This window comes from Zingiber officinale, chromosome 1B (genome assembly GCF_018446385.1).
Source record: "Zingiber officinale cultivar Zhangliang chromosome 1B, Zo_v1.1, whole genome shotgun sequence".
Lineage (NCBI taxonomy): Eukaryota > Viridiplantae > Streptophyta > Magnoliopsida > Zingiberales > Zingiberaceae > Zingiber > Zingiber officinale.
The window spans coordinates 162,380,776-162,452,864 of record NC_055986.1 but is presented as its reverse complement, the minus strand read 5'-3'; the positions used below and the strand labels follow the sequence as shown (position 1 = coordinate 162,452,864).

At 38.6% G+C, this 72,089-nt stretch overlaps 3 protein-coding genes across 3 annotated transcripts; all 3 read right to left on the bottom strand.

Annotated features, from left to right (window-relative positions):
- Positions 1–41,910: 41,910 nt before the first annotated feature.
- LOC122044104 (disease resistance protein RPS2-like) lies at positions 41,911–43,842 on the bottom strand. The gene has a single exon (XM_042604646.1). The coding sequence runs from the start codon at positions 43,840–43,842 to the stop codon at positions 41,911–41,913; it is 1,932 nt and encodes a 643-aa protein (XP_042460580.1).
- Positions 43,843–51,172: 7,330 nt separating this feature from the next.
- On the bottom strand, positions 51,173–55,303 carry LOC121987551 (disease resistance protein RPS2-like). The gene is made up of 2 exons (XM_042541307.1): positions 55,166–55,303; positions 51,173–54,049 (listed from the first exon to the last, which is right to left on the bottom strand). Exon 2 carries the CDS (start codon positions 54,040–54,042, stop codon positions 51,421–51,423), a length of 2,622 nt encoding a protein of 873 aa, XP_042397241.1. The 5' UTR covers positions 54,043–54,049; positions 55,166–55,303; the 3' UTR covers positions 51,173–51,420.
- Positions 55,304–63,586: 8,283 nt separating this feature from the next.
- On the bottom strand, positions 63,587–66,430 carry LOC121987539 (disease resistance protein RPS2-like). Its single transcript, XM_042541301.1, has 2 exons — positions 64,676–66,430; positions 63,587–64,501 (listed from the first exon to the last, which is right to left on the bottom strand). The coding sequence occupies exons 1-2, from the start codon at positions 66,377–66,379 to the stop codon at positions 64,322–64,324; spliced, it is 1,884 nt and encodes a 627-aa protein (XP_042397235.1). The 5' UTR covers positions 66,380–66,430; the 3' UTR covers positions 63,587–64,321.
- Between the last annotated feature and the right edge of the window lie 5,659 nt (positions 66,431–72,089).

Genomic DNA, 72,089 nt, shown 5'->3' with positions numbered 1-72,089 from the left:
GTCACCAGAGGAGTTGCCCGGGGTCAAACCAGAGGTAGCTGAGCACAAGCTGCATGTTATACCCGAAGCCAAGCCGGTTAAGCAGAAGAAGAGAAACTTTTCTGCCGACCAGAATAAGATTATCCGAGCTGAAGTGGATCAGCTCAGGAAGGCAGGACATGTTCGAGAGGTGCAATTCCCGTCCTGGCTTTCTAACGTTGTATTGGTGAAGAAGCCTAACAACAAGTGGAGGGTGTGCATAGACTTTCGCGACCTCAACAGGGCCACCCCCAAAGACTGTTATCCTCTCCCGCAGATCGATCAGGTGGTGGATTCAACTGCTGGCTGTGAGAGGATATGCATGATGGACGCTTATCAGGGGTATCATCAGATACCCTTGGCTAGGGAGGACCAGGAGAAAGTCAGCTTCATAACGGCCGACGGTACTTTTTACTATACGGTAATGCCATTTGGACTCAGGAACGCTAGGGCTACCTACCAAAGGATGATGGACAAAGTCTTTCGGAGTCAGATCGGGCGGAACGTAGAGGTCTATGTTGATGACATCCTGATCAAGTCCCCCCTGGCGTCCAGCCTAATAAAAGATGTAGAAGAAACCTGTGGGACTCTGAGGCAATATGGGGTGAAGCTGAATCCCCTGAAATGTTTGTTCGGTGCCAAAGGAGGGAAGTTTCTGGGCTACCTGGTGACTGAACGAGGGATAGAAGTCAATCCTGAGAAGGTTCAAGCACTTCGGAACATGCAGATCCCTCAAAATCTAAAGGAAACACAGAAGTTGGTCGGTAGGATAACAGCACTGTCCCGATTTATCTCCAGATCTGCAGATCGAGCGGCGCCCTTCTTCAAAGTGCTCAGGAAAGCGGCCAAGTTTCAGTGGACGGAAGAATGCACACAGGCCTTTGAGGAGCTAAAGCAATACCTGGAGTCCTTACCATTACTGTTCAAGCCTGTTGTGGGAGAGCCCCTTTGGGTCTACTTGTCAGCCACCCCCGAGGCCGTGGGGGCCGTGCTGGTTAAAGAGCAGGACAATGTACAACGACCAGTGTATTTTTTCAGTCATCTATTGAAGGGGCTGAGTCTCGGTACACGGCCCTGGAAAAGTTGGTTTACGGACTTGTTCTCATGGCCCGGCGCCTCCGACCGTATTTTTTGGCGCATCCGATCACCGTCCTGACAAACAGTACAATGGGTCGAGCTCTTACCAAAGTGGAGGTAGTGGGTCGGCTTATCAAATGGGCAACCAAGCTAGGGGAATATGATATACAGTATCAGCCTCGAACCGCGATCAAAGCACAGGCTCTGGCGGATTTCTTGACAGAAGTTTATCAGGCAGACTCGGAGGAGGTCTGGAAGATTTATGTAGACGGATCAGCTACCCATCGGGGAAGTGGTATGGGCGCACTTCTAATATCTCCGCAGGGAGATATTATGCAGCTGGCTGTACGGCTAAATTTCAGAGCTACCAACAATGAGGCAGAGTATGAAGCCCTATTGGCAGGTTTGCAAGCAGCTCGGCATGTGGGGGCAAGCAAAGTCGTAATATACTCGGATTCGCAGCTAGTAACTCAGCAGGTGACCGGACATTTTGAAGCAAACAACGAAAAGATGCAAGTTTACAAGGAAGCCTATGAGAAGATGAGGAAAGATTTTAAAGAGGTCACAACCACCAAGATTCTCAGGGCTGAAAATGAAAGGGCAGATGGACTAGCTAAAATGGCCAGCTCCCTGACTACTTGGGTACTTGACAGACCTATAGCGCAGACCTTCCTTATAGCTCAGATCGATCTGCAAAATAATCTGGGAGAAGTAATTGATTGGAGGGCGCCCATAGTAAGTTTCCTCCAGCAGGGAATTATACCTACCAACCTAGAAGAGACACGTATGCTCAGGAGACAGGCCCATTCTTATGTTATGATTGGAGATCAACTGTACAAAAGGTCCTTCTCCAGACCTCTGCTCAAGTGCCTGAATATGGAAGAAGCAGATTAGGCCTTACGGGAGATACACTTGGGGTGCTGCGGTAATCACGCAGGTGGGAGAACGCTGGCTCGGAAAGTACTATTGGTCGGGTATTTCTGGCCTACTTTGCAGAGGGACGCACAGAAGCTGGTGAGTACTTGTCTGTCATGCCAAAGATACCAGAACCTGACACACCGACCTACAGAGCTGCTGAGAACTTCTACAGTATCTTTCTCGTTTGACCAGTGGGGTATGGACATCGTAGGACCGTTCCCGATGGCTACGGGGCAAAGACGTTTCTTGCTGGTGGCAGTAGATTACTTCTCCAAGTGGGTGGAAGCGGAAGCTCTGGCCAGAATCACCGAAGATGCGGTGATCCAGTTCTTATGGAAAAATATCTTTTGCAGATTCGGCTTGCCTCACAAATTGGTGTCGGACAATGGCAGACAATTTCAAGGACGCAAAATACAAAAGTGGTGCAAAGGGTTCGGCATAACTCAGGCCTTCACTTCGGTGGCTCATCCGCAAAGCAATGGTCAGACAGAGGTAGTCAATCGGGAAATAGTGCGGGGGCTCAAAGTCAAGCTGGATCACACGGGAGGCAGTTGGGTGGACGAGCTGCCAAGCATTTTGTGGGCATATCGTACGACACCCCGAGAAAGTACAGGTCTGACACCTTTCCATTTAGTATATGACAATGAAGCAGTGGTGCCTCTTGAGGTCGGGATACCGTCCGTGAGAAGAATGATGTATGATGAAGGGAACGCAGAGCGACGGTTGGCTGAGCTAGATTTCATCAGCGAAATCCGTGAACAAACAGCGGCCAGGTTGGAGGCCTATAGACAGAGAATAAGGCAAAAGTATAATAGAAGGGTGAACCCCCGATTCTTCGGAGAAGGAGATCTCGTCTGGAAGCAGATAAAGCCCTTAGGGGAAGTGACGAAGTTGGCTCCTCAATGGGACGGACCATACAAAGTTATCAAGAAATTGGCATCGGGGGCCTATTATTTGCAGGACGCTCAAGGAAGGAAGCTGGATCGACCTTGGAGTGTTAACTACCTACAGCCCTATCGAGTTTGAGGGGGTTGACTCTGTTGACGTAGGCCGGGTCAGACGAGGGGCGTGGAGACAGTAGGACAGTCAAGTAAAAACTCGAAAAGACATGTGTACATGTAACAATTTCTCAGTTTAAGTGGCTAGTACAGATCATTTGAAATGAGCAAAAATCTCATCCGGAAAGCCTTGAATGATTTGGTCGTGATTCAAAAAGTCTGCGGAGGGGACGGATCTCAAGAAGTCCTGTGCATGCAGTTGCCTAATAACTCCAGCCGCCGTGTATGGTACGGTCGCAGCAAAGTGTGCCCCAGCCTGGGATAGAAATTCGGGAGAGGTCAGATACGACATTCGGCTTCGCCGGCAACGATCCTCCTCTCCTTCTTGATAGACGGCTAAGGCGGTGGATACTCTCGTCAGTGCCACTCGAGACTGGGATAGTTCTGCTTTCAGCACCCTCAATTCAGCTGCTTGAGTCTCCAGCTGTGCCGGCTGAACCTCCAGTTTATTGTTCTTCTCCTGCAGAAGAGTATTCTTGGACTGTATTTCCTGAGCCTGATGGGCTAGCTGTTGCTGATACCCTGCCTTAGATGCAGCTCTCTCCTCCCTCATAGCTCGGAGCTCATCTTTCACCTGTATCAGGGACCGTTTCTGAGGTCGCTCTGATTGGTTAGGGCTTGAATCTCCGCTCGCAAGGCATAACTGGCTTGGGCAGGGTCGTTCAGTTGCAACTCTAATTCGGAGACTCTCTCCCGGAGTTCTTTGCTTTCATGATGGAGGGTGTGGAAAGATTGGTTTAGCACTAAAGATTCTGCATGAGTCGGAAGATACAACCTTCAGTTAAGACAAGGCAATAGCAAGGGTAAGGTGAGGGGTACGTACTTTGGCCCAGGACTTCGAGAACCTGTCCATCTGGACTAGCGGCGGCGCGTTACCCATTTGATCCATGCTCTCTGCCCACAAGCTGCCGAGGCAGTCTTTCATCATCAGAAGGCTTGTAGGGGCATCAGACCGTCGAGCTAGAGCGGCTTCAGAGGGGATGGTGGTCCGGTAACGATGGCGAGTGGAGGAGGAAGGTGGAGAAGGGCCGGCGTCAGCACCAGGAGGAGCGGGAGGTGGCTCGGGAACGGGCTCAGATGGCGCGGGGTTCAGATGATCGCCTGGGCTGTCTTCCTCTGCAGGAGCAGGGGTGGAGCGGAATGCAGCTGGTCTTCCCTTGTACGGGTTGGGAGAGGCTGCCAGATAAAGGAAACAAAAATGAAGAGGGAAGTGATGTCATAGCTAGTCACGACGGCAGCAAGGGGCAATATGGTAGTATAAGGAACAGAATCAAGCATTAATAAAGTCAGACCTGGTCTTCGACGCCTCCTTCAGAGCGAGGCCGACCCTGTGAAGAGGCGGCCGCAGCCCTGTCTGTGACACCCCCGGCCGGAGGAACTCAGACCTGCGCGATGAAGAGCTGCATGACCACGTCTGGAGGCCCGGGGGGCTCCCCGGAAGACGCGTCTGGCCAGACGGCCGACTGGATCACGACCCCGACCTCGGCTCGGGGGGGGGGGGCAGACGAAGGAGAGGCGGCGCGTGAGGCAGGGCGGGGAGCAGGCTGAGCCGCTGCCCCGAATGAAGCGGATCCATGATGGGGGAGTAGCCTCCTGTCCAAGATTGCCCGACCGCGTCGCAGTATTTCCAGGTCATCGAGAGGCAGAGGCATCACCTCTGACGCACGATGCAAAACCTCAGCTGAAGGCGCCAATACGAAAAGTCATTCTCACAGGGAAAGTGATGAGAAAGGAGGCACTCAACACGAACTTACCTAATGAGCGCGGTGTGTCAGAGGTAGAATGGCTCAACCTAAAGAAAGAAAGTAGGTCTTCAGATAACAGCCTTGTCAAATTCAAGCGCCACTTCTCCATTCGAGTAGCAGCCGTAGCATAGTGAAGATCCATGTGGAATTCCTCCAGCGCCAGAGTCAGAGGCAGCTCAGGTTGCCAATACATGGGCCAGTCTGTTTCCTCTGGAAACCGGAGAAAAAAGAACTTTTTCTTCCAGTTGGCACTGGGAGGAGGAAGAGGAGAAAAGAAAGCAGTTTGACTGCGGGCTTGGAAATCAAAAAGACCATCGGCGCGTCGAGCGAGAGCGAAGAAGCAATGAAAAAGGGGAGCTGACCAGGAAACCTCACAAACTTCGCAGAGTATCACGAAGCCACATAGAATCTTTATGGAATTAGGAGTTAGCTGACCTAGGGGAATCCTGAAATAGCGACACACTCCAGACAAAAAAGGATGAGGGGGCAGACGAAGGTCAGATACAAATTGTTCCGTAAAGAAAGTACAGAACCAGGCGGAGGGTCGAAGTACAAGTTCACACCAGTAGGAATGATGGGGCGAAAGCTAGTAGGGATTTCACAAGTGTACCGTAGGTCATCCCAATCCAACTCAGCGAAAGTTGAAGCGCCTGGGAAATGTTCCGCCAACAAGGAAATCCAAGAAGGAGAGGCCATTGCAGGGGAGATTATCTCAGGAGGCAGAAAGAACAGACGAAAAGAGGAGGCTTGGAGAAGAGGAAGAAGCACGGTGCAGTCTCAGAAAGGATCAGTCGGCGGCGGCGACGTTTGAGTACTCCGTGGTGATGGCGAATCATAACAGAAGGGAGAGAGGAAGAAGATACTTATAGGTATGGTGGAGGAAGGATATTTTCGTAAGTTAACAACGGACGGTGGACGCAGAGGCGGAGGCAGGCAGGGAGCGCTCTGTGACGAGCCTCGAAAATATAACCAGAGGGCATTATGGGAAGGCCGAGGGCTCGAGATACGAAGCGTCTTCTAAGGGGGTCGCTCCAACCAAGACAAAAGTGTACGGAAGAGCCATCAGGGAGACGGGTAGTGCAGGTCAGCAGGCTTCAGGGACACGCGAGGCAAGAGTTGGCCCTGGCCGGGCTAGGTATAAAGGCAGCTATCGGAGGAAGAGCTACGTGGCCGAACAAAGCGAGCAGATTAGTGTAGATCTACCAAAGCCACGGGCGACCTACTAAGGAGAGAAACAAGCTAAGGATGCATGAAGGGGAAGCGAGACAATTATCCGAAATTCAATGCGACCATACAAATAAGTACAATCACGGAAGGTTCAGCCTCAACACACAAAAGGTGAACATTACAACACATCGCTCTTCATAAGACATCCGGGGGAGAATGCGCAGAATCAACGGAGGCCAGCGGGAGGAGCCCGGGGTCGGCTGGCCCTGTGTCGGAAGACGCAGGATCAGCGGACGCATCAGATGCAGCAACAGGAGGGTCCTGGGCAGGAATATCCCCGGGAGCTGGATCGGCCGTAGGGGGAGGAGCCTCCAAGAGGAAAAGTCCCTCATCCGCTTCGAAGGAAGGGAAGGTTTCCTGCGGCAGTTCCCTGGTTAGGCGAGCTGTGTCCAAGAAGGTGGCGGGAGGTGCCGAGCGTAGGAAACCTTGCTCAAAGGCCTGTCTGACCCCACTAGCGGCCCCATGACAGAGCAACAAGACCATCCAGCGCCCCAGCTTATGGAGGAAGAAGGAAGAGCGGATGTAGGCCAGTCTGTACGCCTTCAGCCGCTCTGATTCGCCAGCCCGGTACACCTCCAAACTGTTCTGGTTCGCCACAGCCTCGGCGCGGGCCACGGACAAATCGCTCTGGCCCTGAGTAGCTGTTTCCTAGGCCTTTAAGATATCTGCTTGCAAGGATTGAAGAGTGTCTTGGCACGCTTCCCACTGAGTCTGCATGGTTGTTTCTCGGGCAGCGGCAGCACTAGCCAGGGCCTGGGCATCGGCCAGCCTCATTTGCAAGAGCTCCTGACCTTGCCGTAGAAGCGCCAACTCCTCTGATTGGGAGAGCAGCTCTGCCTCTTTGGCTTTCAGCTCAGAAACTGTCGCCTGATGACGATCCACTTCAGAAGCTAAGGAAGACTCACTCGTCTTTAAAGCCGCCTCCAGCTGTTGAAGTTTATTGAAGGCATCATGGGAAATGGCCCGAGCAGAGGCCGCTGACTCCCCGGCGGCACGAAGGTAAGCATCCAGGCTTCCAAGAGAAGGCTCGGGAGGAGCTGAGGAAGCCGCAGGGTGCTCTAGTTCCTGAAGACGTGCCCTGAGCGCCGCGTTCTCTCGCTGAAGCTCGGTCGCTCGTTGCACGACGCTCAGACTCGCGGAGCAGGTCTGCGAGTGGCCGGAAGAAGAGAAAGGGGGTTACAGAAATACACGGATACCAGGGAAAAGAAGAGAAGGAGCTTACCGCCACCAGGGAACGAGCAATTTGATCAAATTCCCCCAAAGGGGAACTGCTCTCCCAGAACTGCTGACTGGCTGATTGCCAGGAGATGGCCAGGTCCCCATAGAAGTTGACCCTACCGAAGATAGGCGAGGAATCGGCAGCGGGCGTGTAGGCCGGATCGGTCTCCGAAGGGAGCCTCCATAGCGCTTCAAAGGCTGGGCCTGTAGAGGGCATGTTCAGGATCGGCATGGCCAAGCTCGGAGGCGCGAGGGGAGGAGACGCGGGGGGTATCAGTAAGTCCGGGGGCTGATCGCCAGAGGACGAAGGCGGGGCAGGTAGTATAGTCTGGATTGTCACCGGAACGGTTAGGTCTAATGGCGGGTCTGCCACCTCCAGATCAGAGACCTTCTCCTAGACCAAGCTTGCCTCTTGGACCGAGCTCGTATCCGAGGACCTGGTGGGGGAAGAAATGCTCACTACGAGTTGACGACGAGGAGGTGGAGGAGAAGTTGCGGTGGCTGGGGCTGTTCTCTTGCCTTTGCGAGTAAGGCGCAGCTTCATAGTTGGCGGGAGAGAAGACACTGGTCCTGCGGGCGATGGCTCAGCCGCAGGTTGATCAGAGATGCGGGGTAGGGCTGAGTCTGCAGGGCTGAGAGCGGGTTGCTCAATAAGCATCGGGGCGTCCTCCGCATCAGAAGTTCGGGGTTCCGAGAGCTCTGGACCGGTGGTAGCAGCAGGATCAGAAGGTTGGCCCTGTGTTAGCTCTTCGTTCAGAGCTTGCAGAACGACCACCGAGGGTTTCTCCTGACTGGCGAAGGAACAGAGTGTTGGTTGCTACTCGGAAAGCCTAGAGGTTCCACTGTACAAAAATTTTGTACAAAGGTCTGAACCTTTTCCTAGCTACCATGTGTTCTTTTAAATTAAATTTTGGATCGCCTGCGGAACTTAACACATTTGATCCAAAACTTAATCTATTTGTTCTTTTAGGTTTTGACTTGGATCTCCTGCGGAACTTAACACGTTCGACCCAAATCACCTTAAGTTATTAATTCCATTAAATATTAATTTCCATAATTGGTTCCCAGTACTGACGTGGCGAGGCACATGGCCTTCTTGGATATGGGAGCAACCACCATCGACTAGACAAAACCTTTTATAGAAATCTAATATTTAATTTCCTAAAATAACTTTAGGTTAACCGAAAAGAACAATCAAATCACAAGGAAAAATAAAACAAAAGAACACAACTTCGAAAAAACATATTCGAAATACTAGAACGTATGTCTCTTGTATTTGGTATTATTTCCATAAATAACTAGTATGATGCGGAAAAGGAAAAACTACTAGTTATACCTTCTAGAAAGACCTCTTGATCTTCTACCGTATTCCTCTTCTAACCTCGGACGTTGTGTGGGCAACGATCTTCCAAGATGAGAAACCACCAATCACCTTCTTCTCCTCCTAGCTAGGTTCGGCCAAAACAAAAGAGCTTCACCAAGGAAGAAGAAAAACACCAACCAAGCTCCAAGGGATGCAAGCTTTCTCTCCTTCTTCTTCTTCTTCTCCAAGTAGTATCCGGCCAACACAAGAACTCCAAGCAAGAGGAAAGTTTCGGCCACCACAAAGAGGAAGAGAGGGAGAGGATATTGGCCGGCCACACCAAGGAATAGGAGAGGGAGAATAATAGAAGTTATCACCCATGAAGGCATCCCTACCCCTTCTTTTATATTCCTTGGCTTTAGAAAATAAGGAAATTTATTTATAATAAAATTTCCTTAACTTTATTTGACAATAATTAATTAAGAAAAATTTAATAAAATTTCTTAATCAACTAATCATGGCCGACCACCTCAAATAGAAAAATTAGGAGAGTTTCAATCAACAATTAAAACTTCCTTATTTGTCTTTGGAAATTTTAAAAAATAAAATTTCCTTTTAAAATCCCTTCATGATTGATAAAAAGAAATTTCTATAATTTTAATTTTCTACATGTGAATAATTTTCAAAGAGAAAAAATAAAATATCTTTCCAATCTACAAATAAGGAAAGAGATCTAATCTCTTTCTTTTAATCTTTTGTAGATCTTTTAAAGAGAGATATTTTAATTTTAATTCTCTGTAATAAATTATATCTTCCACATAATAAAAATTAAAATTAAATTTCTTTTTTAATTTAATTTGGCCGGCCCCCACTAGCTTGGGTTCAAGCTAGGGCCGGCCACCCAATCTTATACCTAGGCCGGCCCTAGCTTGGTTCCCAAGCTAGCTTGGTCGGCCCCCTATTGGTGGGTATAGAAGGTGGGTATAGGTGAGTATAGTACTCTATAAATAAGAGGCTATGATAGGGACCGAGAGGAGGAATTGGTTTTAGTCTCCCGATAAAATTAAGCATCCCATGTTCGCCCCGAACACACAACTTAATTTTATCAATAATAATTCATTCCACTAGAGAACTATTATTGAACTACCGCACCAATCCCAAATTACATTTTTTGGGCTCCTTCTTATTATGAGTGTGTTAGTCTCCCTGTGTTTAAGATATCAAATGTCCACTAATTAAGTGAGTTACTGACAACTCATTTAATTAATATCTTAGTCCAAGAGTAGTACCACTCAACTTTATTATCATGTCGGACTAAGTCCACCTGCAGGGTTTAACATGACAATCCTTATGAGCTCCTCTTGAGGACATTATCAACCTAGTATCTCTAGGGCACAGTTTCCTTCTATAATCAACAACACACACTATAAGTGATATCATTTCTCAACTTATCGGGCTTATTGATTCATCGAACTAAATCTCACCCATTGATAAATTAAAGAAATAAATATCAAATATATGTGTTTGTTATTATATTAGGATTAAGAGTACACACTTCCATAATAACTGAGGTCTTTGTTTCTTTATAAAGTCAGTATAAAAGAAACGACCTCTAATGGTCCTACTCAATACACTCTAAGTGTACTAGTGTAATTATATAGTTAAGATAAACTAATTCCTAATTACACTACGACCTTACAATGGTTTGTTCCTTTCCATTTTGGTCGTGAGCTACTGTTTATAATTTATAAGGTACTGATAACATGATCCTCTGTGTGTGACACCACACACCATGTTATCTACAATATAAATTAATTGAACAACTACATTTATCATAAATGTAGACATTTGACCAATGTGATTCTTATTTTTAGATAAATGTTTATACCAAAAGCTAGGCTTTTAGTATACATCCTAACAATCTCCCACTTATACTAAAAGACTAAGGTGCCATATCTGCTACCATACATCTGATTCCCAACCCTTCAACATGCCCATCAAAAGCTCTTGCCTTAATGACCTTAGTGAAAGGATCTATAGATCATCACCTGATGCAATCTAGGCGGCAACAACTTCTCCTCGTTTATACGATTTCTCGTATTGGGTGGTACTTGCGCTGTATTGTGTTTACTTGCCTTATAGACTTATGGTTTCTTCGAGTTTGCTACTGCACCAATATCATTACAATAAATTGTAATAATCTTTGGACAAACCAGAAATCATATCTAAGTCTATCTTGAGGTTATTGAGTCATTCAGCTTTTATGGCTACCTCAGAGGCTTGCCATATACTAAACTTCTATGGTAGAGTCCAGAAAAACACCTATGCTTATCACTCTTCCATAGTTATGACTTTACCTCCTAAAGTAAACACAAAACCCCGAGGTTGACTTACTATTATCCCTTTCCGATTGGATGTTAAAATCCATGCAACCCACAGGAACCAAATTAACTGTCTTGTAAGCTAGCATATAATTTCTAGTGCCTCTAAGGTACTTTTAATATATGCTTTACTGCAGTCCAATGTCCTTGTCCAGAGTTGCTTTGATATCTACTAACTATGCCCACGGCAAAATAGATATCCAGTCTCGTACACAGCATTTCATACATTAGGCTTCCCATAGCCGAAGTATAAGGAACTGCCTTCATGTCCTTTGTCTATGGAGACATTTCTTTAGATAAAGTTACTCCATGCTAAAAATGTAAGAAACCTTTCTTGGAGTTTTGCATTCTTAAAACGAGCAAGGATTTTTTTCGATATATGAAGCTTGGGATAAGTAAAATATTTTTTTCTTGCGATCCCTTATTACTTTGATCACAAAAATATATACATTCTCCCAAGTCCTTTATATCAAATTATTTGGACAACCATACCCTTACTTCTGACAACATTTTGATATTGTTTCCAACTACCAAAAATGTTATCTACGTATAGTACAAGAAATACCACCACGTTTCCATCACACCTTTTATATACACAAGACTTATCCGTTTACTCAATAAATCCAAAGGTCTGGATTACTTTGATAAACCGGATGTTCTAAGACCTTGAAGCTTTGCCTCAGTCCATAGATGCTCTTAGCCCTTTGCAATGAACCCTTCTGGTTGCTTTATATGGATGCTTTCATCAAGACTTCCATTAAGGAATGCTGTCTTGACATCCACTTGCCAAATAGATAAAAGAATCCGAATAGATTTAAGCATGGCTACCAGTGAAAAAGTTTCCTTTTTCATCAAGCCTTGCTTTGAAAGTTACTACCTTCCTTTCTATCCCTCTTTTCCTATTATAGACCTTTTTACACCCAAAGGCTTTTACACCATTTGGTGTTTCTACAAGCTTCCAGATTTTATTAGAATACATATATTCTAATTCTGTTATTCATTACTCTTTGCCAAGATGTTGCATCTTTATCTTGGAGTGTTTCGTCATATGTCCGGAGATCAGGTTCATGTCCTCCAGGGATCGAGTCCAAAAACTCTCCCAAAACATGAATCTTTTTAGGTTGCCTAACAACCCTCCCACTACGACAAGGCACTTTCTGCAATTGTGTATCATTTGTGATACGTGTTGCAGTTTCCTTGTGGTATCTCATCTTGTACAGTTGGTACTAGATTAGACATGCCTTTTATTATTTCCTTAAGAACAAATTTTCTTATGGGCACATGATTTATTACATAGTCCTTTTCTAAAAATCAGTCTTTGATGCTAACAATGACCTTCTGATTTTTAAGACTATAAACCTACTTTCATTTTACTAGGATAACCCACAAACAAGTGAATTCCTGTCCAACTTATCATTGTCTCTCTTCTGCATATGTGCTGGACTACCCGAATCCGAATATGCTTCGAAATAGGCTTCCGCCTATTCAGCAATTCTATATGAGTAGAGAGTTCTGACTTTAGAAGGTACTATATTCACTCCCGTTTCCAGAGTATATCCTTAAAATGATTTTGATAATATTCTTAATAACTCATCAATCTACTTATTTCCGTAAGAGTCTTATACCTTCCTTTTCCTACACCATTCAGTTGGAGTGTACCAGGTGCAGTTAGTTTGGATTGAATCCCTACTTCTGATAAATGACTCCTAAATTCTCCCAAGAGGTACTTGCCACTACGATCTTACCGTAGTGTCTTGATACTTTTACTTTGTCGTTTCTCCACATCAGCCTCGTACTCTTTGAACTAATCAAAGCACTTAGACTTGCGGCACATCAAGTAAATATATCCGTATCTCAAATAGTTGTCTATAAAATAGATGAAATATTTGAAACAACCTCTTGCCTGGATGCTCATAGGATCACACAAATCAGAATGAATCAATTCCAATATATCTTTGACTCCATACCCCTTAGACTTAAAAGCTTCTTGGTTATTTTTCCTTTCAAGTAAGACTCGCAGGTTGGAAAGATCTCCACTACCAATGAACCCAAAAGTTCATCAGCTACCAATGAATCATACTCAAGTTAATATAACCTAGCCTTAGATGCCAAAGATATATTGGTTCATTTCCGAAGGTTGCTTCCTATTAAAGTTAGAAGATGTGTTATAATTTCCATTTATTACATCGTGGGAGTTATTGGATTATAAATTGTCAACCAACATACTAGAATAGATAACTTCTCTATTTTTCTTGATAACAGCTTTGTTATCAAAATAGACACAATATCTATTCTATAATAGTTTAGAAACTGAAATCAGGTTCTTTCTAAACTTAGTACGTAAAGACAATTTCTAATAATCCAAATTTTATTCCTATTAGAGAATAAACCTCTCCCACTGCAACAGCTGCTACTTTTGCAGTAGTGCCCATGTGGACGGTGTTTTTTATTTTCATTTAGTTGTCGGGTTTCCTGGAACCCTGCAATGAATTGCAGACATGATCAGTGGCTCCCATATCTACACACCAGGTACCGGTAGATAACTCCACTAAACTTGTTTCAACTAATGAATAAAATACACCTATATTGTTCTTAGTTCTAAGAGGGCAGTCTATCTTAATGTCCAAATCATATTTCTAATCAATTATAATTGGGACCACTAAGTCTATCCTAAAGTATATCAGCTAGGGATTGACCATCATCCTAAGAATCACAAAAATATTTGGTTAAGACCAACTCCTTAAAAATCCCCTATGAATTTTGTATGCCACGTTAGTGTGGACGTATACAAATTCAAAGAGGAAATTTTATCATTTAATTTTATTATCTCGTCAACCTTACTTTATGACGAATAAAATTAATAGTTGGTCTATCTTTAATCAAATATTTGGTCAAGACTATAAATTTAAAATAATATTGATTCCTCTAACAATACTATTTAAATTTACCAACACCTCTAAACACCGTGAATTTTGCATGCCACGTTAGTGTGGACGTATACAAAATCAACATTTGTAAGAGGAGGGTTTTACCCATTAACTATCTTGTCAACGTAACTTTATGACAAATAAAATTATCTCAAATACCGTTAATTTTGTATGCCACGTTAGTGTGGACGTATACAAAATCAATCATTTGTAAGAGGGGTTTTAACCCTTTAATTTTATTATCTTGTCAACCTAGTTTTATGACAAATTAATAGTTGGTTTCATTTGGTCACACAAATAATAGCAGTGACTCCGATGGGGAGGATACTATTAGATGTGTCTAAGTGTATACCATTACTTGACACTAAGTCCATTAATAAGATTATGCCCCTTCCGTTGGGGAAGATCACACGCTCTTAATTAACTTCCTATAGTCATCCAAAAATGGAAGTCTGTTCTAGTGATCTGTAAACTAGCTCATCTGTTATGGAGGAAGGTACTCAGAGCCAACGCGCAAGCTTGTTTGTATCACTTACAAACCAGTAATGGAGACCATGGGATTTACTTAAAAATCCCTCTCCCACTTAGTTATTTATTAATGAGGAATTTTAACTATGCTAGCCTACTAAACTTGTAAACTAACATGCACACACAGCACAATATAAAAGCAATAAATAGAAAATCTAATTTTCAACTATTATGGCTTTTATCTCTAGTTGTCCTCCGTGTGTTGTCATCCCAAGCTGCTGCCATATTTGGCCACCGCCACCGGGTCTAGCTGCGCCTCTGGTCCTCAAAAGGTTCCACGCCTTGCAAGATTCGATCCGCGACATAAATAGAATTTTACATTTTTCGATCCTATATTCCTCAAAGGAATGTACATGTAAACTAGATCGAACATAAAATAAAATTTACATCCATCGATCCTATATTCCATAAAAGGAATGTACATGTGACTAGATCAAAAAAATAAAATCCTAATAAAACTAAATACAGCTCCTGCTGTATTTTATAATACAATCATGCACACACATATAAATGCCCTTGACATGTCCAAGGGTCCAATCACACACATAATAACTAAAAGTCATAATAGTTGGAGCCTGCAACCAAAGAGTTAGCACATCCTACTATTATCCTGCCTAAATTATGTATGACATGTGCATAATTATCCTAAATACCAAATACACAGAGGCAAAACCCTAGCTCTGATACCAATTGTTGGTTGCTACTCGGAAAGCCTAGAGGTTCCACTGTACAAAAATTTTGTACAAAGGTCTGAACCTTTTCCTAGCTACCATGTGTTCTTTTAAATTAAATTTTGGATCGCCTGCGGAACTTAACACATTTGATCCAAAACTTAATCTATTTGTTCTTTTAGGTTTTGACTTGGATCTCCTGCGGAACTTAACACGTTCGACCCAAATCACCTTAAGTTATTAATTCCATTAAATATTAATTTCCATAATCGGTTCCCAGTACTGACGTGGCGAGGCACATGGCCTTCTTGGATATGGGAGCAACCACCACCGACTAGACAAAACCTTTTATAAAAATCTAATATTTAATTTCCTAAAATAACTTTAGGTTAACCGAAAAGAACAATCAAATCACAAGGAAAAATAAAACAAAAGAACATAACTTCGAAAAAATATATTCGAAATACTAGAACGTATGCCTCTTGTATTTGGTATTATTTCCATAAATAACTAGTATGATGCGGAAAAGGAAAAACTACTAGTTATACCTGTTAGGACCAAAAGTAGCTAGAGGGGGGGGTGAATAGCTCGTCGCTCGGCGTGGCTTGTTTCTTCAAGGATATGCAGCGGAAAATAACAGAAACAAACACACAACGCTAACAAGGTTGGTTTACTTGGTATCCACCTCACAAGAGGTGACTAATCCAAGGATCCACACCACGCACGCACCCTCCACTATGAAAACACTCCTTTTCGGTAACTACCGAGGGCGGAGAAGCCCTACAAGACTCTCAGTACAAGAAGAAAGGAAAGGGAAACAAAATACAAGCGCAAAGCTTACAATGAGTACAGAAAACCCTAACCCTAGCTTCTCTTCTTGCCTTTGATCCGCCTCTTGACTTGGAAAGCTTCCAAGATCCTTCAAGAACTGGCGATCTGATCTTTGAGAGCGCTGTGGAGAAGTTGGCGAAAGATCTGGAGTGAATCGGAGAAGCGATGCCGAAGACAACGTTCGCCTGCGGCTATAAACCCGACGCAACGGTCGGATCCCGATCGATTCGAATGTTCCCAATCGATCGGGGAGGCTTTGGATCGATCCATGGATCGATCCAGAGCGCCTCTGTGCTCTGGAACCACGGATCGATCCAGCGCTTATCGCGCGAAGCAGCCGCGTCCCAATCGATCCACTGATCGATTGGGACATCTGGATCGATCCACGGATCGATCCAGAGGCTCTCTGTTCGCTAGGAAAGGCTTGGATCGATCCACTGATCAATCCAGTACTTGGTTTTTGCCCAAAACCAAGTCCCAAGCCTACCAAACCAACACCCGGTCAACCTTGACCCGTTGGTACATCATGCCTAGCATCTGGTCACTCCTTTGACCTGCTAGGACTTCCCACCAAGTGTCTGGTCAATCCCTTTGACCCACTTGGACTTTTCTAGTCGTGCCAAGTATCCGGTCACTCCCTTGACCTACTTAGTCTTCCACCAGATGTCTGGTCAACTTTGACCCATCTGGATTTCCTCATGCCAAGTATCCAGTCAATACTTTGACTTGGATCTCCTGCGGAACTTAACATGTTCGACCCAAATCACCTTAAGTTATTAATTCCATTAAATATTAATTTCCATAATCGGTTCCCAGTACTGACGTGGCGAGGCACATGGCCTTCTTGGATATGGGAGCAACCACCACCGACTAGACAAAACCTTTTATAAAAATCTAATATTTAATTTCCTAAAATAACTTTAGGTTAACCGAAAAGAACAATCAAATCACAAGGAAAAATAAAACAAAAGAACATAACTTCGAAAAAACATATTCGAAATACTAGAACGTATGCCTCTTGTATTTGGTATTATTTCCATAAATAACTAGTATGATGCGGAAAAGGAAAAACTACTAGTTATACCTTCTAGAAAGACCTCTTGATCTTCTACCGTATTCCTCTTCTAACCTCGGACGTTGTGTGGGCAACGATCTTCCAAGATGAGAAATCACCAATCACCTTCTTCTCCTCCTAGCTAGGTTCGGTCAAAACAAAAGAGCTTCACCAAGGAAGAAGAAAAACACCAACCAAGCTCCAAGGGATGCAAGCTTTCTCTCCTTCTTCTTCTTCTTCTCCAAGTAGTATCCGGCCAACACAAGAACTCCAAGCAAGAGGAAAGTTTCGGCCACCACAAAGAGGAAGAGAGGGAGAGGATATTGGCCGGCCACACCAAGGAATAGGAGAGGGAGAATAATAGAGGTTATCACCCATGAAGGCATCCCTACCCCTTCTTTTATATTCCTTGGCTTTAGCAAATAAGGAAATTTATTTATAATAAAATTTCCTTAACTTTCTTTGACAATAATTAATTAAGAAAATTTTAATAAAATTTCTTAATCAACTAATCATGGCCGGCCACCTCAAATAGAAAAATTAGGAGAGTTTCAATCAACAATTAAAACTTCCTTATTTGTCTTTGGAAATTTTAAAAAATAAAATTTTCTTTTAAAATCCCTTCATGATTGATAAAAAGAAATTTCTATAATTTTAATTTTCTACATGTGAATAATTTTCAAAGAGAAAAAATAAAATATCTTTCCAATCTACAAATAAGGAAAGAGATCTAATCTCTTTCTTTTAATCTTTTGTAGATCTTTTAAAGAGAGATATTTTAATTTTAATTCTCTGTAATAAATTATATCTTCCACATAATAAAAATTAAAATTAAATTTCTTTTTTAATTTAATTTGGCCGGCCCCCACTAGATTGGGTTCAAGCTAGGGCCGGCCACCCAATCTTATACCTAGGCCGGCCCTAGCTTGGTTCCTAAGCTAGCTTGGTCGGCCCCCTATTGGTGGGTATAGAAGGTGGGTATAGGTGAGTATAGTACTCTATAAATAAGAGGCTATGATAGGGACCGAGAGGAGGAATTGGTTTTGGTCTCCCGATAAAATTAAGCATCCCATGTTCGCCCCGAACACACAACTTAATTTTATCAATAATAATTCATTCCACTAGAGAACTATTATTGAACTACCGCACCAATCCCAAATTACATTTTTTGGGCTCCTTCTTATTATGAGTGTGTTAGTCTCCCTGTGTTTAAGATATCAAATGTCCACTAATTAAGTGAGTTACTGACAACTCATTTAATTAATATCTTAGTCCAAGAGTAGTACCACTCAACTTTATTATCATGTCGGACTAAGTCCACCTGTAGGGTTTAACATGACAATCCTTATGAGCTCCTCTTGAGGACATTATCAACCTAGTATCTCTAGGACACAGTTTCCTTCTATAATCAACAACACACACTATAAGTGATATCATTTCCCAACTTATCGGGCTTATTGATTCATCGAACTAAATCTCACCCATTGATAAATTAAAGAAATAAATATCAAATATATGTGCTTGTTATTATATTAGGATTAAGAGTACACACTTCCATAATAACTGAGGTCTTTGTTTCTTTATAAAGTCAGTATAAAAGAAACGACCTCTAATGGTCCTACTCAATACACTCTAAGTGTACTAGTGTAATTATATAGTTAAGATAAACTAATTCCTAATTACACTACGACCTTACAATGGTTTGTTCCTTTCCATTTTGGTCGTGAGCTACTGTTTATAATTTATAAGGTACTGATAACATGATCCTCTGTGTGTGACACCAACACCATGTTATCTACAATATAAATTAATTGAACAACTACATTTATCATAAATGTAGACATTCTTATTTTTAGATAAATGTTTATACCAAAAGCTAGGCTTTTAGTATACATCCTAACACGGAGGATGGCGGACACTACAAAAAGAAGAGGAAAAAACACCTCAGTTAGCGAAGAGCAGCATACGAAAAATATCAACTTACCAAAAGGAGCTCCGATTTCTGCCGGGATAGGGCTAAGACCAAAAGCGTGCAGAATGCCTTCTAGCATCAGCACGGACAAGCGAACGACAACACCGTTCAGCTTGCCTGAGGCTGTGGAGCAGGCAGAATCGTGAGCATGTGAAGGAAAGTCAGAAGCAAGGATAGGACGCCATTGGGAAGGCCTAGCCAAGGGGGCAGGGGGCTTAAGGAAGAAAAAGCGAGACCTCCAGCCTTTATTGGAAGAAGGTAGGTCACCAAAAAGCTTATGGCCCGGCTTGGCCTGAACGTTGAATATCCCTGCCTCAGCTTGCCGGAAAGAATAGAAGTGATGGAATAGTCTAGCGGTCAAGGGAATTTGATAAATGCGGCACAAGATGATGGTTCCGCAGACCGCTCGGAATACATTGGGGGCAAACTGAGAGATACCAATACCGCAATACTGACTCAACTCAGAGAGAAAAGGATGTAAAGGAAAGCGAAGACCGCCTAAGACTTGATCCTTAAAGACAGTGATAAACCCTTCAGGAGGGGAAGAAGGATGTTCATCTGGCAAGGGAAGGCGGAACTCATATGCGACGCCTAGCCCCAGATTGGATTGCAGTAAAGACAGGTCGTGATGGTCTAAATCGGAGATGTAATGCGAATACCAGAAGAGTTCCTTACCATCCATGATTGTGAGGAGTAAGCAGGCGAGGGGAAGGAAGACAAGAGGGGTCACAGGTCGGCCGCAAACCGGAGAATGAGGAGTTGCACTGCCAGAAACGGCCGCGAACGAGAGAAGGAGGAAAGCGAAGCGTCGAAGTAAGGAAAGCGGATTGCCTTTAGGGTTTATAAAGCCCATTTATTCCTAGGAAACATCGAGAGTCGAGCCGAGTATCTTTTTGGGTAACGTGCCTCAACGCCGTCGAATGGGAAATGAGCGCCGAAGGGTGCAAAAGGAGGTTAGATGCTGGCGTCAGGGGGCGTGCGCAGTAAAGGCGCCGGACAGGTGTCATAACGAGAAGAAGCGCATTAAAGATCGACAAGGCAAGGTAATCATGAAGGGGCGTGGCCTCAAAAAAGAAGCATTCTTCGTAAAAGTCTCAAGGCTAGGCGGGAAGTTTCATGAAGCTGCAGAAGTCAGGCAATTCAAAAGGGTCGCAAATAAGACAGGGCAGCGAGAGCGATTGCCAGATCAGAAAAGTAGCAAACAGGTCTGCGGGGGTGTTCTCCGTTCGGATAGGCCTAGCAAGCAGCTCTGCGTAGGTAGCCCCCGAGCTGAGAAGCTAACCGGGTGCGTCGTGAGAACTGCGGGGTCATCATAAGATGCAAGGGCACTGTGACCCAGGGGTTGAGTAAGGGTTTTACGCTCCCTCTTCTACGCTTAATTTTATACTGTACGTGATGCAATTGCAGGAAGAAACGCGACGCAAACGAGTAAGCCTAAAGCTAGCAATGGCGACCAGATTAACTAAAGCAATGAGGTCGGTGTAGGCGGGATGGATGAAGGCAGTGCATCTATGCCTTTGCCGTTTGGGGTTCTTACCGGTCTCGGGCCAGCGCCATCGCCACCGGTCTCGGACCGAAGTATCATTACTGGTCTCGGACCAGCGCCACCGGTCTCGGACCGGAGTATCATTACTGGTCTCGGACCAGCGCCATCGCCATCGGTCTCGGACCGGAGTATCATTACTGGTCTCGGACCAGCGTCATCGCCACCGGTCTCGGACCGGAGTATCCCAGACTCTCGCCTCAGTACGAGTTATAAGTGAGCTCTGCTCTCACGCCCAACGACCTTTCAGGTCGGCTCCCATGCGAGAATTAAAAGTGAGCCCTGTGCTCAACGACCTTTAGGTCGGTGGTCCCAGAACTCTCGCCTCGGTCACGAGTTATAAGTGAGCTCGCTCTCTGCCCAAGCCTGACTCTCGTGTCATTCGAATTAAAAGTGAGCCTGTGCTCACGCCCAATGACCTTTAGGTCGGTGGTCCCAGACTCTCGCCTCGGTCACGAGTTATAAGTGAGCTCTCCTCTCACGCCCACGACCTTCGGTCGGCTCCCATCGAGATTAAAAGTGAGCCCTGTGCTCACGCCCAACGACCTTTTAGGTCGGTAGTTCCAGACTCTCGCCTCAGTGCGAGTTATAAGTGAGCTCTCCTCTCACGCCCAACGACCTTTCAGGTCGGCTCCCATGCGAGAATTATAAGTGAGCCCTGTGCTCACGCCCAACGACCTTTTAGGTCGGTAGTTCCAGACTCTCGCCTCAGAGCGAGTTATAAGTGAGCTCTACTCTCACGCCCAACGACCTTTCAGGTCGGCTCCCATTCGAGAATTAAAAGTGAGCCCTGTGCTCACGCTCAACGACCTTTTAGGTCGGTAGTCCCAGACTCTCGCCTCAGAGCGAGTTATAAGTGAGCTCTGCTCTCACGCCCAACGACCTTTCAGGTCGGCTCCCATGCGAGAATTAAAAGTGAGCCCTGTCCTCACGCCCAACGACCTTCTAGGTCGACCCCATACGGGACTCAAGAATCATCCCCCCCCCCTTGCGAGAATCATAAGCGAACTCGACGTCCACGCCTAACTACCTCTTAGAGGGATATGCCTCACGTTGTGCGAAGCGTTTTCAAATAATCAGGTCAGCTACATCTGACTTCATTTTAGCTTCTTTATGCAAATTGCAAATAGGCAGCAAACAAGCAAAGATACGGAGTACGGGAGGGCATCTACCCTACCCCTAAAGCGTCAATATTAATCGTGGAATCAGGTTTTGCACGTTCATCACAGTTTTAATTCTTAAAGCTTTATATCAGTTTTATTATTCAAAATCCATACATAAAAACGAGTCATGACACGACTTTGGTTTCTTACATACAAGCCAGTTTTTTATGAATGCTGCCTAGATTAAAATTGAGCAGAAAAGATCAGGCCGGAAAGAGACAAAATACAAGGGTTGCAGCGCAGTTCAGCAAGAAGGTGATACAGCTAAGGCCACAAGCAGGAACGCCTTGTGACAAAGGAGCCACTGAGACAACTATTCCCCAGGCCAGCTTTGACTTGGGGAAGGGATTGGCCATGGAGAATGAGCACTTCCGCGTGAAGACCTGTCGGGAGACTCAGGGGCGTTCAAAGCCCGAGCCAGCTTCGCATGTAAGGAGTCAATGACTGCTTGTTGCTGGGCGATTGTGTCTTGCTTGACGTCAAGGCACGTGCGGAGAAGGGATAACTCCGCCTCGTGCTCTCGCTTCAAGCGTTCTTGGAGGCTAAGTTGGCGCTGCAGGCTAGCCTGGCATTCCTCTTTCCTCGCCTTCTCTGCATGCACACAATGCTTCGCGACACAATACTGGGCTTCCATGGAGTGCAGGGCAGTTGTCTGGCGAGCGTGTTCCTGGGACACGCGCTCCAGTTCACGTTCTCTCGCGACAAGCAGCGAGGTGAGTTTATTTATCAGCATTTGGGAGGGCGGTTGATCAACTTCGTCGGAGGAAGGAGAATGCATCTCGGGGGGAGGAAGCTGGTAGAACGCGGGTTGGCAAGAGAAAATAGGAAAGCAGAAATGAAGAAGGATGGAGTGAAGAAGTGATCGTGAGGCTCTTTATAGAGAAGGCAGGTGGCCAAGTCAAAGCAAATACGTGGGAACGGTGCCCCAAGCGACTGGCGACGCAATAAAGGAGGCATGGTATCCCAGGCGACGCGACACAAAGGTTGATGTGAGAGCCCAGGCAACGCGACACAAAAGTCGACGCGTGAGGCAGAAAGCAGAGCGCGCAGAGATACGCTGAGATCACAGAGATATGCTGAGGCAGAAACACAGAGATATGCTTGTTGGTTGCTACTCGGAAAACCTAGAGGTTCCACTGTACAAAAATTTTGTACAAAGGTCTGAACCTTTTCCTAGCTACCATGTGTTCTTTTAAATTAAATTTTGGATCGCCTGCGGAACTTAACACGTTTGATCCAAAACTTAATCTATTTGTTCTTTAAGATTTAGACTTGGATCTCCTGCGGAACTTAACACGTTTGATCCAAATCACCTAAGTTATTAATTCCATTAAATATTAATTTCCATAATTGGTTCCCAGTACTGACGTGGCGAGGCACATGACCTTCTTGGATATGGGAACAACCACCACCGACTAGACAAAACCTTTTATGGAAAGCTAATATTTAATTTCCTAAAATAACTTTAGGTCAACCAAAAAGAACAATCAAATCACAAGGAAACGAAAAATAAAAGAACACAACTTCGAAAAACATATTCGAAATACTAGAATCGTAAGCCTCTTGTATTTGGTATTATTTCCATAAATAACTAGCATGATGCGGAAAGGAAAAATTACTAGTTATACATTCTAAAAAGACCTCTTGATCTTCTACCGTATTCCTCTTCTAACCTCGGACGTTGTGTGGGCAACGATCTTCCGAGATGAGAACCACCAAGCACCTTCTTCTTCCTTACAAGTTTCGGCCACCACAATTCTCCAAGAGAAGTAGAGGTCCGGCCACCACCACCAAGCTCCAAGGGATGCAAGAAACAAAACCACCTTTCTCTCCTTCTTCTCCTAGCTAGAACCGCCACCATCAAGAGCTCCAAGAGAGGTTGCCGCTGGCCATAAGAAGAAGAGAAGAGGAAGAAGCTAGGGCCACCAAGGAGGAAAAGAGAGGAGAATAATAGAGTTGATCACCCGTGAAGGCACCTCTACCCCCTCTTTTATAATCCTTGGTCTTGACAAATAAGGAAATTTTAATAAAAAATTCCTTAATTCTTTTGTCATAAAAAAGAAAAATTATTTTAATTAAAAAACAATTTTCTTCTTTTAATAATAATGGCCGGCCACTTCTAATTCCCCAAAACAAGGAAAATTTAATTCACACAAGAATTAAAACTTCCTAATTTGTTTCTAGAAATTTATAAAAAAAATTCCAATAATTTTTATCCCTTCATGATTGGTTAATAAAAAAGAAATTTTATAAATTAAAATTCTTCTTCTAAACATGTGGATAATTTCCAAAAGAAAAGTTATCTCTAAAAATTAAAATCTCTTTTCAATTTACAAATAAGGAAAGATATCAAATCTTTTCTTAATCTTTTGTAGAAACTAATAAAAGAGAATATTTAATTTTTAAACTTCTCTTTTAAATTATTATCATGGTTAAAAAGGAAAGTTTTTCTTAAAAATAAAATCTCCTTTCAATCTACAAATAAGGAAAGATTTCAAATCTTTTCTTAATCTTTTGTAGAAAGCTTTAAAAGGAAAGATTTAATTTTTAAACTCTCTTTTAAAACTATGATATCCACATAAGAAATAATTTTAATAAAAAATCTTTTTTAATATGATGTGGTCAGCCACCTAAACTTGGGCTCCAAGCTATTGGCCGGCCACCTTAAGGCCAACTTTTAGGCTTGGCCGGCCCTAAGCTTGAGCTTCAAGCTTAGCTTGGCCGACCCCTATTGGTTGGGTAAGAAGGTGGGTATGTGGTGGGTATAAATCTCTATATACAAGAGGCTACGATAGGGACCGAGAGGAGGAATTGGTTTTGGTCTCCCGATGAAATTAAGCTTCCCGTGTTCGCCCCGAACACACAACTTAATTCCATCAATAATAATTCATTCCACTAAAGAACTATTATTGAACTACCGCACCAATCCCAAATTACATTTTGGGCTCCTTCTTATTATGAGTGTGTTAGTCTCCCTGTGTTTAAGATGTCAAATGTCCACTAATTAAGCGAGTTACTGACAACTCATTTAATTAATATCTTAGTCCAAGAGTAGTACCACTCAACCTTATCGTCATGTCGGACTAAGTCCACCTGCAGGGTTTAACATGACAATCCTTATGAGCTCCTCTTGAGGACATTCTCAACCTAGATCACTAGGACACAGTTTCCTTCTATAATCAACAATACACACTATAAGTGACATCATTTCCCAACTTATCGAGTTTATTGATTCATCGAACTAAATCTCACCCATTGATAAATTAAAGAAATAAATATCAAATATATGTGCTTGTTATTATATTAGGATTAAGAGCACACACTTCCATAATAACTGAGGTCTTTGTTTCTTTATAAAGTCAGTATAAAAGAAACGACCTCTAATGGTCCTACTCAATACACTCTAAGTGTACTAGTGTAATTATATAGTTAAGATAAACTAATACCTAATTACACTACGACCTTCCAATGGTTTGTTCCTTTCCATTATGGTCGTGAGTTACTATTTATAATTTATAAGGTACTGATAACATGATCCTCTGTGTGTGACACCACACACCATGTTATCTACAATATAAATTAATTGAACAACTACATTTATCATAAATGTAGACATTTGACCAATGTGATTCTTATTTCTAGATAAATGTTTATACCAAAAGCTAGGCTTTTAGTATACACTCTAACAATCTCCACTTATACTAAAAGACTAAGCTGCTATATCTGCTGCTATACATCTGATTCCTAATCCTTCAACATGCCCATCAAAAGCTCTTGCCTTAAGGACCTCAGTGGAAGGATCAATAGGTCATCACCTGATGCATTCTAGGCGGCAACAACTTCTCCTCGTTTATACGATTTCTCGTATTGGGTAGTACTTGCGCTCTATTGTGTTTACTTGCCTTATAGACTCATGGTTTCTTCGAGTTTATTACTGCACCATTATTATTACAATAAATTGTAATAATCTTTGGACAAACTAGAAATCATATCTAAGTCTATCTTGAGGTAATTAAGTCATTCAGCTTTTATGGTTTCCTCAGAGGCTTGCCATATACTAAGCTTCTATGGTGGAGTCCAGAAAAACACCTATGCTTATCACTCTTCCATAGTTATGACTTTACCTAAAGTAAACACAAAACCCCGAGGTTGACTTATTATTGTCCCTATCCGATTGGAAGTCAAAATTCATGCAACCCACAGGGACTAAATTAACTGCCTTGTAAGCTAGCATATAATCTCTAGTTCCTCTAAGGTACTTTAATATATGCTTTACTGCAGTCCAATGTCCTTGTCTAGGGTTACTTTGATATCTGCTAACTATGCCCTTGACAAAACAGATTTCTGATCTTGTGCATATCATACATTAGGTTGTCTAACTGCCGAAGCATAAAGAACTGCCTACATGTCCTCAATCTCCTTTGATGTCATCGGAGACATCTCTTTAGATAAAGACAGTCCATGCTTAAAAGGTAAGAAACCTTTCTAGGAGTTTTGCATGTATCAAGCTTAGGATAAGTATATTTTTCTTGCGATCCTTTGATCTCAAAAATATATACATTCTCCCAAGTCCTTTATATCGAATTATTTGGACTACCATACCCTTACTTCTGACAACATTTTGATATTGTTTCCAACTACCAAAAATGTTATCTACGTATAGTACAAGAAATACCACCACGTTTCCATCACACCTTTTGTATACACAAGACTTATCCGTTTACTTAATAAATCCATAGGTCTGGATTACTTTGATAAACTGGATGTTCCAAGACCTTGAAGCTTTGCATCAGTCCATAGACTGATTGAGCTTGCACACAAGATACTCTTAGCCCTTTGCAATGAACCCTTCTGGTTGCTTTATATGGATGCTTTTTTCAAGACTTCCATTAAGGAATGTTGTCTTGACATCCACTTACCAAATAGATAAAAGTATCCGAATAGACTTAAGCATGGCTACCAGTGAAAAAGTTTCCTTTTTCATCTAGCCTTGCTTTGAAAGTTTCTACCTTCCTGTCTATCCCTCTTTTCCTATTATAGACCTTTTTATACCCAAAGGCTTTTACACCATTTGGTGGTTCTACAAGCTTCAGTTTTATTAGAATACATATATTCTAATTCTGTTATTCATTACTCTTTGCCAAGATATTGCATCTTTATCTTGGAGTGCTTCGTCATATGTCCGGAGATCAGGTTCATGTCCTCCAGGGATCGAGTCCAAAAACTCTCCCAAAACATGAATCTTTTTAGGTTGCCTAACAACCCTCCCACTATGACAAGGCACTTTCTGCAATTGTGTATCATTTGTGATACGTGTTATAGTTTCCTTGTGGTATCTCATCTTGTACAATTGGTACTAGATTAGACATGTCTTTTATTATTTCCTTAAGAACAAATTTTCTTATGGGCACGTGGTTTATTACATAGTCCTTTTCTAAAAAACGGTCATTGATGCTAACAATGACCTTATGATTTTTAAGACTATAAACCTACTTTCATTTCTCTAGGATAACCTACAAACAAGTGAATTCCTGTCCAACTTATCATTGTCTCTCTTCAGCATATGTGCTGGACTACCCGAATCCGAATATGCTTCGAAATAGGCTTACGCCTATTCAGCAATTCTATATGAGTAGAGAGTTCTGACTTTGGAAGGTACTATATTCACTTCCGTTTCCAGAGTATATCCTAAAAATGATTTTGGTAATATTCTAAATAACTCATCAATCTACTTATTTCCATAAGAGTCCTATACCTTCCTTTTTCTACACCATTCTGTTGGGGTGTACCAAGTGCAGTTAGTTGGAATTGAATCCCTACTTCTGATAAGTGACTCCTAAATTCTCCCAAGAGGTACTTGCCACTATGTTCTAACCATAGTGACTTTTACTTTAACATTTCTCCGCATCAGCCTTGTACTATTTGAACTAATCAAAGTACTTAGTCTTGCGGTACATTAAGTAAATTTATTTGTATCTTGAATAGTTGTCTATAAAATAGATGAAATATTCAATACTACCTCTTGTCTGGATAGTCTTAGGATCACACAAATCAGAATGAACCAATTTCAATATATCTTTGACTCCATACCCCTTAAACTTAAAAGCTTCTTGGTTATTTTTTCTTCCAAATTTCTATTTCTACTAAAAGATAAGTAGACGTCTCCCACTGCAACAGCTGCCACCTTAGTAGCATTGCCCATGTAGACAGTAATCTCCCCTTCAGATAGTCGTCGGGTTTCCTGGAACCCTGCAAGGAATTGCAGACATGATCAGTGGCTCCCGTATCTACACACCAGGTGCTGGTAGATAACACCGCTAAACATGTTTCAACAACTAGAGTATGAGATATACCTTTGTTTTGGTTCTTACGAGGACAGTCCGCCTTCCAATGTCCTGCCTGCTTGCAGATGAAGCACTTGCCCTTCGGCTTCTTCATTCCAGCTTTAAATCCCGTACTCTGAGATTTATTCACTTTCTTTGCTGAACCAGTTTGTTTCTTCTTCTTCTTACCTTTCGGTTTAGAAGTAGAACCATTTTCAGCATAGTGAATTTGAGCATTGTGACGAAATAACCCTTCTGCTGCTTGAAGTTCTGTCAGTAGTTTCCCTAATGAATAAATCCTTTTATTCATATTATAGTTCAGGCGGAACTGCTCAAAACTTCTAGGTAGGGTTTGGAGGATCATATCGATCTGGGTTTCCCATCAATTTCTCCTCCAAGGATCTGTATCTCGTTCAGATAAGCCATCATCTTTAGGATATGATCCCTTACAGGAGTACCCTCTTGCATGGTGGCTGTCATTATCTTTCTCATAGCTTCTTGTCTAGAAGCCCTATCCTGATGACCAAAGAGTTCCTTGAGATTGTTCATAATATCATAAGCTATTGGTAAATATTGATGTTGCAATACATTTGACATTGAAGCCAAAATGTAACACCGCGTCATCTCATCTGCCTTTACCCATCTCTTATGATATTCAATCTCCTCTTGGGTAGATTCACCAGTGGGTGCATCAGGACAAGGTTCAGTCAGTACAAATTTATAGCTTTCAGCAGTCAGAACAATATCCAGGTTTCTTTTCCAATCTATGTAATTTGGTCGATAAGTCTATTTTGTTGAAGTATGATGGACAGTGGGTTGAAAGTCATCCTAAGAATCACAAATAACTTTTGGTCGAACTCTAAATTTAGAATAATATTGATTCCTCAAACAATACTATTTTAAATTAACCAACACCTTAAAACACCGTGAATTTTGTATGCCACGTTAGTGTGGACGTATACAAATTCAACATTTGTAAAAGGAGGGTTTTAACCCATTAATTTTATTATCTTGTCAACCTAACTTTTTGACAAATAAAATTAATAGTTGGTATTATTTGGTCACACAAATAATAGCAGTGACTCCGTTGGGGAGGATACTATTAGATGTGTCTAAGTGTACACCATTACTTGACACTAAGTCCATTAATAAGATTATGCCCCTTCCGTTGGGGAAGATCACATGCTCTTAATTAACTTCCTATAGTCATCCAAAAATGGAAGTATGTTCTAGTGATCCGCAAACAAGCTCATCCGTTATGGAGGAAGGCACTCAGAGCCAACGCGCAAGCTTGTTTGCATCACTTACAAACCAGTAATGGAGACCATGGGATTTACTTAAAATCCCTCTCCCACTTAGTTATTTATAAATGAGGAATTTTAACTATGCTAGCCTACTAAACTTGTAAACTAACATGCACACTGATATAAAAGCAATAAATAGAAAAATCTAATTTTCAACTATTATGGCTTTTATCTTTAATTGTCCTCAGTGTGTTGTCATCCAAGTTGCTGCCATATTTGGCCACCGCCACCGGGTCTAACTGTCGCATCCATCTTGCTCCGAGTTCCGCTGCGCCTCTAGTCCTTAGAAGGTTCCACGCTTTGCAAGATTCGATCCGCGACATAAATAGAATTTTACATTTTGATCCTATATTTCCATAAAAGGAATGTACATGTATCTAGATCAAAAATAAAATCCTAATAAAACTAAATACAGCTCCTGCTGTATTTTAATACAATCATGCACACACATATAAATTGCCCTTGACATGTCCAAGGGTCCAATCACACACATAATTAACTAAAAGCCATAATAGTTGGATCCTGCATCCATAGAGTTAGCACATCCTACTATTAACCTGCCTAAATTATGTATGACATGTGCATAATTTAAACTAAATACCAAATACACAGAGGCAAAACCCTAGCTCTGATACCACTTGTTGGTTGCTACTCGGAAAGCCTATAGGTTCCACTGTATAAAAATTTTGTACAAAGATCTGAACCTTTTCCTAGCTACCATGTGTTCTTTTAAATTAAATTTTAGATCTCCTGCGGAACTTAACACGTTTGATCCAAAACTTAATCTATTTGTTCTTTTAGGTTTTGACTTGGATCTCCTGCGGAACTTAACACGTTCGACCCAAGTCTCCTTAAGTTATTAATTCCATTAAATATTAATTTCCATAAAAGGTTCCCAGTACTGACGTGGCGAGGCACATGACCTTCTTGGATATGGGAGCAACCACCACCGACTAGACAAAACCTTTAATAGAAAGCTAATATTTAATTTCCTAAAATAACTTTAGGTTAACCAAAGAGAACAATCAAATCACAAGGAAAAGAAAGAAACAAAAGAACACAACTTCGAAAAAACATATTCGAAATACTAGAACGTAAGCCTCTTGTATTTGGTATTATTTCCATAAATAACTAGCATGATGCGGAAATAGAAATTACTAGTTATACCTTGTAGAAAAACCTCTTGATCTTCTACCGTATTCCTCTTCTAACCTCGGACGTTGTGTGGGCAACGATCTTCCAAGATGAGAAACCACCAACCACCTTCTTCTCCTCCAAGCAAGGTTCGGCCACAAAAGAAAAGCTTCACCAAGGAGAAAAGCCAAAATACTAACCAAGCTCCAAGAGATGCTAGCTTTCTCTCCTTCTTCTTCTTCTTCTCCGAGTAGTATCCGGCCACCACAAGAACTCCAAGGGAGAGGGAGAGGTTCGGCCACCACAAGAGGAAGAGAAGGAGATGATGGCCGGCCACACCAAGGAACAAAAGAGGGAGAGGAATAATAGATGTTGTGTCTTGTGAAGGCACCCTCACCCCTTCTTTTATATTCCTTGGCCTAGGTAAATTAGGAAATTTAATTACAATAAATTTTCCTTAATTTCCTTGACATGATTTAATTGAGAAAAATAAAATAATATTTCCCTAATTAAACAATGATGGCCGGCCAAAACAATAGGAAGCAAATTGGACAAGTTTCAATCAACAATTAAAACTTTCCTTATTTGTTTCCGGAAATTTTAAAAAATAAAATTTCTCTTTAAAATCTCTTCATGGTTAATAAAAGGAAATATCTATAATTTTAATTTTATTATCATGTGAATAATTTTAAAGAGAAAATAAAACATCTCTCCAATCTACAAATAAGGAAAGAGATCTAGTCTCTTTCTTTAATCTTTTGTAAATCTTTTACAAGAGAGATATTTTAATTTTAATTCTCTTTTAAATTAAATCTTCCACATAATAATAAACATTAAAATTAAATTTTCTTTTTAATTAATTATGGCCGGCCCTACTAGCTTGGGTTCAAGCTAGGGCCAGCCACCTTTAGGCCAGCCCTAGCTTGGTTCCCAAGCTAGCTTGGCCAGCCCCTTTAGGTGGGTATAGAAGGTGGGTATATGTGGGTATAGTACTCTATAAATAAGAGGCTACGATAGGGACCGAGAGGAGGAATTGGTTTGGTCTCCGATAAAGTTAAGCATCCATCATTGAACACACAACTTAATTTTATCAATGATAATTCATTCCACTAGAGAACTATCATTGAACTACCGCACCAATCCCAAATTACATTTTGGGCTCCTTCTTATTATGAGTGTGTTAGTCTCCATGTGTTTAAGATATCGAATGTCCACTAATTAAGTGAGTTCTTGACAACTCATTTAATTAATATCTAAGTCCAAGAGTAGTACCACTCAACCTTATTATCATGTCGGACTAAGTCCACTGCGAGGGTTTAACATGACAATCTTTATGAGCTCCTCTTGAGGACATTATCAACCTAGTATCACTAGGACACGGTTTCCTTCTATAATCAACAACACACTATGGGTGATACCATTTCCCAATTTATCGGGTTTATTGATTCATCGAACTAAATCTCACCCATTGATAAATTAAAGAAATAAATATCAAACATATGTGCTTGTTATTATATTAGGATTAAGAGCACACACTTCCATAATAACTGAGGTCTTTGTTCCTTTATAAAGTCAGTATAAAAGGAACGACCTCAAATGGTCCTACTCAATACACTCTGAGTGTACTAGTGTAATTATATAGTCAAGATAAACTAATACCTAATTACACTACGACCTTCTAATGGTTTGTTCCTTTCCATTCTGGTCGTGAGCTACTGTTTATAATTTATAAGGTACTGATAACATCATCTTCTGTATGTGACACCACATACTATGTTATCTACAATATAAATTAAATGAACAACTACAAACAAATGTAGATCATTAGACCAAATGTGATTCTTTATTCATAATGAATGTTTACAAAGCTTAGGCTTTCAGTATACACTCCAACAAGGCGAGGTACAAGTCATAGGTCGGGACCGGCAGAGCTGAGCAGAAGCAGCTCGATCTACAGACCTGCGGTTGAAGACCAAGAAATACAAAGCGCAGAGGCAGGTCAGGCAGGTCGGGATCGGCAGAGCTAAGCAGAAGCAGCTCGATCTACAGACCTGCGGTTGAAGGCCAGGAAATACAAAGCGCAGAGGCAGGTCAGGCAGGTCGGGATCGGCAGAACTGGGCAGAGGCAGGTCGGGATCGGCAGAACCGGGCAGAGGCAGGTCGGGATCGGCAGAACTGATCAGAAACAGCTCGAGCTGCAGGTCTGCGATTCGGAGGCCCGAAGAGGCAAACCACGGATCATAGACCGGGATCGGCAGAACTGATCAGAAACAGCTCGAGCTGCAGGTCTGTGATTCGGAGGCCCGAAGATGCAAACCACGGATCATAGACCGGGATCCGTAGAACCAGTGAGAGTCAGCCCGTCTTTCAGGCGACATTTAGAGGCTAGAGCCGATCGGAAGAGGCGAGGCCGGTACAGGTCACAATAGATCGGATGAGCTAAGTAGTGCGGGTGCAGAGAATCTCAACGGTCCGTCGAGGATAATCATTACATACCAACGATGCGGGCGAAGGCGGTGGTTCCTAGAACGAAAAGATGCCTTCATAACCAGTAGTAGCCTGCCAGCTGTCCCTCACTACAAGACAAAACCCATGTGCGGAGGCGGAGGTGCCTAAACAGAAAGATGCTTGCACGACAAATAGCAGCGCGACAGGTGTCCGGAACTAGGCGACAAAGCCCAGCGTCTAACGTTTTCTGACAGGATGGCAGGTTTTAAAAAGAGGCACGCATAAAAGGGGAGAGATCCCTCGGACGCAGGTACGCGCACACACTCTCTCGTCACTCTTTTCCACAACTATTTTTCTTCTTCTTCTCTCTGTTCTTTCTGGGGAAAAAGGACCTGACTTAAGCGTCGGAGGGCCTGATCCGGGGACTTTTTCCCTGGGTTTTGGTCTCTAACGTGAGGAAGGGGGATTGTCTGAGTGTGCGCAGGGTCCTGCAGCAGCGTCAGCCGCCCGTGGGAGCCGAATCACCTACGACTTTCCGTCAACAACCAGGCCACCGCGACCAGCCTTCGGACGGGATCACCTCATAAGCTTATTTGAGCTTTTATCGAGTATAAACGAGCTTAATAAATATAAATATAAGTATAAATTATAAATTTAAATATTTATTAAAAATTAAATTATATATTTAGAGAAAATTATAATATTCTTATTAAAATTTATAATTTTATTTTAATAAATAAATTTAATATATGTATCTATTATTTTCATATGTAGAGTGTAAAATCTATAAACTCAATATCAAAACTATTATTTTTTTATTTAAAAATTAATTCATGAACTTACTAATGAATATGTTTACGAGCTAACGAGCGTATTGTGAAACTTAAGTTTATTTATTTATCTTAAGGAGCTTCATTAAATGAGTTTTTATCGAATCAAGTTTCGAATAAGTCATGAGTGACTTAATTTATTTATACCCCTAATTTTGAAGAAAATTCCTTAATATAAAAGAGTTTTGGTTAAAAAGTAGGAACAATTTTATTATGTGATTCATAATACACTTTTTTATTTCCAAACTATTTTATAAAAAAATGACAAATAACTGTTAAACTTTTAGAAAATTTTTACATCCTCAATCATTAACAGCATTATTTCATCAAGGTAAATATAAATATTATCACCAGTTTTTTCGTCGAGCTAAATAATAGCATGTCAAATTTTGCATGGTTGACATGCCCACTATTTTATCTACAAACATTTTCAAATGATATATATGGAAGAAAGTGCATAATTTAATAAAAGGGAATATTGATCTGAAATAAAGTATTGGCAATAACTTTAAATCTCTCATCATCGTGTCAGTTTGAAGACGTTTGCACAAGTTTAAAACAATTAAATATAATTTAGAAAAAAAAATAGAGTGAATCAATCTATCATATGAGTGGATTTTGTGCAGATAATCTTTGTTAATATGAAAAATTCATTCAACATCCTTTGTATTATTTCTTATGTTTAAATTTGGTCCCTGGATTATGTACAGCGGTCGAATATTTAGATTATCATCCACCCTATGTATTCGTGGTTTGATACTATAATGTATTTGTAGAAATTTTTCTTCTAAATGGGATACGCAACCAAAGGATGCTGGGCTCTTAGGCTGACTACCACGTGTACTTTCCAATTTACCTTGGTGGCCGGCGGAAAAAATTTTTAGGGTTAGGCCAGTCACCATATGGATAGTCAATGAGGTCTGTAAAATAATGAAAATGGACGAATAACCATAAAAGAATTTTTTACGAATTTTTAGAAATTTTTTAGAAATTTTTCGAAACTCGTATAATGAATTTAAGGGGATTAAAAATTAGGCCAAAGGAAAATCTATTTAAACTACCTTATTTAAACGTGAAAAAATTGAATTTTTCTTTTCTCTTCTCCCGTCACCGTGTCGTGTCCCTCTTCCTCTTCCTCGCCTAAGCTCCTCATCTTCCTCTCCTTCCCCAACCTTAGCCGCCGACGCCTCCTCTCCTTCCACGGTTGTAAATGTTAAAAAATTCTTTTTTCTGTGATAATCACAACTGTTGTAATGTTTGATAAATATAGAGTTAATCACGGCTGTCTTAATGTTATTACACTGTTTGCTCTGATAAATATTTTAAGTAATATTTGACTTGGGAAGAAGTCTCACTATTCGAAGAAAATTTTATATTTTAGTTGGACCCGACATCAATGGATTTGATCTCACTCGGAATAGATCAACAAATCTAATTGGGTTTTGAGATGTTAATGTCACCGAAAGATTTTTAGCATCAACTTGATCGTGTAAAATATTTCGTGGGAATACAAACATATGTGAAGCTTGGAACCCTCATGCTATCCATCATAAAGATCTCAAAATAGTTACCGAAGCAGTCAGAGTATTTTTTTTTTATTTATCAATTATTTAAGAATCGAGTCACAATTTTAATAAATTTATAAATATTTTTTTCAATGAGTATATATATATAAATATAAAACTGTTGATCTCATCGGTCCTCAATTTTCAAATCAAATTTTGCTCTCACGATATTTTCTGTTGTTTTTAGTTAACTACGTTTTTAGCTCTGATAAATTAATTTCTGACTACGTAACTGGAGTTGCGCCAGAGCCATGGCAGCTTGCCCATTTTACACCTCTTATTTAATATTGCAAAAACCCTTGTGCTACCTGGCTTGAGGATATAAACTATAATTTTATGGACACAAACAAGACGACATTATAAACTATAATTTTATTTTCTATAGTTTATTTTTATAAATGATAGATAGTAAATAATACATGGGATGAATACTAATTATTTATATATGTATTTGATTTCATTAAATATAACGGGTATAAAAATAGAAAATTTAAAAATTGATAGATAAGAACCAATTAGATAATGTGTGCGCATGTGTGTATATATATACACACGTTGTGCGTAATATAATTTTAAGAATTAAAAATTAATTATTTAGGTAAGATTTATCAGACTCATGTAATAGTACAATAATGCAAGGGTGACGCTAGAGAATCCCAATAACAAACTACGGCTTCTTTATGTAAAAAATTAATTTAATTTAATATTATACTTATCTTAGTAAAAAAAACTAAGAAAAATATATTTTTTAACATCATCGGCCTAAAATATTTATAGAAACTTTTTTGTGAGACTAAAGAGAACTATATTTTATTTTTATATAAAACAACAAGAGAAAATTAATGATGAGAAAAATTTATAATAAAACGTCGTAGCTGAGTCTCAAACTCTAGATCATTGTTTCGCTTGTGGAATTACTAATAAACCTTGGAATTATTTTTAGTGGGAATAGAAAAAGGATATTAACGTAAATTCATTTTAGGCTTCACCAAAGTTATAGATATATATTAGTGATCGTGCACATCGCGTGTGTAATATAATACATTGAAATCACATTGACCCTTTACAATGAAATTATATTAATTAAAGTATTTTAGCATTAAAATAGAGTCATTAATAGAGTCATTAGGGTAAAATACCTGACTTTTGAAAATCTGAATTATTTGGGTCTTTGAAAATTCGAATTGTTTGAATTTTCGAGTGTCACCCTTACGACTTCCCTGTGAAAAAAATTAATTTAATTTAATATTATACTTATCTTAGTAAAAAAAACTAAGAAAAGTATATTTTTTAACATTACCGGCCTAAAATATTTATAGAAGCTTCTTTGATCATAGTGTTGTCAATTCTAAAATTTGGGACTAAAGAGAAATTATATTTTTTTATATAAAACAACCAGAGAAAATTAATGATGAGAAAAATTCATAATAATATGCCGCAGCTGAATTTCGAACTCTAGATCACTGATTGTATCGTTTGTGGAATTACTAATAAACCTTGGAATTATTTTTAGTGTGAATAGAAAAAAAGATATTAACGTAAATTCATTTTAGGCTTCACCAAAGTTAGTTAATAAAAGAAGAAGATTTATATATATATATATATATATATATATATATCTTCTTCCTTTATTAACTAACTTTGGTGAAACCTATATATAAAGAAAAAGAAAGGTAGTCTTAGTGTAACGGTAAAGTTATTGTTTTGTGATAAAAAAGACATGTTTTCGAATCCTGAAAATAGTCTCTTGCAAAAAGTATGATAATATACGACTTAGTTCACACTATGCAGTAGACTAACCTGTATGTATAATCACCCACGTCGTAAAATGATGAAATAATATTTATTATTAATTTAAGCAAAACATCCTTATAATTTATCTAAAATCTTATATTTTAGACATTGAATATTGCATACTCAAACTCTCAAAAATATCTGACACTCATACCTCTCATAGAACTAAAATTAGTACAAAGATTTGCATAACATTTGTACACAATACTTGCACTATTTGAAGAGCTGTACAAAATACTCATGGAACTTGAATAAAGCTCTCGTTACAAAATATCATATTTTAGACCCTCAATATTACATAATCAATCTCTCAAATACCGGACACTCATATATCTCTCATAAAACTAAAATTAGTACGGAGTAGACTTTCACAATATTTGTACAAAATGCCTACATTCTTCACATACATCCGTGATGAATTAGCCATCAATCTATATTCATGGGATTGTAGAGGTGTTCAAAGGACTTGGTTCGTTCGTCACCCCAATTGAGCTGCTCCCACCATGATCTCTGACACTTGATCTCTTTCAGCCCATCAGCAACCAACGTCAGCTTCGTCAGCTTGGGGCAATCTTCCACCTTGATAGTCTTCAACGATGGGAAATTTAATATTCGTTCCCCATCATTCAAACTCTTCAATTCTGGAAGCCGCCGTAGCACCATTGTGTGGAGATCAGGAAAGATTGTTATAACTGTCTCCCCACTACCATTTGCCTCTCCCTCCAATTTGATCAATCTATCTATTGCCCCGCAACCCTCAATTTTTAGTTCACGAAGAGTATTAGGGAACATAGCCCTCCAAACGAGCTTTGCTTTTGGGAGACTCGAAAGTTGAAGATCTTGTAGAGGTAGAAGAATAGGCTGACGATTGCCAATTACTACCTCTTCTAGCTCACTCATTGCGTGAAGCTGGATTTGACCTAGACTGGACATAGTTTCCGCGTGAAAATCCATGGATGGGATGTTGAACATCGTCAAATCTGGACACCCTTCTATATGGAGCCAGTGTGTCAATGGTGCCAGTCTTGGAGAGTCACAGAGGTTTTGAAGAGCAGCAAGCGTGCTGACTGTCATCCCAATGACTTTTAATCTCTTCAAGCTTTCCAGCTCTTCAAAACTCACACCTCCTTCGCAACTCTTGTTAAATATCAACTCCAACCCAAATAAAGGATAAAACTTATCCAATAAAAGATAAGAGTTATAGATAAGATTTGATATTTAATTATTTATTTTTCTAATAGATAAAGATGACGACTTGGTAAAAGATAAAATTAAATGTGTGGTCAAGAGTGTTTTTCTCATTTCATGGATAAGAATTAGAATTTCAATGGCTAGGATTTAATTTAATTGAACGGTCCAGATTGTATGAAGAGTACTATAAATACTCTACCTTGTATTTAGTTTCATTGATCAATCAAGTATCAATTTGTGAGTCAAAGTTTTTTGTTTTTCTTCTTTGTCTTAGAATTGTGAGTGATCCACAAAAAGGGTGTTGTAGTGTTGTTATTGTTAGTGTAAGACAAGTAATTTATTTACTTGTTTGTTGGTCCAATTTTCAACAATTGGTATCAGAGCCAAGTTAATCAGGGATTATTCTTGGTGGAGCTATCTTAGATTGTGAGGAGTTTTATGCTTTACAAGTTTTTTAATCAAACTTGTTTGGTATAATCAAAGCTTTTCGACGTGATGGGGGACCTTCAAGTAATAGGAGGTATCAAGAAGCTCAACAACAAAAACTACAACACGTGGGCAACATGCATGGAGTCTTACCTACAAGGTCAAGATCTTTGGGAGGTTGTTGGTGGTAGTGAAGCTACGCAGCCGGCAGAAGACGCCAATGGCATTTTGCGAAAATGGAAGATTAAGGCAGGTAAAGCAATGTTTGCCTTAAAGATCACAATTGAAGAAGAAATGTTGGAGCACATCCGAGATGCCAAAACACCAAAGGAAGTGTGGGATATCTTTGCTACACTTTTTTCAAAGAAGAATGATACAAGATTGCAACTTCTGGAGAACGAGCTATTGTCAATAGCGCAATGTGACAAGATGATTGCCCAATACTTCCACAAGGTGAAGTTGATATGTCGCGAAATTTCAGAGCTAGATCCATCAGCTCCTATTGGGGAAGCAAGGATAAAAAGAATAATTATTCATGGTTTGAGGCCAGAATATCGAGGATTTATTGCCGCTATACAAGGATGGCCAACACAACCATCGCTTCTTGAATTTGAAAATTTACTTGCAGGTCAAGATGCTATGGCTAAGCAAATGGGAGGACTCTCACTAAAAGATGAAGAAGAAGCGCTCTACACCAACAAAAATAAAGGCAGCTTCAAACGGCACACTGGTGGATCTAAAAAGGATGGCGACAAAGGAAAAAGCTATCATGGGAGTGGAGGCTCTCGTCCAGGGGGAACCTCGAAGAATTATGGTGATCGTAAAAAATTTTCTGGCGAGTGCTACAATTGTGGGAAGGTGGGCCACATGGCAAAAGATTGTTGGTCCAAGAAAAGGTTCGTTCAAAGCAACACTGCTACTTCCAATTCTAAAGAGAATAGCGAAGATGATTGGGATGCTGAAGCTTTGATGGCTACGGAGGAAAAAGACTTGGCTCTCACAACAACGCCAGAACAGATTGACTACAAAAATGATTGGATCGTGGATTCAGGCTGCTCAAATCATATGACGGGTGATAAAGAAAAATTGCAAAACTTATCTCAATACAAAGGAGCTCGTATGGTGGTTACAGCCGACAACTCAAGGTTACCAATAGCACATGTTGGTAAGACGGTAATTACGCCTCGATATAATTCTAACCAAGTGCCTCTTCAAGATGTCTATCATGTCCCAGGAATGAAGAAGAATTTACTGTCTGTGGCCCAATTAACATCTTCAGGTCATTATGTTCTATTTGGTCCTGAAAATGTAAAGGTATATCGAAACCTCAAAATTTCAGAAACACCAACAATGGAGGGTCAACGATTAGAGTCGCTCTACGTGATGTCAGCAGAGTCTACATATATAGACAAGACAAGAAAAAGTGAGACAGCGGTTATATGGCACATGCGGCTAGGTCATGTTAGCTATTCCAAATTAAACATGATGATGCAGAAGTCGATGCTCAAGGGACTTCCTCAACTAGACATACGAACAGACACAATATGTGCAGGATGTCAGTATGGTAAAGCACACCAATTACCATATCAGGAGTCAAACTTCAAAGCAAAGGAACCATTGGAGTTAGTTCACTCTGATGTATTCGGGCCTGTTAAGCAGTCGTCAATTGGTGGTATGCGGTATATGGTGACATTCATTGATGATTTCTCAAGGTATGTGTGGATTTTATTTATGAAAGAAAAATCTGATACCTTCTCAATGTTCAAAGAGTTCAAGCAGTCAATCGAAGGAGAATTGGGAAAAAAGATATGTTGCTTGCGCACAGACAATGGAGGAGAATATAGCTCAAGAGAGTTCTCTCAATACTTGAGAGAAAGTCGAGTATATCATCAATACACTTGTGCCAACACACCACAGCAGAATGGTGTAGCAGAAAGAAAGAACCGACATCTTGCAGAAATTTGTCGAAGTATGCTGCATGAGAAGAATGTACCTGGACGTTTTTGGGCTGAAGCAATGAGGACTGCAGCTTTTATCATCAATAAACTTCCTCAACCAAGGTTAGAATTTATTTCACCCTTTGAGAAGTTATGGAACAAAAAACCTACAGTTAGCTACTTTCGAGTATTTGGATGTGTATGTTATGTATTTGTTCCTGATCACTTACGAAGCAAGTTTGACAAGAAAGCTATTAGATGCATCTTTGTGGGATACGATAGCCAGAGAAAGGGGTGGAAATGTTGCGATCCAACAAGCGAAAGATGTTACACTTCACGAAATGTAGTGTTCGATGAAGCATCTTCTTGGTGGACCACAGAGAAGGAGGTCTTGCCAGAATCTAAAGACCTTGAAGATAAAGTACAACAAAAGATGAGGGAGCATATAGTTCAACTTCAATCAGGTTCAGATGAATCAGGAGGTCCAAATGATAATGATGAAGAGCAAAGAGTGACTCAGAGTCCTTGGCAAACCGGCATATATCAACATCCAAATGAAGAAGAAAGGCCTAATGAAGTGGAAGAATAAACTCCACAATCTCAACTCCGAAGGTCAACAAGAACACAAAGGCCAAATCCAAAATATGCAAATGCAGCCATAGTTGAAGAAGCAGTAGAGCCTGAGACGTTTGAAAAAGCATCACAAAGTTCTGAGTGGATGACAGCCATGAAACAAGAGATTGATGCACTGCAACAAAATCAGACTTGGGATCTCATACCAAAACCAAGAGATGTGAAACCCATTTCGTGCAAATGGGTTTACAAAATAAAGCATCATCCAGATGGGTCAATTCAAAAGGTTTCGTGATCAACTCGGCATAGTACAAAGGGTTGGTGTTGAGGGGGAGTGTTAAATATCAACTCCAACTCAAATAAAGGATAAAACTTATCCAATAAAAGATAAGAGTTATAGATAAGATTTGATATTTAATTATTTATTTTTCTAATAGATAAAGATGACGACTTGGTAAAAGATAAAATTAAATGTGTGGTCAAGAGTGTTTTTCTCATTTCATGGATAAGAATTAGAATTTCAATGGCTAGGATTTAATTTAATTGAACGGTCCAGATTGTATGAAGAGTACTATAAATACTCTACCTTGTATTTAGTTTCATTGATCAATCAAGTATCAATTTGTGAGTTAAAGTTTTTTGTTTTTCTTCTTTGTCTTTGAATTGTGAGTGATCCACAAAAAGGGTGTTGTAGTGTTGTTATTGTTAGTGTAAGATAAGTAATTTATTTACTTGTTTGTTGATCCAATTTTCAACAACTCTGTCCTTCCTTCCACCCACTGTAGCTGTCCATCATGATAAGCCACTGCAACTCTCGAAGACTGGAGATTAGTTGGTCAGGAATGATTCTCAAATATTTCATGAATGCCAACGACAAGTATTTGAGATTTACTAGTGCTGCCATCTCCTTTGGTAGAGAAGTAATCCTAGTTCTGGATAGTTCAAGAAAGTGTAGTTGCACCAGATTACCAATGCTTACCGGTAGCTCCTCTATAGAAGTCTGTTGCAAATCAAGGATTCTGAGGGGAGGCATGTGCAAGAAGAAGCCATTAGGAATCTTCCTGAGAAATTTGTTAAATTGAAGATTCAGAAAAATCAAGTTAGGACATTGAGGTGCTTCTGGAAGGTCACTTATTTGGTTCCACACAAGTGCAATTCTCTCTGCATCTCGCCATTTCTCAGCTGCCGGTGCTTCTTCGACCCGCTCCCTATCCCGCACCAACCATTTGTTCTCCTTCTTCCCGCACTCACGTTGCACCCACAATATCATGGCCCGGGTCATGGGATGCATCGTGAAGTAGTCATCATGAACCCTTACGGTTAAAGATGCTGCATGTAGTATGCCAAGTAGAAACTGTGTCTTGTGGTCAGCATCCATTACATTCTGCACATTATCAATAATCCCTTCACCTATCCATGAATTCCTAATATTAAATTTGCCAATCCAAGATCCTTTTATGAATAATGCACCATAAGAGGCGCAAACTCGCATGTTGTCACTGGATAGACGATCATAGCTTAATTTCAGGATAGAAAAAACATTATTTGTCATACCAGGAAGTTGGTGGGGTGTGTCCTTCATGATGGTCAAGGCATGCATCCACTCTTCCCACGTCTTTTTAGGCGCCATTGCTTGTGCCAGCACAATGAGAGCTGCAGGCAAGCCGCCACATTCCTTGACTAAATCTCTAGCTTCGATCCGTACATTCTTGTCGGCGTCAATGACATCCATCCTTGCACTATTTCTGAAGAGATTCCAGGCTGCCTCCTCTTCTAAGCATTCCATTTTAATCATCTTTTCTGTGCCCATGTGGCTGCAAGTGTCTTCTGTTCGGGTTGTGAATATGATCTTGCACTTTGATGGAGGCGCGGGAAGTGGAATTCCAACAACCTGATAATTTAGGGGCTCCCATAGATTATCGAGTAACAATATGAATTTCAACGTACTCAGGACTCTAAATAATTTGGTTGCTCTGTCTCTGTGTGTGACCTCATCCTGCCATGTCAAACTCAGTCGATCGAATAAAGATTTCTGGACTTCCTCCAGCTTATAGTCTATTGATAGCTCAAGGAAGATTACCACGTCTGCCTCTGTTTCACTCGGGAAATCATTGTTGAATCTTCTCAAGAGTGCTGTCTTGCCCACACCACCCATTCCGTGGATGCCAATCACACTCAAACTATCATCTTTGGCATGGCGTTGAAGCTCCTCGAAGACCTTGTCCATGCCGATAGTTTTGGTGGTTGGCATCTTGATGGAGCGGGTAAGATTCAGGTTATCTGCGAGCTTAGTGAACTCTGCACTTTGTTTGAGCTCTCTGATTGTGGCAAGTGCTGCTTCAGCTCTGTTTCTGAGACGGTAGGCAGAACAAACGTTGAGTGGGAAGCTACACAAACACTTGATCTTTTGGTTGTATTTTCTCTCTATCGACTCGGCTTCACCTTCCATGTCTTGCACGGAGCTTAGCCACCCAAGCACTTCGCTCCTGGGAGTCTGGCCATCCCTTGTTGCTGCCTCGACATCTCTCTTGACATCGGAACTTTTGTCCTTCAGCTGCCCAACCTCACTGGCCAAGGAGCTAAAAGTCCCCCCATAGGTCATGATATAATTGCATGACTGAGAGCAACAAGCCTTCAACAAGTTTAAAATATCCATAACAGAACTCGTGGATACAGACTCCATTGTAGAGCTGCTGGAGACGCATCAAATATTTGTAAGAGCAAGTTTGATGTTCAATTAATAAAATTTATTTTCGTTCGTTCAGTATATATAAAATTAATTAAATGAAAAATTTTAAATAATTTGTTAAATTAATGAACAAGCTTAAATACATATGTAAATAAAGATTATGAACTATTCCTAAATAATATTTAATTTATGAACAATAGTAATAAATAAAATTTATAAATCATATTTATCAATAAATTCTTATCAACGTTGACAAATAAATAAAATTGACAAATAAATTTATATTATTAAACTCAGTAACTAATTAAATAAGTTTAAAAAGTTAAAAGTTTTAAACAATTAAATAAGTTCAATAATATTTAGACTGATCAAGTTTAAATCAAATTTAAGTGCATACAAAAAAAACCAAACTAAACCAAGCTTAAATAACTAATTCAATTATTTGGTTTATATATTTAAACTCGATTTAATTTAGCTCGATTATCTTATCTGAATTCTATAAACTCTAGCTTGACTGGACTCATTTACAGCCCCTTCTCCATTGTAGTTGTTACAGCAATAGGCTTGGAGAAAGTCAAGTATGATGCAGGAGAAAGATAATTATGGGATTATGAAGACGGAGAATGACACGGTGCATTATAAATAGCAGATGTAGAATCAAATCCAAATCATGATTGCTCTATGTGGAAGCAAAGGAGTTGTGCAAAGAGAGAGGGCATCCCATGGGCATAGTTCTTGAAGAGAGCAAAGTAAAGAATAAAAGCTTGTGCTAAGAAAAGTATTTGGTTGGTACAGAATTTGTTCTCGATTTTACGTGGTTTCGGAAGAAGGTTGCTCCAAATGAAGGCATGTTATAAAATATTCATAATATGTACGAATGAGAAATAACAAATGAATCATATTTGAAATTTAATCAATTTGAGTCTATATAGTATAATCAAGTTCCTTAGTTCCTTAAATTTGTTGAAAGGCTATAATTAATTTCTTTCTCAAATTTAGATCAACTCAGCTACACATAATAATTTTAAATCAAATTGTTACTTGAAACTTAAATAATTTGATTTCACAAATAAATATTTGTCTACGTGACTTTAAACTCTTTGGCGTTTGTTCAATACCTTTCCCAATTTATATTAGTATATCTTTGTATAGCAATCAAAATTATTATGTTGACCTAAACTTGTACAATTTTATAAAAAAATCTGTTTTTTTTGAAGCACTTGGTCTCACTTTCATACTAGGAAGTAAAAAACATAGAAGAAAAATAAATCAAAATTCGGAGAAAAAAAAATAGAAAAAAAATGAAAGCAATGATTTTCTTCTTTCATTTTTCATAACAGAATAAAATCAGGATTTTTATCTTGTGAAATCAATTTTAGAATATTAGGAAAACATAAATTACAAAAGAACAATTTTGAACTTTTCCGGGGCCCTACTTTTTGCTCCGAAGCATTTTTAAGAGGAAAAGCAATAAGAGAAGTGTTTTTTTCTTTCTCATGCTTAGAACACCGAGAAATTGGATCTTTCGATCATTAGAACAAACCCTTAATGTCTCCATCTCCTTCATGATATTCGCCAACGTAGATCCTTTTGTCTCCCTGGGGCTTTGTTTTCTTCCACTGTTCGATGCATTGTCCTTCTCTATTTTTGAATTTCCCTTTTTTCTTATATTTTCCCAATCAAGAATAACCATAAATTACGTATTTCAGTGATCAGTTCAACTACATGATGTCTAATGATTATGAGATAACTAAATTTACACTGATAATTATAAGGAGTATTGTTTCCTAGTACTTCTTTATAATTGCTCATGCGAAACTATTATTTTTAGGGCATCTTCAATTGTTGCACCTCTAAATAAGATTTTTTATAGTTCCATTGTGTCACATCAAAAATAAAAAATCTAGTATTTTTTTACCATGAAAAAACTCCTCTACAATTTTTTTATGAACCCTACATTATAAATCATATAACTCTCTACATTACAAATCACAATGCAACACTACTTTATCATTAATTACTAGTTCCATTTTCAAGAGAAAGAAAAAGGTAAGTTTGAGTTTTCAACGATGGAAGGAAAGGATGATGAGGTAGGAGGTGTAGAGAGAAAGGAGAGAACAAACTATACTTTAAGTTGCAATTGAAACTCACAAAGTGAATTCTGTGTCATTACAAGCACCCTCATGGGGTATGTATACTATCTTAACATTGGTTGAAGAAGTTTACTAAAATACTCAATAGTATTTCAAGAGACCAACTTTAAGATCCTTTATTGCCCTTGAAATTGATGACATTTATTACTTTGCCAACTTGTCTTCAAATTGCACTTGTCTTCATGCAATGTTCTTTAGTGTCGTGAGACAATTAACTTTGGATTGTAGCATTTGATATCAACTGCAACAATCTCCTCCTTGACATCAGAGTTGCAAGTTATTCCAAGCCTTTCTCTAAGCTTTTCAAACCTTGCTCGTGGCAATGGTTTCGTCAGAACATCAGCCACCATTTCTTCTGTTGAAATGTGTTCCATATGGATTTGTCACTCCTCCATTTCCTTCAGATAATAAAACTTTATCTTCATGTGTTTTGTTCTATTGTGAAAAACTGGATTCTGGCTCATGGCTATGGCAGACTTGTTGTAGCACAAAATTGTTGTTGCCACTTCTTGATCGTGATTCAAGTCGCTCAGCATCTTCCTGAGCCATATAGCTTGATTAGTTGCTCCTGTTGCAGCAACATACTCAGCCTCGGCAATGGACTGTGCTACTACTTCTTGCTTCTTAGAATTCCAAGTGATCATCCCCGATCCAAGACTGAAGCAATGCCCTGAGGTGCTTTTCATGTCTTCTTTTGAGCCGCCCCAGTCACTGTCTGAATACCCGTACAACACTACCTGTTCATTCTTCATGGACTTATGATACAGAATTCCATGGGTTCTGGTACTCTTCAAGTACCTCAAGATTCTCTTTGCTGCTACCATATGTCAACGCAGCGGATTGGCCATATATCTAGATAGATAGCTTGTTGCAAACATGATATCCGGTCGGCTATGTGCTAAGTATAATAGGCTACCTATCGGACTTCGAAACTTTGTTGTGTCTGGCAAACTCATTTCATTACCATCATTAGTTCGGTCATAAACCATAGGAGTGGGCATTGGCTTACATTTCTCCATGTTGTGCGCCCTTAGGACCTGCATAAGATATTTTTGTTGATATAAGAAAATACCATTGGCTTGTCTTTGGATCTCCAGGCCTAAAAAAATAAGTCAACTCTCCAAGCTTGTTCATCTTTTATTTGAACTTAGCAGCTCCCACTGATCAGAATATCATCAACATATATAGAGACTATGAGTATTTGTTCACCTTGTTTTTGATGTAGAGAGTTGCTTCATTCCAACTCCTCCTGAATTCTTGCGAGATCAAATAGTCGTCAATCTTTGCATACCAAGTTCTCGGCGCTTGTTTTAAGCCGTACAATGCTTTCTTCAGCTTATACACCTTCATCTCCTCACCTTCTTTGTAGAATCCTTCTGGCTGCTCTACATATATCTCTTCTTGGAGATCGCCGTTCAAGAAAGCGGACTTCACATCCATTTGATAGATTTTCCAAGAATGGTGAGCGGCCAAAGCTAAGATAAGACGTATGGTATCATACCTAGCCACCGGTGCAAAGGTTTCGGAATAGTCTATTCCTTCCTTTTGAGCATAGCCTTTGACAACAACCTAGCCTTATACTTGTTCAAACTTTCAACTGGATTGAGCTTTAGCTTGTATATCCACTTCATGCCTATAACCTTCCTGTTGCTTGGTCTGTCCACTAGACCCCAGGTTCTGTTCTTCTCTATCATCTCAAGCTCTTGTTTCATTGCTTGTTCCCATTCAGGAATGTCATATGCCTCTTCAAAGCAAGATGGCTCTTCAATAGCCGCATTGCATCTTTCATAGATGTCCGAGAGGCTTCGAGTTCCTCTTATCAGGATGTCATCTTTGTCTTCCTCCAAAATTAATTCCGATTGGTTGACTTCCTCATCGTCTTCATCATGCATGACATTCAACACTGGCGTTACAGCATGGATAATTTTCTTGTCCTCCCAATTCCATATGGAATGCTCATCCACCTTGATATCTCTTGCCACGATAATCTTCTGACTTTCAATGTTGTAGAGTCTATAGCCTTTGGAATGTAGGCTATAACCAACAAAGATGCAAATGTCTGCTCTACTATCTAACTTGTCTCTTCTTATATCTGGAACCCAAGCATAACATGGACTTCCGAAGATTTTGAGATGTCCCACTTGTGGATTCTTATCAAACCAAGCTTCGTATGGCGTCTTCCCTTCCACAGCTTTAGCCTTCGTTCAGTTCTGCAAATAGACATCAGTGTTTACTGCTTCTGCCCATAGAAACTTTGGTAAGGACTTCTCGTGTAGCATGCATCTTGTCATGCCTAGAATAGTCCTATTCTTCCGCCCACTCACTCCATTTTGTTGAGGAGTGTAATGTTGGTGCAACATCCCTCAGGTCGAGGTTGACCTGGTTAACCAAGCTGAGTCTTGGTTTGGGTTTAGATGTTTGACAATAAGATATTGATTGAAGAAGAGTCAAGTAGGTCAAGGTTGACCGGATACTTGACTGGGAAGTCCTAACTGGAATGTTAGGCAGAATGAAAGTCCTGGTGAGTGAAGCCAGGCAGAAGGAAAATCCTAGTGAGTGAAGCTAGGTGAAAGTCCTGGTGAGTGAAGCTAGGTGAAAGTCCTGGTGAGTGAAGCCAGGCAAGGGAAAATCCAGATGGATCAAGGATGAATCAGACATCTGGTGTTGGGAAGTCCAAGTAGGTCAAAGGATTGACTGGATTCTTGGCACAAGGAAATCCAGATGGGTCAAAGGGATTGACCAGACATCTGGTGGAAGTCCAAGTAGGTCAAGGGAGTGACCAGATGCTAGGCATGATGTACCAACAGGTCAAGGTTGACCGGATGTTGGTTTGGGAGTCTTGGAACTTGGTTTTGGGCAAAAATCAAGTTCTGGATCGATCAGTGGATCGATCCAGACCTTTCCCAGCGAACAGAAAGCTTTTGGATCGATCCGTGGATCGATCCAGAGGTCCCAATCGATCAGTGGATCGATTGGGACGATGCTGCTTCGCACGATAAGCGCTGGATCGATCCGTGGATCGATCCAGGGGTTTTTCCAGAGCACAGAGGCGCTCTGGATCGATCCAAAGCCTCCCCGATCGATTGGGAATAATCGAATCGATCGGGATCCGACCGTTGGCGTCGATAAAGGCCGCAGGCGCACGATTCCTTCGGCATCTCTTCGCAGATTCATCTCAGATCTCTCGCCAGCTTCTCCACAGCACTCACAAAGCTCAGATCGCCAGTTCTTGAAGGATCTTGGAAGTTCTCCAAGTCAAGAGGCGGATCAAAGCCAAGAAGAGAAGTAGGGTTTGGGTTTGTACTCATTGTAAGCTTGTAAGCTTGTATTTCTTGTATCCTTTCCCTCTCTTCTTGTATTGAGTCTTGTAGGGCTTCTCCGCCCTTGGTAGTTACCATAAAGGAGAGTTTTACTTAGTGGAGGGTGTGTGTGTTGGTGTGTATCCTTGGATTAGTCACCTCTTGTGAGGTGGATACCAAGTAAACCAACCGTGTTAGCGTTGTGTGATTGTTTCTTTGTATTTCCGCTGCACATCGTTGAAGGAACAAGCAACGCCGACCACCGAGCGAAAGCGACGAGCTATTCACCCCCCCCCTCCCCCCCTCTAGCTACTTTTGGTCCTAACATGTAAGGAACGGTTAGCTGGTGATGAATTCTAGCTTCTCTCAACATGTCTTTAACTGCCGTGCGGTAAATTCTCCACCGTTGTCACTTCTGAAACTAACAATTTTCCTCTTCATTTGAGTCTCCACCATTTCCTTGAAGTACTTGAAATGGCTAAACACTTCCGACTTGGTCTTAATGAAATAAGCCCAAGTGTACCTGCTGAAATCATCAATAAATATTACAAAATACCGACTCCCATTTAACGAAGGTATATTCAGAGGACCAAACACATCGTTGTGTATCAGTTGGAGCTTCTCCTTAGCTCTCCACACTTGCCCAAGTCCGAATGGATGTCTATGAAATTTGCCGAGTTGACAGATTTCACAAATCCCATTTGTCTCTTTAAACTTCGGCATACCTTTCACCAATTCTCTTCTTGACAGGCTAGCTAGCGACTGATAATTGCAATGTCCTAGCCTTTTATACCATAGCTCTCTCTCATCGGTGCTTACAGCATTTGCCAGAACTTCTCCCCAATTTATAGGAAAGCTCCTATCCACCATCTTTACAACAACAATTAAGTTCTTTTGAGCATCTCTAATTTCACACTTCTTATCAAAGAAATGAACATCATAATCTTCTTCTAACAATTGTCCAATGCTTATTAGACCTTGATGCAAATCAGGAACATAAAGCGTAGTGAATTTGGTTTTTGTACCTGAAAGTGTTGGTACTTCAATGTTGCCCTTGCCTTGCACACGAACTAGCTTTCCATCACCCATTCTTACTCGCAAGCAATTGCATGAGTGAACAATATCAAACAATGATCCGTTCGGCGTCATGTGATGAGTACAACTACTGTCAAGTAGCCACGTATCTTCTTTCCCTTCGACAGTCTTATGCACTTCCATTTTAGCCATCAAGGCTATTTCTTCAACCTCTTGATCATCCCTTTTGACTTGAGAATTTTGTTGTTGAGAAAATATAGAAAATATAAAAATTGATAGATGAGAGCCAATTTTATATATATATATATATATATCTAAAGAAGGGTAGTCTTAGTGTAACCGTAAAGTTATTACTTTATGATAAAAAAGTCACATTTTCGAATCCTGGAAATAGTCTATTGCAAAAAGCATAGTAAGGTGCGACTTAGTTCACACGATGCAGTAGACTAACCTATATGTGTATCACCCACGTCATAAAATGATGAAATAATATTAAAGCACTGTCTTTGCGCTCATTTCTTTCATTATAAAATAGAGATAAAATGTTTTGTTAAGTTCTTTATCTTTCCCATGCAAAGGACCTTTTTACTAGGACAAAATAGCCATGTGACATAAGTTCTACTTGTAAAAAGAGAGAGAGGTGTCAAATAATTATATTTTTTTATTTTTTATTTATAATTATTTATTTAATTAATATATTAAAATAATATTAGTTATATTTTAAACAAACATCCTTGTAATTTATCTAAAATATTATATTTTAGACATTGAATATTGCATACTCAAACTCTCAAATATATCTGACACTCATACTTCTCATAGAACTAAAATTAGTACAAAGATTTGCACAACATTTGTACAAAATACTTGCACTGTTTGAAGAGCTGTACAAAATACTCATGGAACTTGAATTAAGCTCTCGTTACAAAATATCATATTTTAGACACTCAATATTACATAATCAATCTCTCAAATACAGGGCACTCATATATCTCTCATAAAACTAAAATTAGTACTGATTAGATTTTCACAATATTTGTATAAAATGCCTACATTCTTCACATACATCCGTGATGAATTAGCCATCAATCTATATTCATGGGATTGTAGAGGTGTTCAAAGGACTTGGTTCGTTCGTCACCCCAATTGAGCTGCTCCCACCATGATCTCTCACACTTGATCTCTTTCAGCCCATCAGCAACCAACGTCAGCTTCGTCAGCTTGGGGCAATCTTCCACCTTGATAGTCTTCAACGATGGGAAATTTAATATTCGTTCCCCATCACTCAAACTCTTCAATTCTGGAAGCCGCCGTAGCACCATTGTGTGGAGATCAGGAAAGATTGTTATAACTGTCTCCCCACTACCATTTGCCTCTCCCTCCAATTTGATCAATCTATCTATTGCCCCGCAACCATCAATTTCTAGTTTAAAAAGAGTACTAGGGAACGTAGCCCTCCAAACGAGCTTTGCTTTTGGGAGACTCGAAAGTCGAAGTTGCTGTAGAGATTGAAGAATCGGTTTAAGATTGCCAATTACTACCTCTTCTAGCTCACACATTGCGTGAAGCCGGATACAAAATACTTCGAGCATATTTTCCAGATGAAAATCCTTGGATGGGATGTCGAACAACGTCAAATCTCGACACCCTTCTATATAAAGCCAACATGTGAATGCTGCTAGTCTCGGAGAGATACAGAGGTTTTGAAGAGCAGCAAGCGTGCTGACTGTAATCCCAATGACTCTTAATCTCTTCAAGCTTTCCAGCTCTTCAAAACTCACACCTCCTTCCCAAATCTGTCCTTCCCTCCACCCAGTGTAGCTGTCGCACATGTCAAGCCACTGCAATTCTCGAAGACTGGAGAATAGTTGGTCAGGAATGATTCTCAAAGATGTCATGAATGCCAACGACAATAATTTGAGATTTACTAAAGCTGCCATCTCCTTTGGTAGAGAAGTAATCCTAGTTCTGGATAGATCGAGATAGTGCAGTTGCACCAGATTACCAATGCTTGCCGGGAGCTCCTGTATAGAAGTGTTTCGCAAATTAAGGATTTTGAGGTGAGGCATGTGCAAGAAGAAGCCATTTGGAATCTTGCTGAGAAGTTCGTTAAACTCTAGATTCAGAAAAATTAAGTCAGGACATTGAGGTGTTTCGGGAAGTTCTCTTATTTGGTTTACCCCCAGTGAAATTCTCTCTGCATCTCGCCAATTCTCTTCTTTGACCTGCTCCCTATTCAGCACCAACCATTTGTTCTCCTTCTTCCCGCACTCACGTTGCACCCACAATATCATGGCTCGAGTCATGGGGTGCATCGTGAAGTAGACATCATCGACTCTTACTGTTAAAGATGCTGCATGTAGTATGCCAAGCAGAAATTGTGTCTTCCGGGTAGCATCCAATATAGTATCGGCATTATCAATAATCCCTTCACCTATCCAATAATGCCTAATATTATATTTGTAAATCCAAGATCCTTTTTCGAATAATGCACCATAAGAGGCGCAAACTCGCAAGTTGTCACTGGATAGACGATCATAGCTTAGTTTCAGGATAGACAAAACATTATTTGTCATACCAGGAAGTTGGTGTGGTGTGTCCTTCATGATGCTCAAGGCGTGTATCCACTCTTCCCACGTCTTTTTAGGCGCCATTGCTTGTGCCAGCACAATGAGAGCTGCAGGCAAGCCGCCACATTCCTTGACTAAATCTCTAGCCTCGATCAGTATATTCTCGTCGGTGTCAATGACATCCATCCTTGCACTATTTCTGAAGAGATTCCAGGCTGCCTCCTCTTCTAAGCATTCCATTTTAATCATCTTCTCTGTGCCCATGTGGCTGCAAATGTCCTCTGTTCGAGTTGTGAATATGATCTTGCACTTTGATGGAGGCGCAGGAAGTGGAATTCCAACAACCTGATAATTTAGGGGCTCCCATAGATTATCGAGTAACAATATGAATTTCAACTTACTCAGGACTCTAAATAATTTGGTTGCTCTGTCTCTTTGTGTGACCTCATCCTGCCATGTCAAACTCAGTCGATCGAATAAAGATTTCTGGACTTCCTCTAGCTTATAGTCTATTGATAGCTCAAGGAAAATTATCACGTCTACCTCTATTTCACTCGGGAAATCATTGTTGAATCTTCTCAAGAGTGCCGTCTTGCCCACACCACCCATTCCGTGGATGCCAATCACACTCAAACTATCATCTTTGGCATGGCGTTGAAGCTCCTCGAAGACCTTCTCCATGCCGATAGTTTTGGTGGTTGGCATCTTGATGGAGCGGGTAAGATTCAGGTTATCTGCGAGCTTAGTGAACTCTGCACTTCGTTTGAGCTCTCTGATTGTCGCAAGTGCTACTTCAGCTCTGTTTCTGAGACGGTAGGCAGAACAAACGTTGAGTGGGAAGCTGCACAAACACTTGATCTTTTGGTTGTATTTTCTCTCTATCGACTCGGCTTCACCTTCCATGTCTTGCACGGAGCTTAGCCACCCAAGCACTTCGCTCCTGGGAGTCATGCCATCCCTTGTTGCTGCCTCGACGTCTCTCTTGACATCGGAACTTTTGTCCTTCAGCTGCCCAACCTCACTGGCCAAGGAGCTAAAAGTCCCGTCATAGGTCATGATATAATTGCATGACGGAGAGCAGCAAGCCTTCAGTAAGTTGAAAATATCCATAAGAGAACTCGGGGAAACATACCCCATTATAGAGCTGCTAGAGACGTAACAAACATTTGTAAGAGCAAGTTTGATATTCAATTTAATAAAAATTTATTTTTGTTAGTTCGGTATATACAAAATTAATTAAATAAAAAAAATTAAAATAAATTATTAAATTAATGAACAAGTTTAAATAGATATATGTTCAGTTCATGAATAAAAATTATGAACTATTCATAAATAATATTGATGAATAAGGTTAACGAACAAAATTTATAAAACATATTTATCAATAAACTCTTATCAACATTGACAAATAAATAAAATTGACAAATAAACTTGTATTATCAAACTCAATATCTAATCAAATAAGTTTAAAAAGTTAAAAGTTTTAAACAATTAAATAAACTTGAATTGAGAGTTCAATAATATTTAGACAAACTAAGTTTAAATCAAATTTCAATTAAAAAAATGAAACCAAACTAAATTAAGCTTAAACAACTATTTTAATTGTTTGGTTCATTTTAAATTAGATTTAATTTAGCTCGATTACCTTATTAAATAAGTCGAATTCTATAAATTTTAGTTGGACTGGACTCATTTACTACCCCTTCTCCATTGTAGTTGTTGCAACAATAGGGTTGGAGAAAGTCAAGTATGATGCAGACGAAAAATAATTATGAGATTATGAAGAAGGAGAATGGAAAAGTGCATTATAAATAGTAGATGTAGAATCAAATCCAAATCATGATTACTCTATTCATAAATAAATTATTAAATTAATGAACAAGTTTAAATAGATATATGTTCAGTTTGTTAATATTCATGAATAAAAATTATGAACTATTCATAGATAATATTTATGATTAATTTTAACGAACAAAATTTATAAAACATATTTATCAATAAACTCTTACCAACATTGACAAATAAATAAAATTGGCAAATAAACTTGCATTATAAACTCAATAACTAATCAAATAAATTTAAAAAGTTAAAAGTTTTAAACAATTATATAAACTTTGAATTGAAAGTTCAATAATATTTAGACAAACTAAGTTTAAATCAAATTTCAATTAAAAAAAAAAGAAACCAAACTAAACTAAGCTTAAACAACTATTTTAATTGTTTGGTTTATTTTAAATTAGATTTAATTTAGCTCGATTACCTTACTAAATAAGTCGAATTCACTCATTTACAGCCCCTTCTCCATTGTAGTTGTTGCAGCAACAGGGTTGGAGAAAGTCAAGTATGATGCAGGAGAAAAATAATTATGAGATTATGAAGAAGGAGAATGGCACGGTGCATTATAAATAGCAGATGTAGAATCAAATCCAAATCATGATTGCTCTATGTGGAAGCAAAGGAGTTGTGCAGAGAGAGAGAGGGCATCCCATGGGCATAGTTCTTGAAGAGAGCAAAGTAAAGAATAAAAGCTTGTGCTAAGAAAAGTATTTGGTTGGTACAGAATTTGTTCTCGATTTTACGTGGTTTCGGAAGAAGGTTGCTCCAAATGAAGACATGTTATAAAATATTCATAATATGTACGAATGAGAAATAACAAATGAATCATATTTGAAATTTAGTCAATTTGAGTCTATATAGTATAATCAAGTTCCTTAGTTCCTTAAATTTGTTGAAAGGCTATAATTAATTTCTTTCTCAAATTTAGATCAACTTAGCTACACATAATAATTTTAAATCAAATTGTTACTTGAAACTTAAATAATTTGATTTCACAAATAAATATTTGTATACGTGACTTTAAACTCTTTGGCGTTTGTTCAATACCTTTCCCAATTTATATTAGTATATATTTGTATAGCAATCAAAATTATTATGTTGACCTAAACTTGTACAATTTTATAAAAAAATCTGTTTTTTTTTTTGAAGCACTTGGTCTCACTTTCATACTAGGAAGTAAAAAAACATAGAAGAAAAATAAATCAAAATTCGGAAAAAAAAAATAGAAAAAAAAATGAAAGCAATGATTTTCTTCTTTCATTTTTCATAACAGAATAAAATCAGGATTTTTATCTTGTAAAATCAATTTTAGAATATTAGGAAAACATAAATTACAAAAGAACAATTTTGAACTTTTCCGGGGCCCTACTTTTTGCTCCGAAGCATTTTTAAGAGGAAAAGCAATAAGAGAAGTGTTTTTTTCTTTCTCATGCTTAGAACACCGAGAAATTGGATCTTTCGATCATTAGAACAAACCCTAGTTAATGTCTCCATCTCCTTCATGATATTCGCTGACGTAGATCCTTTTGTCTCCCTGGGGCTTTGTTTTCTTCCATTGTTCGATGCATTGTCCTTCTCTATTTTTGAATTTCCTTTTTTTCTTATATTTTCCCAATCAAGAATAACCATAAATTACGTATTTCAGTGATTAGTTCAACTAAATGATGCCTAATGATTATGAGATTATTAAATTTACATTGATAATTATAAGGAGTATTATTTTCTTGTACTTCTTTATAATTGCTCATGCGACTATTATTTTTAGGGCATCTTCAATAGTTACACTTATAAATAAAATTTTTTATAGTTCAATTGTGTCACATCAAAAATGAAAAATCTACTATTTTTTTTACCATGAAAAAACTCCTCTACAATTTTTTTATGAGCCCTACATTATAAATCATATAACTCTCTACATTACAAATCACACATCATAATGCAACACTACTTTATCATTAATTACTAGTTCCATTTTCAAGAGATAGAAAAAAGTAAGTTTGAGTTTTCAATACCATTCTTGAACTATAAATCTCAAATTTTATCCCTATAATATTTCAAACTTTTTTATTGAGGTTTTTTAATTTTATAAATTTTTCGTAAAACTTACATTGGAGATGTCCTTGTCCACTTTCCCTTTTATTGTAAAATATTAGTACTTTCTTGAGCAATTGTATCCGATATCTATTTTTTAATTTTATGATTTCTCTTTTAATGTTCACAAATTACAAAAAAGTTAACATAATTTACTTGTAGATAGATTACACAACAAATAATCTTACCATATCTCTCATATCTATGACTTTGGGGTGTAATCGAGTCGAGTCGAGCCAAATTCTTGAATGTTTGAGTTTGACTCGTTTATAATCAAGCTGAGCTCGAACTTTATTTAACGAATATATTCATGTCTCACAAGCTTATTTGAGCTTTTATCGAGTATAAACGAGCTTAATAAATATAAATATAAGTATTAATTATAAATTTAAATATTTATTAAAAATTAAATTATATATTTAGAGAAAATTATAATATTCTTATTAAAATTTATAATTTTATTTTAATAAATAAATTTAATATATTTATCTATTATTTTCATATGTAGAGTGTAAAATCTATAAATTCAATATCAAAACTATTATTTTTTTATTTAAAAATTGATTCATGAACTTACTAATGAACATGTTTACGAGCTAACGAGCGTATTGTGAAACTTAAGTTTATTTATTTATCTTAAGGAGCTTCATTAAATGAGTTTTTATCGAATCAAGTTTCGAATAAGTCATGAGTGACTTAATTTATTTACACCCCTAATTTTGAAGAAAATTCCTTAGTATAAAAGAGTTTTGGTTAAAAAGTAGGAACAATTTTATTATGTGATTCATAATACACTTTTTTATTTCCAAACTATTTTATAAAAAAATGACAAATAACTGTTAAACTTTTAGAAAATTTTTACATCCTCAATCATTAACAGCATTATTTCATCAAGGTAAATATAAATATTATCACCAGTTTTTTCGTCGAGCTAAATAATAGCATGTCAAATTTTGCATGGTTGACATGCCCACTATTTTATCTACAAACATTTTCAAATGATATATATGGAAGAAAGTGCATAATTTAATAAAAGGGAATATTGATCTGAAATAAAGTATTGGCAATAACTTTAAATCTCTCATCATCGTGTCAGTTTGAAGACGTTTGCACAAGTTTAAAACAATTAAATATAATTTAGAAAAAAAAATAGAGTGAATCAATCTATCATATGAGTGGATTTTGTGCAGATAATCTTTATTAATATGAAAAATTCATTCAACCATCCTTTGTATTATTTCTTATGTTTAAATTTGGTCCCTGGACTATGTACAGCGGTCGAATATTTAGATTATCATCCACCCTACGTATTCGTGGTTTGATCCTGGCTATAATGTATTTGTAAAAATTTTTCTTTTAAATGGGACACGTAACCAAAGGATGCTGAGCTCTTAGGCTGACTATCACGTGTACTTTCCAATTTACCTTGGTGGCCGGCGGAAAAATTTTTTAGGGTTGGGCCAGTCACCCTATGGATAGTCAATGAGGTCTGTAAAATAATGAAAATGGACGAATAACCATAAAAGAATTTTCTACGAATTTTCAGAAATTTTATAGGAATTTTTCGAAACTCGTATAATGAGTTTAAGGGGATTAAAAATTAGGCCAAAGGAAAATCTATTTAAACTACCTTATTTAAACGTGGAAAAATTAAAATTTTCTTCTCTCTTCTCCCTTCACCGTGTCGTGTCCCTCTTCTGATCCTCTTCCTCGCCTAAGCTCCTCATCTTCCTCTCCTTCCCCAACCTTAGCCGCCGACGCCTCCTCTCCTTCCACTGTTGTAAATGTTAAAAAATTCTTTTTTCTGTGATAATCACAACTGTTGTAATGTTTGATAAATATAGAGTTAATCACGGCTGTCTTAATGTTATTACACTGTTTGCTCTGATAAATATTTTAAGTAATATTTGACTTGGGAAGAAGTCTCACTATTCGAAGAAAATTTTAGATTTTAGTCGGACCCGACATCAATGGATTTGATCTCACTCGGAATAGATCAACGAATCTAATTGGGTTTTGAGATGTTAATGTCACCGAAAGATTTTAAGCATCAACTTGGTCGTGTAAAATATTTCGTGGGAATACAAACATATGTGAAGCTTGGAACCCTCATGCTATCCATCATAAAGATCTCAAAATAGTTACCGAAGTAGTCAGAGTATTTTTTTTTTATTTATCAATTATTTAAGAACCGAGTCACAATTTTAATAAATTTATAAATATTTTTTTCAATGAGTATATATATTTTACTATTTTATTAAAAATCTCCCCCCTTTACTAACTAACTTTGGTGAAACCTAAAATGTATTTACGTTAATGTCCTTTTTTTCTATTTACATTAAAAATAATTCCAAGGTTTATTAGTAATTCTACAAGCGAAACAATCAGTGATCTAGAGTTCGAGACTCAGCTACAGCGTATTATTATGAATTTTTCTCATCATTAATTTTCTTTGGTTATTTTATATAAAAAAAAATATAGTTATCTTTAGTCCCATATCTTAGAATTGACAACACTATGATCAAAGAAGCTTCTATAAATATTTTAGGCCACGATGTTAAAAAATAGACTTTTCTTAATTTTTTTACTAAGACAATTATAATATTAAATTAAAATAATTTTTTACCCAAATAATTAATTCTTAATTTATAATGGTAATACTAGAAAATTCAAATAATTCGGATTTTCAAAGACTCAAATAATTATATATTATTATATTACACACACAACGCATGTGCACGATCACATTAGTATAAATATAAAACTGTTGATCTCATCGGTCCTCAATTTTCAAATCAAATTTTGCTCTCACGATCTTTTCTGTTGTTTTTAGTTAACTACGTTTTTAGCTCTGATAAATTAATTTCTGACTACGTAACTGGAGTGCGCCAGAGCCATGGTAGCTTGCCCATTTTACACCTCTTATTTAATATTGCAAAAACCCTTGTGCTACCTGGCTTGAGGATATAAACTATAATTTTATGGACACAAACAAGACGACATTATAAACTATAATTTTATTTTCTATAGTTTATTTTTATAAATGATAGATAGTAAATAATACATGGGATGAATACTAATTATTTATATATGTATTTGATTTCATTAAATATAACGAGTATAAAAATAGAAAATTTAAAAATTGATAGATAAGTGTTGGTGCAACATCCCTCAGGTCAAGGTTGACCTGGTTAACCAAGCTGAGTCTTGGTTTGGGTTTAGATGTTTGACAATAAGATATTGATTGTAGAAGAGTCAAGTAGGTCAAGAGTGACTGGATACTTGACTGGGAAGTCCTAACTGGGAAGCTAGGCAGATGGAAATCCTGGTGAGTGAAGCCAGGTGAAAGTCCTAGTGAGTGAAGCTAGGCAGATGGTAGGTGAAAGTCCTGGTGAGTGAAGTCAGGCAAGGGAAAATCCAGATAGATCAAGGATGATCAAACATCTGGTGGAAATCCAAGTAGGTCAAGGGAATGACCGGATACTTGGCATGCAGAGAAAAGTCCAAGTGGGTCAAAGGGATTGACCGGATACTTGGTGGGGAGTCCTGGCAGGTCAAGGGAGTGACCAGATGCTAGGCATGATGTACCAACAGGTCAAGGTTGACCGGATGTTGGTTTGAGAGGCTTGGGACTTGGGTTTAGGCAAAAACCAAGTGCTGGATCGATCAGTGGATCTATCCAGGAGCTGGATCGATCAGTAGATCGATCTAGGTCTTTCCTGGCGAACAGAAAGCCTCTGGATCGATCCGTGGATCGATCCAGATGTCCCAATCGATCAGTGGATCGATTGGGACGCGGCTGCTTCGCGCGATAAGCACTGGATCGATCCATGGATCGATCCAAGCGTTTTTCTAGAGAACAGAGGTGCTCTAGATCGATCCGTGGATCGATCCAAAGCCTCCCCGATCGATTGGGAATAATCGAATCGATCGGGATCCGACCATTGTCGTCGATAAAAGCCGAAGGCGCACGATTCCTTCGACATCTCTTCACCGATTCAACTCAGATCTCTCGCCAGCTTCTCCACAGCACTCACAAAGCTCAGATCGCCAGTTCTTGAAGGATCTTGGAAGTTCTCCAAGTCAAGAGGCGGATCAAAGCCAAGAAGAGAAGCTAGGGTTAGGGTTTGTACTCATTATAAGCTTGTAAGCTTGTATTTCTTGTATCCTTGCCCTCTCTTCTTGTATTGAGTCTTGTAGGGCTTCTCCGCCCTTGGTAGTTACCATAAAGGAGAGTTTTACTTAGTGGAGGGTGTGTGTGTTGGTGTGGATCCTTGGATTAGTCACCTCTTGTGAGGTGGATACCAAGTAAACCAACCGTGTTAGCGTTGTGTGATTGTTTCTGTATTTTCCGCTGCGCATTCTTGAAGAAACAAGCAACGCCGAGCAACGAGCACGCGACGAGCTATTCACCCCCCCTAGCTACTTTTGGTCCTAACAATAAGAACCAATTAGGTAATGTGTGCGCATGTGTGTATATATATACACACGTTGTGTGCGTAATATAATTTTAAGAACTAAAAATTAATTATTTAGGTAAGATTTATCAGACTCGTGCAATAGTGCAATAATGCAAGGGTGACGCTAGAGAATCCCAACAACAAACTACGGTTTCCTTATGTAAAAAATTAATTTAATTTAATATTATATTTATCTTAGTAAAAAAAACTAAGAAAAATATATTTTTTAACATCATCGGCCTAAAATATTTATAGAAACTTTTTTGTGAGACTAAAGAGAACTATATTTTATTTTTATATAAAACAACCAGAGAAAATTAATGATGAAAAAAATTTATAATAAAACGTCGTAGCTGAGTCTCAAACTCTAGATCATTGTTTCGCTTGTGGAATTACTAATAAACCTTGGAATTATTTTTAGTGGGAATAGAAAAAGGATATTAACGTAAATTCATTTTAGGCTTCACCAAAGTTATAGATATATATTAGTGATCGTGCACATCGTGTGTGTAATATAATACATTGAAATCACATTGACCCTTTATAATGAAATTATATTAATTAAAGTATTTTAGCATTAAAATAGAGTCATTAGGGTAAAATACCTGACTTTTGAAAATCTGAATTATTTGGGTCTTTGAAAATTCGAATTGTTTGAATTTTCGAGTGTCACCCTTACGACTTCCCTATGAAAAAAATTAATTTAATTTAATATTATACTTATCTTAGTAAAAAAAAACTAAGAAAAGTATATTTTTTAACATTATCGACCTAAAATATTTATAGAAGCTTCTTTGATCATAGTGTTGTCAATTCTAAAATTTGGGACTAAAGAGAAATTATATTTTTTTTATATAAAACAACCAGAGAAAATTAATGATGAGAAAAATTCATAATAATATGCCGCAGCTGAGTTTCGAACTCTAGATCACTGATTGTATCGTTTGTGGAATTACTAATAAACCTTGGAATTATTTTTAGTGTGAATAGAAAAAAGGATATTAACGTAAATTCATTTTAGGCTTCACCAAAGTTAGTTAATAAAGGAAGAAGATTTATATATATATATACTAGTGTGATCGTGCACACGCGTTGTGTGTGTAATATAATAATATATAATTATTTGAGTCTTTGAAAATCCGAATTATTTGAATTTTCTAGTGTTACCCTTATAAATTAAGAATTAATTATTTGGGTAAAAAATTATTTTAATTTAATATTATACTTGTCTTAGTAAAAAAAATAAGAAAAGTCTATTTTTTAACATCGTCGGCCTAAAATATTTATAGAAGCTTCTTTGATCATAGTGTTGTCAATTCTAAGATATGAGACTAAAAATAACTATATTTTTTTTTATATAAAATAACCAAAGAAAATTAATGATGAGAAAAATTCATAATAATACGCTGTAGCTGAGTCTCGAACTCTAGATCACTGATTGTTTCACTTGTGGAATTACTAATAAGCCTTGGAATTATTTTTAATGTAAATAGAAAAAAAGGACATTAACGTAAATACATTTTAGGCTTCACCAAAGTTAGTTAGTAAAGGGGGGAGATTTTTAATAAAATAGTAAGATATATATATATATATATATATATATATATATATATATATATATATATATATATATATATATAAATCTTCTTCCTTTATTAACTAACTTTGGTGAAATCTATATATAAAGAAAAAGAATGGTAGTCTTAGTGTAACGGTAAAGTTATTGTTTTGTGATAAAAAAGACACGTTTTCGAATCTTGAAAATAGTCTCTTGTAAAAAGTATGATAATATACGACTTAGTTCACACGATGCAGTAGACTAACCTATATGTATAATCACCCACGTCGTAAAATGATGAAATAATATTAAAACATTATCTTTGTACTCATTTCTTTCATTATAAAATGGAGATAAAATGTTTTGATAAGTTTATTATCTTTCCCATGCATAGGACCTTTTTACTAGCTAGGACAAAATGACCATGTGACATACGTTCTACTTGTAAAAAGAGAGAGGTTTCAAATAATTATATTTTTTATTTATAGTTATTTATTTAATTAATATATTAAATTAATAATTATTATTAATTTAAGCAAAACATCCTTATAATTTATCTAAAATCTTATATTTTAGACATTGAATATTGCATACTCAAACTCTCAAAAATATCTGACATTCATACCTCTCATAGAACTAAAATTAGTACAAAGATTTACATAACATTTGTACACAATACTTGCACTATTTGAAGAGCTGTACAAAATACTCATGAAACTTGAATAAAGCTCTCGTTACAAAATATCATATTTTAGATCTTCAATATTACATAATCAATCTCTCAAATACCGGACACTCATATATCTCTCATAAAACTAAAATTAGTACGGAGTAGACTTTCACAATATTTGTACAAAATGCCTACATTCTTCACATACCCGTGATGAATTAGCCATCAATCTATATACATGGGTTTGTAGAGGTGTTGGAAGGACTTGGTTCGTTCGTCGCCCCAATTGAGCTGCTCCCACCATGATCTCTCACACTCGATCTCTTTCAGCCCATCAGCAACCAACATCAGCTTCGTCAGTTTGGGGCAATCTTCCACCTTGATAGTCTTCAACGATGGGAAATTTAATATTCGTTCCCCATCACTCAAACTCTTCAATTCTGGAAGCCGCCGTAGCACCATTGTGTGGAGATCAGGAAAGATTGTTATAACTGTCTCCCCACTACCATTTGCCTCTCCCTCCAATTTGATCAATCTATCTATTGCCCCGCAACCCTCAATTTTTAATTCACGAAGAGTATTAGGGAACATAGCCCTCCAAACGAGCTTTGCTTTTGGGAGACTCGAAAGTCGAAGATCTTGTAGAGGTAGAAGAATAGGCTGACGATTGCCAATTACTACCTCTTCTAGCTCACTCATTGCGTGAAGCTGGATTTGACCTAGACTGGACATAGTTTCCGCGTGAAAATCCATGGATGGGATGTTGAACATCATCAAATCTGGACACCCTTCTATATGGAGTCAGTGTGTCAATGGTGCCAGTCTTGGAGAGTCACAGAGGTTTTGAAGAGCAGCAAGCGTGCTGACTGTCATCCCAATGACTTTTAATCTCTTCAAGCTTTCCAGCTCTTCAAAACTCACACCTCCTTCGCAACTCTGTCCTTCCTTCCACCCACTGTAGCTGTCCATCATGATAAGCCACTGCAACTCTCGAAGACTGGAGATTAGTTGGTCAGGAATGATTCTCAAATATTTCATGAATGCCAACGACAAGTATTTGAGATTTACTAGTGCTGTCATCTCCTTTGGTAGAGAAGTAATCCTAGTTTTGCATAGATTGAGATAGTGTAGTTGCATCAGATTACCAATGCTTACCGGTAGCTCCTCTATAGAAGTCTCTTGCAATTCAAGGATTCTGAGGAGAGGCATGTGCAAGAAGAAGCCATTAGGAATCTTCCTGAGAAATTTGTTAACTTGAAGATCCAGAAAAATCAAGTTAGGACATTGAGGTGCTTCTGGAAGGTCACTTATTTGGTTCCACACAAGTGCAATTCTCTCTGCATCTCGCCATTTCTCAGCTGCCGGTGCTTCTTCGACCCGCTCCCTATCCCACACCAACCATTTGTTCTCCTTCTTCCCGCACTCACGTTGCACCCACAATATCATGGCCCGGGTCATGGGATGCATCGTGAAGTAGTCATCATGAACCCTTACGGTTAAAGATGCTGCATGTAGTATGCCAAGTAGAAACTGTGTCTTGTGGTCAGCATCCATTACATTCTGCACATTATCAATAATCCCTTCACCTATCCATGAATTCCTAATATTAAATTTGCCAATCCAAGATCCTTTTATGAATAATGCACCATAAGAGGCGCAAACTCGCATGTTGTCACTGGATAGACGATCATAGCTTAATTTCAGGATAGAAAAAACATTATTTGTCATACCAGGAAGTTGGTGGGGTGTGTCCTTCATGATGGTCAAGGCATGCATCCACTCTTCCCACGTCTTTTTAGGCGCCATTGCTTGTGCCAGCACAATGAGAGCTGCAGGCAAGCCGCCACATTCCTTGACTAAATCTCTAGCTTCGATCCGTACATTCTTGTCGGCGTCAATGACATCCATCCTTGCACTATTTCTGAAGAGATTCCAGGCTGCCTCCTCTTCTAAGCATTCCATTTTAATCATCTTTTCTGTGCCCATGTGGCTGCAAGTGTCTTCTGTTCGGGTTGTGAATATGATCTTGCACTTTGATGGAGGCGCGGGAAGTGGAATTCCAACAACCTGATAATTTAGGGGCTCCCATAGATTATCGAGTAACAATATGAATTTCAACGTACTCAGGACTCTAAATAATTTGGTTGCTCTGTCTCTGTGTGTGACCTCATCCTGCCATGTCAAACTCAGTCGATCGAATAAAGATTTCTGGACTTCCTCCAGCTTATAGTCTATTGATAGCTCAAGGAAGATTACCACGTCTGCCTCTGTTTCACTCGGGAAATCATTGTTGAATCTTCTCAAGAGTGCTGTCTTGCCCACACCACCCATTCCGTGGATGCCAATCACACTCAAACTATCATCTTTGGCATGGCGTTGAAGCTCCTCGAAGACCTTGTCCATGCCGATAGTTTTGGTGGTTGGCATCTTGATGGAGCGGGTAAGATTCAGGTTATCTGCGAGCTTAGTGAACTCTGCACTTTGTTTGAGCTCTCTGATTGTGGCAAGTGCTGCTTCAGCTCTGTTTCTGAGACGGTAGGCAGAACAAACGTTGAGTGGGAAGCTACACAAACACTTGATCTTTTGGTTGTATTTTCTCTCTATCGACTCGGCTTCACCTTCCATGTCTTGCACGGAGCTTAGCCACCCAAGCACTTCGCTCCTGGGAGTCTGGCCATCCCTTGTTGCTGCCTCGACATCTCTCTTGACATCGGAACTTTTGTCCTTCAGCTGCCCAACCTCACTGGCCAAGGAGCTAAAAGTCCCCCCATAGGTCATGATATAATTGCATGACTGAGAGCAACAAGCCTTCAACAAGTTTAAAATATCCATAACAGAACTCGTGGAAACAGACTCCATTGTAGAGCTGCTGGAGACGTATCAAATATTTGTAAGAGCAAGTTTGATGTTCAATTAATAAAATTTATTCTCGTTCGTTCAGTATATATAAAATTAATTAAATGAAAATTTTTAAACAATTTGTTAAATTAATGAACAAGCTTAAATACATAGATAAATAAAGATTATGAACTATTCCTAAATAATATTTAATTTATGAACAATATTAATAAATAAAATTTATAAATCATATTTATCAATAAATTCTTATCAACGTTGACAAATAAATAAAATTGACAAATAAATTTATATTATTAAACTCAGTAACTAATTAATTAAGTTTAAAAAGTTAAAAGTTTTAAACAATTAAATAAGCTCAATAATATTTAGACAGACCAAAGTTTAAATCAAATTTAAGTGCATACAAAAAAAAACCAAACTAAACCAAGCTTAAATAACTATTTCAATTATTTGGTTTATTTAAACTAAACCAAGCTTAAATAACTATTTCAATTATTTGGTTTATTTAAACTAAACCAAGCTTGACTGGACTCATTTACAACCCCTTCTCCATTGTAGTTGTTGCAGCAATAGGCTTGGAGAATGTCAAGTATGATGCGGGAGAAAAATAATTATGGGATTATGAAGACGGAGAATGACACGGTGCATTATAAATAGCAGATGTAGAATCAAATCCAAATTATGATTGCTCTATGTGGAAGCAAAGGAGTTGTGCAAAGAGAGAGGGCATCCCATGGGCATAGTTCTTGAAGAGAGCAAAGTAAAGAATAAAAGCTTGTGCTAAGAAAAGTATTTGGTTGGTACAGAATTTGTTCTCGATTTTACGTGGTTTCGGAAGAAGGTGGCTCCAAATTAAGACATGTTATAAAATATTCATAATATGTACGAATGAGAAATAACAAATGAATCATATTTGAAATTTAATCAATTTGAGTCTATATAGTATAATCAAGTTCCTTAGTTCCTTAAATTTGTTGAAAGGCTATAATTAATTTCTTTCTCAAATTTAGATCAGCTCAGCTACACATAATAATTTTAAATCAAATTGTTACTTGAAACTTAAATAATTTGATTTCACAAATAAATATTTGTCTACGTGACTTTAAACTCTTTGGCGTTTGTTCAATACCTTTCCCAATTTATATTAGTATATATTTGTATAGCAATCAAAATTATTATGTTGACCTAAACTTGTACAATTTTTTAAAAAAATCTGTTTTTTTTTTTTGAAGCACTTGGTCTCACTTTCATACTAGGAAGCAAAAAACATAGAAGAAAAATAAATCAAAATTCGGAAAAAAAAAATATAAAAAAAAATGAAAGCAATGATTTTCTTTTTTCATTTTTCATAACAGAATAAAATCAGGATTTTTATCTTGTGAAATCAATTTTAGAATATTAGGAAAACATAAATTACAAAAGAACAATTTTGAACTTTTCCGGGGCCTTAGTTTTTGCTCCGAAGCGTTTTTAAGAGGAAAAGCAATAAGAGAAGTGTTTTTTTTCTTTCTCATGCTTAGAACACTGAGAAATTGGATCTTTTGATCATTAGAACAAACCCTTAATGTCTCCATCTCCTTCATGATATTCGCCGACGTAGATCCTTTTGTCTCCCTGGGGCTTTGTTTTCTTCCACTGTTCGATGCATTGTCCTTCTCTATTTTTGAATTTCCTTTTTTTCTTATATTTTCCCAATCAAGAATAACCATAAATTACGTATTTCAGTGATTAGTTCAACTAAATGATGTCTAATGATTATGAGATTACTAAATTTACACTGATAATTATAAGGAGTATTGTTTTCTTGTACTTCTTTATAATTGCTCATGCGACTATTATTTTTAGGGCATCTTCAATAGTTACACCTATAAATGAAATTTTTTATAGTTCCATTGTGTCACATCAAAAATGAAAAATCTACTATTTTTTTTACCATGAAAAAACTCCTCTACAATTTTTTTATGAGTCCTACATTATAAATCATATAACTCTCTACATTACAAATCACACATCATAATGCAACACTACTTTATCATTAATTACTAGTTCCATTTTCAAGAGAAAGAAAAAAAGTAAGTTTGAGTTTTCAACACCATTCTTGAACTATAAATCTCAACTTTTATCCCTATAATATTTCAAACTTTTTTATTGAGGTTTTTTAATTTTATAAATCTTTCGTAAAACTTACATTGGAGATGTCCTTATCCACTTTCCCTTTTATTGTAAAATAATAGTACTTTCTTGAGCAACTGTATCCAATATCTATTTTTTAATTTTATGATATCTCTATTAATATTCACAAATTACAAAAAAGTTAACATAATTTACTTGTAGATAGATTACACAACAAATAATCTTACCATATCTCTCATATCTATGACTTTGGGGTGTAATCGAGTTGAGCCGAGTCAAATTCTTGAATGTTTGAGTTTGACTCGTTTATAATCGAGCTGAGCTCGAACTTTATTTAACGAATATATTCATACCTCACAAGCTTATTTGAGCTTTTATCGAGTATAAACGAGCTTAATAAATATAAATAGAAGTATAAATTATAAATTTAAATATTTATTAAAAATTAAATTATATATTTAGAGAAAATTGAATTTATCTTTCCTTTTCCTTTTCTTTTTCTTCTCCCGTCACCGTGCCACTCGTGTCGTGCCCCTCTTCCTCGCCTAAGCTCCTCATCTTCCTCTCCTTCCCCAACCTTAGCCGTCGACGCCTCCTCTCCTTCCATTGTTGTAAATGTTAAAAATTTCTTTTTATTGTGATAGTCACAACTGTTGTAATGTTTGATAAATATAGAGTTTTAATGCTATCACACTGTTTCCTCTGATAAATATTTTAAGTAGTATTTGACTTGGGAAGAAGTCTCACTATTCGAAAGAAATTTTAGATTTTAGTCGGACTCGATATCAATGGATTTGATCTCACTCGGAATAGATCAACGGATCTAATTGGGTTTTGAGATGTTAATGTCACCGAAAGATTTTAAGCATCAACTTGGTCATGTAAAGATTTCGTGCGGATACAAACATATATGAAGCGTGGAACCCTCATGCTATCCATCATAAAGATATCAAAATAGTTACCGGAGCAGTCAGAGCATTTTTTTTTTTATTTATCAATTATTTAAGACTCGAGTCATAATTTCAATAAATTTATAAATATTTTTTTCAATGAGTATATATATATAAATATAAAACTGATGATCTCATCGGTCCTCAATTTTCAAATCAAATTTTGCTCTCACAATCTTTTCTGTTGTTTTTAGTTAAATACGTTTTTAGCTCTGTTGGAGCCGGTATCTCCCGGAGAGCGCAAATTGATATGGATTGTCGAGGCTAGTGTTCGATATTATCTCCGTAAACGATATTGCTCCGCTACGGTGCTAACGGATAGCAGCAATTCGTTCCTAAGATACAACGACGAACGTCTCGGAATCGTAGCACTCCGAATTCCGAGACCAGCGAACCTTCTCGTAAGCTTTTTGGACTCTTTATGCACAAGATGAGATGAATGCTCAAGAGAGAGTAGAATAGATGAATTCGATGATTCGAATGAAATTTCCAGCATCTGAGGGTTTTATTTATACCAATTGAAGAGGTTGAATGCCTTTTGGGTGAGTGGATGTGTTCTTTGGGCTGGATCGATCTGGATCGTCCATTCTGAAGAGTTATAACCCTTCACATATCCCACTTTAATCTCATCCATCACCTGAGAAGAGAGCACCTGGTCTTTTTCTGAGTTAACTCCATTAACACAGCATCATTAATAAGCAAAGAATGCACATCGAAAATTTCCAATGTGGGACTATTTTCCCATGCATTTCCTTATATATCATTAATGAGTAATTAATGTTTATTTGGGCCGACTTTAAACAATTAACTTCTCATTCACCTTTAATCGGTTTTGAGCAAATTAATAGTCTAAATCTATCTACACGAAACGTAGATTTCAATTTTGAAGTCAATTATGACTTCTATCTATTGATGGCATTCCGATTTTTCCCTAAAACCGATATTGGTCCATTAAGGCTCCAATATCCAACAATCCCCCACATGAATGGAAATTAATGCAATGCGTGTATGCATGCTGACACTTTACAAGAGTCCAATCGATAAGTCATTGTATCGGGAGAGGTAGCTTGTGGCTTTGAACCTTCCGTAGTGGAATGCTATCGAGTATACTAGGCTGCGCAGTGAACGTGATGTCTTGAACTGCTCAGCTGTTGGTGTATACTAAGACAACAACATCCATACAGAGACCTATCTCACCTACTTTAGGTTCTCATGGTTGGTTCCGTTTCGGCCATGGACACCTTCTTGGATTCATGAGTGTTTCATTGAAGCGGCCTATCTTCACACTCATATAGGTGACACTTCTATCAGGAGTATCCTACCATACTCTACCTTATAAGGTATAGAAATCACTAAAAGCATAAGCTTAACCTCACTACATGAGGTAGGACAACACAAATTCATCCTAGAATTGAGATAGAGATAAAATATCTCATGTGTTGTAACACAACTTCTGTAACTTCGTTGTCCCTTTGAACCAAGATCTTGGGATCTCCAATCAACAAGATTGGATTATCGCTACAGTCGTTTTTAGTTGTAGATTTTTAATCTCATTCCTCTTGATGAGCAGTATACTTGATCTCAACTCAACCCTTTCATAAGAGGATCTGCCAAATTATCTTTGGACTTAACATAGTCGATTGCAATCACTCCATTCGAGATCAACTGCCTAATGGTATTATGTCTACGACATATATGTCGTGACTTCCCATTGTACATATTACTCTGTGCCCTTCCAATCACCGATTGACTATCACAGTGGATCAGTACGACAAACACAGGTTTCGTCTAGCTTGGAATATCTTCCAAGAAATTTCGCAGTCATTCAGCTTCCTCAGCTGCTTTATCTAGTGCTATAAACTTGGATTTCATAGTTGACCGAGCAATGCACGTCTGCTTAGTGGATTTCCAAGATACTACTCCCCCACCGATCGTGAAAACATATCCACTAGTGGATTTGGAGTCTTTTCTATCTGATATCCATTTAGCATCATAATATCCCTCCAGCACAACGGGATATTTTCCATAATGTAATTCATAGTTCATAGTATATTTCAAATATCTAAGAACTCACATCAATGCTTTCCAATGGGTGTCGTTTGGATTACTCGTAAAACGACTCAGCTTGTTGACCACACAGGCAATATCCGGACGTGTGCAGTTTGTGAGATACATCAAACTGCCTATTATCCGAGAATATTCCAACTGCGATAAGGTCTCACCATGGTTTTTCGCTAAGTGTTGACTTAGATCCATAGGTATTTTTATTGTAGATAGATCGTACGCATTAAATCTTTTCAATACTGACTCTACATAATGGGATTGTGTCAGAACTATCCCTTCTGATGTCCTGAGAATTTTAATTCCCAATATAACATCTGCTTGACCCATATCTTTCATATAAAAATTTTTGGTCAACATTTTCTTTGTAGTCATGATTATATCATGATTACTGGCCATTATCAGCATGTCATCTACGTATAGACAGATGATTACATAACCTTTAAGTGTGTCTTTGATATAAATGCATTTGTCACATTCATTTATTCTGAATTCGTTTGACAATATTACTTTGTCAAATTTTTCGTGCCATTGTTTAGGTGCTTGCTTAAGTCCGTACAACGACT

What these genes read in the sequence shown, in the direction of transcription:
- LOC121987551 (XM_042541307.1), bottom strand. Translation starts at nt 54,042, where the DNA reads ATGGGGTATGTTTCCCCGAGTTCTCTTATGGATATTTTCAACTTACTG.
- LOC122044104 (XM_042604646.1), bottom strand. Translation starts at nt 43,842, where the DNA reads ATGGAGTCTGTATCCACGAGTTCTGTTATGGATATTTTAAACTTGTTG.
- LOC121987539 (XM_042541301.1), bottom strand. Translation starts at nt 66,379, where the DNA reads ATGGAGTCTGTTTCCACGAGTTCTGTTATGGATATTTTAAACTTGTTG. An exon ending in CTTCTATAGAGGAGCTACCG is followed by an intron (nt 64,502 to 64,675) that starts GTAAGCATTGGT and finishes CGAGAGTTGCAG; the next exon opens with TGGCTTATCATGATGGACAG.